Raw genomic sequence first — 72089 nt, 5'->3', positions numbered from 1 at the left:
TTGCCATGCTCCACCCTGTCTTTAAGGTTTGTGCTTAAAAGTTTGTATGTGCTTTTAGTGGAGCCGCTCTGTGCTCCACCAGGTTTTTGTTTTGAGATACCTGCTGCTCACGTGGCCATATTTTGTTGCCCTAAGGCTAATCTAATGGGTATCTGTCTTGAGATTATATGAATCAATATCTGATTATTAAAATTGCACTGAAAATCCTTTTTTAAACCCAGCCCTGGGGTCAGCTACAGAGGAATTGATGGACATTAATGTTACTGGCAATACTTTTGTGTTTCCCTTGTAGGTAGAGAATTTCTATTAGTGTCTTTCAAAACGATAGCTACCTGAACAATAGGAGTGATTGAAGGTTATGTCTGATGTAGAGTTTTCTTTTTAAACAGTATTACAGTGCTAACCAAATAACAAGTCTGTTTCCATAATCGCAGGGTATGAAGATCGCCACGATAAAATGAGGAAGTCAAATGTTCAAATTTAGTCCTTGTAGCCTAATTTTTCAACTGAAGGCGCCAGGTTTTGAAAACATGTTTTAATTGACCTGGGGTGTAAAGTAATTTGGTTGAAATTGCACAAAGCTGTTACAGTATCTGCTCTACAAGTGTTTCAGACACAATCTGTTTTGGGGTTTTTTGGATTTGGTAGAGAACATGAGATCTGATGTTGAGCATTCTTGGCAGTGCCAGATAATTTTCAAGATGGTTGATGGTACCATTATCAGTTTAGAAATGAAATAAATCTGATTCTGTCTCGATGAAATAAAAAACGTGTATCCCAGCAGATCCACTTGGCTGCTGTCACTGTGTTCAATTTCAAATTAATTGCTGATGCAATTAGTAGTGTGGTTGGCAAAAACCCAATGTGCTGTTGCCGTCTATGACCTCACTCTCCCTCACTCTTAATCACGTACGCCAACCACACACACGCATGCACACACACACACACACACACACACACACACACACACACACACACACACACACACACACAGAAACTTGACCTAGATTATGCTTACCAACAGTTCTTTTTTACAATGAAAGCCGGACATAAAGATAAGTGACACGATAAATGAAGCTGCATGAAATCAAATCTAGTTAGTCCTTGGTTTGTTTTGAGTGTGTTGACAACTGTTAGCATCAGGTCATAAGTTAGCTCTGTTTGACCTAAATATTAGAATTTACTCAAAGAATTAAAACTGACTAAAATAAAATTTAAAAAAATCTTAGAGAAGACTTACAAAGGTTTTTCTGCATAACATTAGTTTTTTATTTAACTGAGAGATTAACGAGAAATACAATATGAAAATCCATCTGGCTGAACTTACAAAGCCCATATTCTCAGATTTTTTTTGTCCTTGAAAAAAGACATTAAAAGTAGAGTGTAAACCATGTCTTACCCTTTTCTACTTGCACTGATGCTTTCCCCTTTTATCCAGAGTTGTCCACAAACATTTCAAGGCGCTCCCTCGATCTTGCAGCATGCCGTGCTTAAGTCATGAGTTTGTTCAGTACTTCAAAAGGCTTCCTCCCTCTGATGTTTATCAGAGTGCATGTCTTACTCTTTTTAGATATTCTGTCTCTGTGTTTCTTTGATCTAAATATTCAGTCAGACTTACTGGTATTATGAAAAGTTTGGTTCTGAAAACAGTAGGTCTCCACATTTTTAAGGTTTGACCTTAGTTTAAGGGAACATTTTATGATGTGACAGACGAAACAAACAATTAAAGCTGCAAGCAGTGTTGACTGAGCCCCACACACTTTAGGGTTGTGTTGCAGCTGCAGATTGTGGCACAGCAGCAGCAGTGTGTGCTGCATGTGCAGCACAAAGGTCATATTGGTCCACTCATGGCTGTCATCAAACTTGGAATTTGGAGCAGATTAAAAATTGCATCGAGCGTTAGAACAATATCCTGTCCATCAGCAACACATCTGGCTTCTGAAAGAAAAATAGCCTCTTTTAGGAGTTGTATCATGATGAAAATATTAATGAACTATAAAGTATAAAAACTAGAAACAACCATATTTTCATTCACATTGACTATTTCAGGTACTGTGGGTGATACACTTTTGCTGCTTGTTCCATGATTCACTTCATTAATCATTTAACTCCTAATCTAACTGCTTTTCTGGTTTATGCTTAGTATACATGTAGTCTAACAGTAAGTAGTCTAGCACTTCTAGATCAATTTTTGCAACATGAGTTTTTCCATTCTACTGGGTAAAACTAGGAGCTGGTTATGGGTGTATGGATTATGGGTGTCAATGCAACGGTTCACAGCAGGTTCATTCTAATAACGAGAAAACTTCCATCCAAAAACAAAGACAATGGCACTGAGGATGATGAGAACTGCCTGAGTACTGTTAATATGAGTTGTAGGCTAAAAGTAAACTACTTCTGTCATATTCTAGGTGCCTCAGGCATAGGCGCCAGTTTGTGTTTTTGTTAGTCGGTGCTCAAAATGGAGGTAATGAATGACATGAAAGCCATTCTCATGATACACACAACAGAGAAATAGTAATTGCCACCGAATCAATGCCAGAGGCTATCATGAACGAAAAACATGGACAAAATCCACAACATCACAGAAACTGGATATTTTCCAAACTGGAGGATACACTGTCGGCCTACGTGCACACATGAACGGGGAGCTGTCTGTGGTCCTGAAAGTCATTAAACTATGGCGAACTTTATAGAACCTGCTCCATTTGTTCATTAAACACTTTTTGATATTCTACTGACAATTATCACTACCCAGCCTTAAAAAGACAGATATGACTGTAAATAAAAATTTGATTTAACATATTAAAAATCATAGCCACCAAAGTTGTGCTAGCAAAAAGGCACCACAGAAACAGAAACAAAACAGACACAAGCTAATTAGCATGGCACATCCATTACAACAAAATAGAACTATAATAGTTTAAAGCCCCACACAAAGCATACCAAACAAATCATGATAGGCTACAACAAAATTGCACAAATTAAAAGCACATGCAGTCAAGAACATTTGATTAATCATCAAGACATCAGCTTGCAGGGTTAGCTAGTTGTCATCAAGAGGCAACCTCCTGTCTAAAAATATGAGTCCAAGGCGGAAGTGCTAAAAACTGCAGTTCACTGAGGATCCGCTTGAGGCTGGCTCCGGAAGTACCGGAAACCACATACACACCAATTCAAAAAAGCTGATCTTAACAGCAATCATAAACATGTTTACAGCCTGGTACAAAAGACGAGTGTATTCTGGATAACCCATTTCAATTTCGAAGATATTGAGATTACGAGTCTTCCAATGAGAGGCACAGCTGACTTGATTGACAGGCGGGAAAACTGTAGCATCACCGGATGATTTTCAGTCATTCCTTCGAACTCCAGTTCTCCGCAACTTATGTGTTAAATTGATTTCCCTCCTAATGAGTCCTGGGCTGTTGAGCTCCTAAAGAAAAAAAAATAGAAGGCCTGTCGCTGGTGGAGAGCCAAACTGTACTTCCTGTTACAGAAGTCGAACCAATTGAGCAATCCAAAAGTTGAAGTAACTGAGGAATTGACCAGAGGTTGAATTTGAGCTTGTTGAGAAAGTCTCACCCAAGCGGGGTGGGACCAAACTGCCAAACAAATTAATTCAGACAAAGTCAGTCAATGTTGCCATGTGTGTTTGGCAGTGCATCAACAGAAAGACAATTAGGAATAATAAGGCCCTTCCTTATGCTCTCACATCTCAATAAGGGATAAAACAGAGAGCTACTGTTGGATGAATCTAAAATGGCAAGTCAAACTTTTCAAGTGCTGAAAGTGTTAAGTGGAGCAGAGAATGTCCTGGAGTATTTAATGCCTGTTAACTGACATACAATAAACTCAAGCATCCGTTTCAAGATGCCAGACTGCTGTGTCATGCCTTTGTAACAATGAAACGTCTGGCTGAGTGACCTCTTTACTCTTGGTATGTTAACTCCAATGGGCCTCATTGAAGGCAAGACCGGCATTGAGCGTCTGTGTACCTACTTTAGCTTTGTTGTATGGAAACAGAAAGAACATGGTGTACATCATTAGTGGTGGCTGTGACCTACTATTTGAATAAAATAAACAAAACAAACAAAACCTATTCGATGGCTCGGCCTGCCGTGTTGACTCTTTAGAATCAGCCACTGTTGTTTGAAAATGCGCTCACACTATATGGTCTGCTGATCCGAATGACCTCATTCAACTCTGTTAAGCAACACCTTTGAGAAAGCAGCAGCTGCTCTGGTCTTTAGTCACTTTTCTTTAGAATTTCTTAATTTTGTTTTTTATACAAACATGTGCCAAGTTCACACTTTATTTGCATACTTGTATTGAATGGTGCAACTGCTTAGTAAGAAAGGCTCTATCACTCTGATAAAACCAGAGGGCCTCATGCTTAATTTGATGGAGTAGATGATGAGTAGATGATGTCAGCTTTGATGATTCACTAACTCCAGCAATGAGAATGCTAACGTAGCAGAACACATCTTGTTTCCAAATATGGAGGATAATGAAGAGTAGGATTCCGAGGACAAAGGCACCATATATCTAGGCTGCATTAGTATTGTGCCTGGGCTAATGTGAGCTGCAGCTGGCAGGCAGCTGCTACCTATCAGAAGTTAATAAGTATCATCAGTGCTTATGATGTTAGTGTGTTGAATTCTTTTGGTGGAAACTAAGGTATGTGTTGTGGTTGTTTTATATTCATATACCTATGGTGTCAATTTAATCATTTTATTCTTAATGCACAGAATAAATTGTGCTTTTGTTGTATACTTAGCAGCCTCTCTAGGGTTGCTTGGGCCTCTTCCGTTATTGTTGTTCTCTATAATGCCTAATTACGACACTGCAGACCTAAGAGGATCATTATTTAGACAATTTTAAAAAGAGAATTTGGCTGCTGACAAGAAGATGAGGTGATTGGCTATTGTCTTGGCCGAAAAATTGATTTTATAACAGCAAAAATAAATAAATGAATAAAAACTATCAATGAGAAAGAAATACGCTTTTAGCTCCTGGGCAATTAGCTCACCTTTAATGGTCATCAATAAAGTAAGCTGTTTGGAGGCAGACACTTCGCAGAACCCAATGGTCACTTTTAAAAATGCACCGTCAAACTAATGACTCTTTTCCACCGGCCCGTCTTAGCCCTACTCTACTCGACTTGACTCGACTCTACTCAGTTTGTGTTGCGTTTCCACGGGCGCGGTACCCCGTGTTAGTTACCAGTTTTTAATACCTGCTCTGCTCTGGTTCCAAGTGAGCTGAGCCAATACTAACAGGTGACGTCGATGGACTGCCAGCCACTGATAGGTCAGAGAATGTCGTCACCGAAGAGTCATGAGCACAACACCATACTCTCCTGTACTTCTCGCGTGTATTTCTTCTCGCCGCCTGCAGCCTTCTTTGCTTTCCTCTGTCATTTGGCCTGTGACAAAAAGCCACAGACCGAGCAGCAAGTACACCATTGCCTCCATGTCCTCCATTGCATTGATGTGTTTGTGTCGCGTTCAAAATGACATGAGCGCAGTTTGGTGCAGCAGTTTTGATCAGCTGTGTTATGACAACCCCGCCCACCATGAGTCGGTACTCGGGCTGGTGGAAAGGTACCCAAACCGAGTAGAGTCAAGTCAAGTAGATTCGAGTCGAGTCGAGTAGGGCTGGAACTGTGTAGTAGAAAAGGGCCTTAAGTAAAGCTTGGTTCATACTTCTGCTTTCACTCTTAGTGGATGAGGTCGTCATATCGCTCTGCAGTGTCCTATCTAAACACTTCTGGGTAGTGTTCCTTGGGCTAATGCGAGCTACAGCTGGTAGTATAATTTTTATGCTTATCAGATTAAGTGTTTCTGGTTCAGGCAAGTTATCTGCTTTTCTTTTCCTGCATATCCACTGTACATAAGGGCAACATATTGTAACCTTAATTATTACACTACACACTGTGTTGGATTTGCTATTTTTCAGCAACAATAAGTCAACTGTATGATTTTAGGGTTACAAAATCAAGTTTATTATTATTATTGTTATTATTGCATGAATTATTTCATTTTCAGTCACTTTGAGTTTTATTAATGTTGTTTAGTGTAAAATTAAGTTGCTGTTTTATATCCCCTTGACTTGTTGCAAGCGTTAGTTCTTACCTGTCATTGTTTCAGGTGGGACAGGTATGGGTGTGACATTAAAGAGTGACTTGTGCAGCTTTAGCACACCATAGTTGTTGTGATCTTGGAGTGAGTGGCTATGCTGCCCTGTCTTGACGTGTTGATGAGTTGAATAAAGAGGACAACTGTTGGAAGTCTGACGCCTCAAACCGGTAGCAGTTACATAACTGACGAGACTGTGCCTTTTTTGGGAACCATCTCTACTTTAATGCTGGCAGCCATGTTGCTGTTGTGTTTGTCTCTGTAGGAGGAGGGGGTGGTGTGAACTTCAGGGGCCCAAGGGGAGTGATGATGGAACTTAAAGAGAAAGATTTTTAATTTTAAAATCATCCTTTACCATGAATATGAATGAACCACAATAATGGCTTTGTTGCACAGTCTGCATTGCAAGGTTGTGAAAATGTGAGGGGGGTTGAGGGGTTACATTTTTGGGAATTTGGATGAACAGGATATCCCAACCTCCATGCATTCAAGACTTGAAACGCTTGTTTCTTTGTTGTGACATTTAATATTGTCTCTTGTGTCAAAAATCATTTGTACCTGTTAAGAGTAATAAAGCTTCCTTATACTTCCCTAGTTTTATTTCTTGGCACTGTTGCAACCTAGTAATAGTGTTTTTTCAAACATTATGCTGCTGGGTGATGTCACTCTTGAAAGACCAGAGAGCCCTATTTGTCAATTCTCCCCTTCTTCAGTTGGCCAGTCTGAGCCTGCCAGTCTTAGTCATTGCAGCTTCTCTAATTATGTCTTATTTGATCTCCTTTTCTCAGTTATCTCCTTTTCAAGCCAGCTTCTTTCTGAACCTCCCTAAAGAGAATAAAATTTTCTTCTTTAGTTTAGTTGAGCCAGTTTGTGGCTGAGCTCAGATATAGTTTCAACATGCTCCTCTTTTGCATGCTTCAGTCCCTCTCTTGCTGTGCTGCTCAATTCGTCCTTTTCCTCGAGTGCCTTTCTCACTTGGCTCATTGCCGGACCTCAACTGTAATCCTGTCTCATCTTCCTACCAGGCACCTGCTCTCCTTTCATTCCTAGGTCACTTAAGTTATCTTACATCCATGATGCTAATAGGCTTGTGTCTATAACCTAAGTGTTGATTTGGGAATACCGTGATGTAGTCCAGCTTAATCCTTCTTCCATTTAAAAAGTGTTCATTGACCTTTTTTCCTTACCACCTAACACACCATTTGATTTGTGTTTATAGTTAAGTTTAACAATAAGTTAAGATTAACAATAACGGGTCTTGCACCACAACTAGTCATGAAATTGCTCCGAATTCATCAATATATCTATGCATGAACAACTAAAAAAGTCCCAATCTGCGTTAAAGGTACTAAATTTATAGTTATAGGCAATGATTTACTTTCATTTCTTGTACCCCTGTAAAATAGTTCAGAACTTGAAGAAAAGTGAAGTATATATATATATAAAAACTTTGATACATAAGATAGTCAAATTAATTAATGACTTCACTAGTTTAACTAACTTGTCACTACTTTTAGCCAGCTAGTGACGTCATGGATGTTGAAGGTGATGGACTAATCTGATCTGCTGTTCACAGAATCGACTGGTTAGGATTGGTTTATCACCTGCTCACAAAATTGGACTATGGCAAATGCTATGCACCTGGTTCAAAAGTATTAGGTTGTGTACACAGCATGTGAGACTTGGTTTGCCCTTGTGTATTCAAAGGAATGTTGCAGGCTTAAGCAAACAAATTGTACATGAAACACACACACACACACACACACACACACACACACACACACACACACACACACACACACACAAACACAAACACAAACACAAACACAAACACAAACACAACATCATTAAATTCAACACATGCCCCAAGTCTTAAACAAACTCTATATCAACTTCATAAATGATTACCCGTGCTCTGTGTAGAAATAATTTCATTCTATTTTCAGTTATTATTTGTCAGCTTCAGGACTCAGCCATAGAAGATCAAGACATTTAAGCTCGAGTTAAGTATGCATGAAATAAAAGTAAAAAACAAACATAATTGATGAATGAAGAACCTTTGGTGTCCTTCCCTGTTTTGGAATTCAGAGGAGGAATAATCATCATACCTCTGTTTTCATTAGTATTTATGTTTAACTGTTTAAGCTTGTTGATGTTGTCAGTTAAATATGCATTGTTTTGTTCTTTAGTATTTTTTCTCTGCTTCTCCATTTTTAAAAATGTTTTTGCAGCTGTGTCCCATCCCCAGGCCGTGAAACATCAAATGATTGATTTGATTTTATAGTAGACTCTACCACTAAACTGGGATAAATTAATAAAAAAAAAATTAAAAAAAACAACAACAAAACAAAACAAAACAAATGTGGGTAAAAAAAAAGACAACACTGACATTCCTCAAATACATTTCTGCTGCACATTATTGCTCGGATGCATTACCTCAATTTCACCTGTATTACGATATGTCATTGCATCAAAAATGTTTTGTGTGAAGGCAATCTCTCTGAAAATGTGAATTCAGATGAAAATTTGTCATCATTTTGTTTCGTGAAATGAAATGAAAAGAGAGTTTTCTAAAATTTTGTTTTGTATTGGTGAAAAAAGGAGTGGTGTTTGTAGCATATTGAAAAATGAATAAGCCATTTCTGAAAATTCATTGTGTTTTCTTAAACAGTTATTTAAAAGGAACTGCACGTCCTTAAATGTTGTGGTTATGAAATATTGTGTTTCTGAATTGTCATTGTTTTACTACAATATATCTTGTTTTGGTAAATGTTATCTCATCTTGTGAAACTTCTTATTTATAAAAGGTTGTCTCATTTAAAAAAAAAAAATTTCATCTTTTTTTGTGAAATGCTGTCTTGTTTTGTGACGTTAACTCATTTTGTAAAATGATATCTTGTTTTCCTGATGTTATTCCATTAAGTAAAATGTTATCTTGTTTTGTGACATTATCTCATTTTGAAAATGTCCATCTTTTTATTTGACGTTATCTCATTTTGTAAAATGTATCTTTTTTTGAGTTTATTTCATTTAATAAAATGTTATCTTGTTTTGTGAAATATTATATTATTTTGTAAAATGTTATTTTGTAAAATGTCATCTCATTTTTTAAAACGTTATCATGATTGTAAAATGTTTTCATTTTGGAAATAACATCATGTTTTGTAAAGTGTCATCTTTTTGTGAAAGTCATCTGGTTTTGTGAAATACCATTATTCAGTAAAATGTTGTATTTGGTCAATTGCACTATTCTTTCATGAAATGAAGCTTTCGATCTTTAGGGTCTCTGTAAGTGAATCAACAAAAATAACAAGCAAGCAAAAAAGAAAGTACAAGATAATGTGCTCCCTAAAGCTCTTGAAGTTGATACCATGGAAGAACCACAAGACGACCAAGATAGCTATTAGAGAGCACACATGGTCCTGAACTGGTGACTCCAGGAAGTCTACCACCTGTGGTGATGAACCAATGAACATCAGACACTCCTCCAGCCACCCCCACAATCCCTACAAACAGCCTTAGCCATCTGCACACACCCACACAGGTGTCACTCAACTACACAGAACAGAGAGAGTCACGAAGCAACCACAACAACTGTTGCTCGCTAGTATTTGACAGCCCACAGTAAATCAGATGAAGCTATTAAAAAATCTTACTCAGGAAATAAAGTCAACATCATGTCAGGAAATGTACACTTAAACAAATCAAAAGTTATTGTATGAGAGAACTCTATGTCTTTATGAAGGCAGTGATGTTATCTTAGTGGAAAAAATATTTCACAGCCGGTTTAAAATAACTCTAAAACTACAAAAGATGACTCAACACAACAGGCCTCCCATGGTGCATCTTACATACACATGGCTCTGCTTCCATTGCCCCTTTATTCTGCAACACATTTTGTGAGTCGGTCATCTGTACCACAAAACAAAAAGGAGAGCAAAGGTCTAATTTATCGTCAGTCTACCATTATAATCATAAGAGCCATCACCAGAGGAATGTCACCCTTTAACCTCACTAATCTACATCCTCTATATGTCCAGTTCAACGCTTGATGAGCCATGAGAAACACCATTGTTTATTTTATCAGAAATTTGGCTTTTTTTCAATTAATTAAAATTAATCATGAGAAAACATGTGAGTTCCAATGACTGAACGTGATGTGTATACTGACAGTTGTCTCATTATAAACAAGTATTGTAGTTAAAACAACAAACTTCTGGATAATAAAGGTAGATAGGTAAGGTTAGTGGTAAAATATAACAATATATATATCCATAACGCTCGTTCTAAACACTTTTTTCTTTCACAGTGGCTCAATGACCAAAAAGAAAAAGAGGCCTGGGAATGTACTACCGCAGACTGGCCTCACGGGGAACTGAATTAATTCTGCTTGTGCCAACAATGTATACAATGAGATGGCTGCATGTGCAGCAGATCTCATTTTCTAATTAATTGGATGCAGACATGTATTTTGACGTAGAGAGGTCTGCTTCAAACAGAAGTTAGAGGCTGCACCGAGAGGATACAAAAGGTTGTGGCCTCAAACGGTCTTCCAAAAGGATACAAGGCTTCTTTGTCAAGAAGCCCAATGTCCTCCTGGGCTCTGATGGAGCTACGGAGTTCACGTGAGTACAGCAAACAGTCAGGGGGAGAACACAGTTGAAAGAAACCAACGTTGACTGTTTTGTCTAAAAGCCTAATGTCCTCCTGAGCTCAGCTGGAACAGCCCTCCTACCCCCTCACACCTCCAGGTCTCCCACCAGAACTGGTCATTGTTTAACTGTGAGTTTACACCGTGGCGCAATGTGTACATCATGTACAAAGTACTGCCCTATCTATTATCCTTGTTTAAACTGTGGGGTACTTATTGCACACGTTAACGTAGTGTGCTGTAGATATATACAGCAAAGACTCAACATGGATTCGGTTTAACTTTAATCTACTAAAAAGATTAAAGACTTTATTAGCACTTTATCAGCACAACACCATAAAGTGCAGCTGTGTTTTTTCCATTTGCTAATTTACAGGGATGAAAAAAACACGTGCAGGTCACATGCCAGTATAAATCTTTACTTTCAAATGGGAAGCTAGTGTGGTAAAAAACAAACAAGCAAAACAATTTAAGAGTTATTTGTGAGGCAAGCATGTTCCAGCTCAAGGCATAAAAAGAGTGGGTAATAGATATTTATTTCAGTTTTCAGAAGAGCAACCAGCCACTTGCACTAAAATAAGGAATGTGGAGCATCTTGGTAAGTTGCACTTCAGTACAGGAGTCATAAATAAAAACGGAATACTCAATCTTTTAGCACATCAGCAACACACTCTCCTCGGTCTCAGTATCCTGCATGGATAATATAAAAAAACCCGGAGTCAATTCTGAAGAAGGGCAGACTAATAGCTGGCCTGTGTATGCTTCTGCAACAGCTGTTGAGCATAACTTCTCAAGATGATCCATGTTCCTCATTTTAGTGCAGGCGGCTTGCTGCTTTCGATGTCCCCTTCAGAGTAACAAACAAGCTATTCATGGACTGACATTCAGACTTAATGATTTTCTCTCCTAAATTTATGATTTCGTTCTCAGATGACTTTATTTTTGTAAAATTAGGTTATTCTTGTGATATTATAACTTCATTCTTAGTATCTCAAATGCAAATATTCCTTAATACAGCCTTAATCCTCTGTTGTAGTCACACCTCCCATTGGCTTGTGGATAAGTGTTTTGAAGCCCTGAGTTCTGCATTTTGGTAATCGACATCTTGGGTTTTAGTGGCCAACTTGTCAATGACAGATAGCCCTGCTCTAAAGCATAGCCACCTTTACTGTCCCCTGTTCCCTCAATGGGTCCACTATTTTGCTAAATGAACATCATGTTGAGTTGATGAACACTTGAAACTGGCAGATAACACCCCTAACCTTTCTTGAAAATAGTTTTCATCATGCTGAATTATGGTTTTTCAGGACTTCCTGGCTGGATTTGTGTGCATTAAACCCTGCAACTTGAAGTTCTTTCCTTCCTGCCTTCACTGCCGTCATCCTTTAAATCTAAATGTGATCAGTGGACCATAGGCACACCATTTTTACAGGACCTTTGCCCTTTGAAACGACAATCCTCTCCTCTGAGCAACCATACTGCCCTTTAAGTTCAACCTGATGGAAGTGTCAAGCACAGTTTGCACTATACTAGCTGAACCTTGACAATATATGCTCATAAGCTTATAAGCTTAAGCTGCTATGTGAGAACTCTTATTGCGTTTCAGAAAGCTGAATTGTTTGCTGAGAATACAAACTTGACTGTATTTTGGCAACAGCAACACAGCTAATAATTCGAGTCCAGCTGTCCAATACCCAATCTTATACTTTAAATCAATGCAAACATTTGAATAAATTGTGCTAAGCTGGTGATTATCAAACAAAGTTAAGCCCGATCGTGACTGACCGTGACTAACTGAGCTGTTTTTTACTTCTCTCAACTTGTAAATACCCCAAATATTTTCCTGATTTTCAGCAACTTTGCAACATGACGAAATAAATTAGCCTCATTTTACAAGTGGACTTAATGTTTAAATCATGCCAGTCATGAGCTGACTGATGTCACGAAACCTCATAAGTAAGTTGTAAATCGATATACTCTAAAAACAGTAGGCCACTGAGATGAAAGATTAATCACATTACTCTTTTTTAAACAGCAGGGGGCGCTAGCTGCTATCTTTGGCTTCTCTGTAAACATGTTTATTAATGCTGGTGGTTTCCAGTGTTTCTGCAGCCAGCCTCAAGTGGATTCTCGATGAATTGCAGTTTATAACACTTCCACATGGGCTTCATAGTTTGAGACCGGAGGTTGCCGCTTGGTTGACTCCTGTTACTTACTATTTAGCAGAGGTTTTTATTTTGCATCCTTCAAAATAAAAGTTTTTTTGTAACAGTTAATAAAGTAACCTTGGCGTAAGGCAGTAGAAAACACAAAATAAAATCATTATTTTTTCCAAAGATTATTTTGAGGTTTTTTGCCTTTAATTGACTGGACAGCTTGAGAGAGACAGGAAATGAAGCCATCCGGAGCCTGGTCATGATGTAAAAAGTAAACCAACAGTTGTAAGAATTTCTTGATGGAAGTGAGATAAAAACTATATTCATTGTAGGTTGGTGTTTTGGACCCATCATTGATAGGGATTCTCCTGATGTTCCTGTTTGTAATATAACAAATTAAGTTGACCTTCAGCTTAATGTTCAGCCTTAAGCCTAAAATACTTGTGATAAAAGGCAATGCTTATAATATCATGTAATTGTATCAGATTATACAACAGTTTTTCCATCCAAGTAATTTGATTGAACAAAAGGAATTCCATGAATGCTGATATAAAGTACATCAGCACTGGGACTTTAACTGTTTCCCTCTCTTGAGATATTCTAGATACCAACGTCACTGCTCAGAATTTTATGATAGATGGGTCAAGTTGGTTCCTTACAATCAAACATGCAACCACGCCAGATGTTGATGGACTGTTATTTCACTTGTTGCACGGTTAACAGGGTTAAGTGTTTGTGCTGCTTGGCGACTGTCTTGTTGCTGATTACTTGATGGCACCAGGTTATGGTCAAAGAACTAGTAAATAAAAGCAAAATCACACCCAGGTAGTGCTGTTATATAAAATATCAGCACTCTGTGATTAAATGACAGCCGTGCTCATGTTCAGTATTACAGCACTCTCTCTGGTGTGATATGACTTAATAAGATGAATTGCTGCATTCAGACTCTTTCCCGTAGTAAACTGAATCATTTTTGTGCACTGTCAGTTTCATTGCATGGACTCTCTGTTGTCTAAATGATTAATTGAGTAAATAAAAAAGCAGCAATAATATTCAACTGGTAACTACATTGATTTCCTTTGTGCATGAAGAAACAGTCACTTAGAGGTCTTGCTCTGTCTGTGGCGTCAGATCACATAAAAGTGTTATTTTCCAGCCTTGTCCTCAGAGGACAGTGATTTTTACTCTGAACCCATGATCTGTTTGTTACAGCTGAGGGTGATTAACAGCACGCTTGGTACAGTTTGTCAGTCTGAACATTTGTACTTCAGAACAAGCAGTGTTTAGTCCTCACTCCTAATAAGGGATTGTGTTTTTAATCTGCAGGTTCATGTGAAGTTCTCAGTGTATGATACACAACTCTCAATTTGTAAATATGGCCTTGGGCACTTGGCTGAGCTCCAGCATGACAACAAAATATAAATTTTCTGTGCACTTTGAACAGCCTCACCTTACAGTATGAGTCAGGAAACAGAACAGACCCGTGGGTTCAACTCACAGAAAGATAAATGTAGCCTTAAGAAGAGGTTTTGTGCAATCACCAGGACATATGTCATTTTTACCCTTTACCTGCAATAATAAATCACCGAGATTAGGTGGCATAATGGTAGGTTTTCAAATATTTTACTGTGAAAAAACAAACAAAAGGTAGGTTTATAATGTAAAACTGTATAGTGTCTGTAAATTATGACATATTTATGGTAGAATCACTGGAAAGGTCATATATCCCTCCAGCAATGAGTTCAACTAAGTCAAGAAATATGCAAGTGTGACCGCATATTTGAACAATGTAACAGAGGCCAATGAGAACCACATGCAAATTGCATCATGTTGTCTCTGACAGTCCCATGTGATTGGCTCATGTGATTTTGTGATCTGAGGCCCATTCGGTAGCACAGTGTTGTTTGTCAGTGCCTCAAAAAGCCTTTACAAATCACCATGGTCGTGGAAAATGGTTCACAAGACTGTTTTCTAACCAGCTATGGTTCATATGGGTTTGGCCAAAACAGCTACTTGTTGTGGACTGAGGTGCATGTTTAGAAAAATCACTTGGTTAAGGCTGGGGCTTTAGACAGAGCTGTGGCTAAAAGATGATTTACTTTGGTAGGAAAAGATGGAGGTCACAGTTTAAAAAATGTGGACTGTTTTGGACAAGAAGATGAATGTTCTCTTGAGCCCTTGATAAACACAACTCCACAGCTACCACTAGATCTCACGCAGATTTCAGAGAACGACATATAAAAACAAAAGATATAACCCTATTTACATGTTACACACTGACCTACCTTACCATTGTGCTCACCTAAAATATGTCATACTAACATTATTTTGATGAACAAGAGAAATTATTCACAGCTGACCTGTAACGATAGATCTAAAAAAAAGGGTACATTTTTTGCACATGAGCAAAGTCTCAAGAGGCAAAGCTCGAGTGTAAACTAGATGATGAGAAATACTTATATTTTCTGTTTCTTTTGCAAAATGTTGTATTGAAAAGAAAGCTCTGGTTTTGTAGCCCTCCTAAGCCTTATCCTCGCTATTTCCTCTTTAAGCCTAACACTCGTGGTAAAAATCCAATAAAGATTACAAATAAGAGTCTTTGGGCCTAATTAAAGAGCTGGAAGTGAACAGAAAGAAAATATTATTAGTTCACAACTGCTTTATTGTTTCAAATTAATCACAATATCTGCATCTAGACTAAACTTGATTTACAAAGTAAATCTAAAGACCAATGAAAAGGTGTAAAGTTTGAGCACGTTTAAACTGTTATATCTGGCTCAACACATGGTTTAAATATTCTCTCTTTTCTTCCCCTCAGTCTCTCCTGCCAAAGTTTTGACAGAGTCTCCTGCGTGTTTGACTGAGACTGAACTGGTCTGAACCCTCCACCGTTGCACTCGGCTGTCACAGTGAGTAGGCGATCAGAGATGCCAACGTCAAGGCTGCTGAAGGGCTCCCTCCCAGTGCTGCATGACAGTTCCTTCCATTCACATCTTTGTTTCTTTTCTTATATCTGTACTTTTTGTTTGTCTTCTGTTTTTCCTCCTCTTTCTTCCTACTTATCTCCTAGTCATACTTGTCCTTTGCTTGCTTCAGTGTCTGTGTTCTTTCTGTGCTTGCTCATTATAGTTTCTTGCAAAGCGTTCCTCCATTTCACTTAATTGTCTGTTTTTCTTCATGCACTCTGCAGCCTTTTGCTCGGTTCAGTTCAGTTCACTGTCTTGAGCACTTCCTGTCGCTCCTTACTGCTCCTTTAAACACAGACTGGCAGTTAATGATGTTGGAGCACTTACTATGAGACACTTCTCAACCAGTATCACTGATCAATATTCAAAGTGTGAATCCTGAGCCAGAAGCCATATATGCAATATGGAGAGCTGAGGAAAGTGGCATCAAATCTGGGCATCGGGCCAATTCAAAGGGGCGGCACTTTCTCTCCTAACGTTCATCCTGGCATTACTGACCTGATTAACCCAGATTAACATTCGGTATTATTTTAGCTTAGCTGTAATGATTCTGAACCTTTTAATAATTTGAGCCTTGATTCACGTGAGACCTGTCCTTTTTGTCACATACCCTTGGCTTGTTTGTTCTGTGTCCCTCTGCTCTGAACAAAGATTCCATTTTGCACAGGTCTGCATTTAGGTCCTTGGTAATCTTCTTTATTTCTGTCTGAAGCCTGTTCTACATTGGTCCTCTTTGGTTAAATGTTCATTCTAAAATGCTACCTCTCAACTAGCTACCCAGCTTCCTTTCTTGCCGCCAGCCTGAACCACAGGGGTCTAGCCTCACGGCCAATCATACAGTAACTCAATAGGACACTGTCCTGTCTGTGCACCATCTGTTATCTCGTACCAGATCAAATGATACTCTGCAACACAACCATTGTGTAGAATTTGAATAGAACTGTTCTCCATAGAAGTTTGTGGTGTGAATTGGGCAACCACATGCATGCAAAATTTAACTTTCGTGTATACTGCATTTTCAAAGTGTAAAAGATGCACCTTTTAGCCATTAGGGGAAACTACAGACAATATTTGTACCAGAACAGAAACTGAACACAAACCTTGCTTCGTGCCAGTCTTTAATTTGATGCCATTACAGTAGACTTAACTGTCGCTATGTTAATCTGCGACAGTACAGAGAAAGAAAGTGTAATGATTTCTGCAAACTCAACTTAAAATGAATAATTCTTCAAGGACAAAAAAAGTAGGTCACTAGGGAAATATGTGGTGATGGGAACATTAATATTACTCTAATATACTATAAGTGTTTACTGTCCTACATATACAATTAGCTAAGCTCGAGAAACAATGAGGAATTCATGGTCAACTCTGTGATCTAATGAGCTACCTATGTTTGAATCCAACCCCAACCAGTTGACATGCAAACAAAACTGTTCCCTAATAGCTAATTATGAAAATGGAGTTGGAGGGACCCAAACAGAAACAAGTGGAGATCAAAGAAATACTGTAGAGATAGCTCAAAGGGAGATACTGGTGAAGAGACAAACCAGTAACAGGGGAATGGGGAAAGGTGAACAGATAATACAAAAATACCACAAGGCAAAAAAACAACAACAATGCAACAAAGCACATGGGTTAAGGAATGAGCTGGAAAATAATGGAAATGACCAGGTATGGAGTCAGGATGAGTGGGGAAGTAGATACAGTAAAACCAGCAAGATCAAGAGCTACAGGCTGATAAGAAGTTGGAATATGTATTAAGTAGAGACCTAAATGAAAGTCACAGGGTATCGTGTGGAGAAGCTGGGGTATGGTGTGCAGATCAAGAGTACAGACTGTTACAATTAGTTAAAATTATCACGTTGAACCCTTTTATGATTATATTATGTCATGGTAGTGTTTGACTTGTGACATTTTTGGACTTGGCTCCTCCAATCACTGTTTTCTTGACACTGTCTTGAAAGAAATCCTCAATTTAAACCCAATGAGGTGGTCTCAGCAGCCCTTTTGATACTGCCTTATCCAGGCACGTTATTTACACCTTCAAGTTTGGTGGTGCCCCATAACTGCACTGTTGTGTGCTTGCAACATAAAAAGGGCAAGTGATTAAAGGTAGGTGAAACTGTTTATCATACTAAACATTGGTAAGATCTGATTTCCTGACAGTACAGTTCAACAAAATAAAATGAAAAATCAGATATCACTAGAGCAGGGGTGTCAAACACATGTCAGTTCAGGGGCCACGTACAGCCCGAATTGATCTGAAGTGGGCCATAACATAATAACCCTATAAATAATGATATACTCCAAATTTTTCCCTTTGTTTCAGCACAAAAAGGTACAAGTACATTCTGAAAATGTTCACATTAAATGAACTATCTTACATAAACAGCTGTTGTATTTTTCGCCATGATGAGTCTCATAGTTGGGCTGAATATGATATTCTTTAAGGACTGAAACCTGCTGCAAACACCAAGCACAGGTTTCCCAGTCACCTGACACAGTAGTGCTAGTGTTAGTAGTGAAGGAGTGCACCTATGAAACTTTAGTGTTGATTGGATCTTGAAGTGCTCTAAAACATCTCTGAAATTCAACCTGATTATGCAAACTGCAAATATTCTTTTGCCCCAAAGAGGACAAACTTGAAATGGCAGTTACACATTTTTCACCTTGAGAAGTCATCCCACGGGCTGGATTGGAACCTCTGGTGAGCCGGATTTGGCCCGTGGGCCATATGTTTGACACCCCTGCTCTAGAGGGATCAAAAATCTTCCAAGTACTGTATCATAAACTACTCAACACTTTCCTGCACATTATTAATAACAATGTCTGCATCTCCTCTCCAACACAATCCCTAAGTGCTGAAAAAGGTGTTCAACAGGTATCCGTATTGGGTCATCAGATACTTATAATCGTATACCTGCCTTGAAACAACTCATGTTTTTAGTTGAGAACGTACAAATTACAGAATGCAACAAAATATCCAAGATGTATTCACATATTCACAAAAATCCCGAAAACTTTCTTACATTTCTGGGGTGGGCTACATGTGTAAATGCAAAAAGGCCTATTTTTTTAACCCTCTTAACCCAGATTTTTTTCTGCTCCTCCCACGAGAAAAGAAACTGAAAAGTCGGGGTCAGCTGATTTGACAATGCAGGAGGAGGAGGACTGAATACGAGTGAGTTGCAGGAGGTGATGTTTATATATCACACAACCAGTACAAATCCTGAAAGACAAAACTGGATGAATAAACACATCCAAGGCTGAAGAAGGAGAACAATTTTTCAAAGAAGACAATTTGTCAGCACATCTGTCCATTTGCATGTAGCATTGATATAATTGCAAAAACTGTCATTATTGCGAAGGTCCCTGCTGCTTTAAATGTTAAACTGTTGCTTCCACAGACTCATCTCCCCCTGCCTACCAACCCCCTCATCCAACTGGGAAGACTGCATGCTATTTCAAAGGAACTAGATGTTATATTTTCATTGAAACAATTACTTACAACAAATATTCTGCTATTCTGCACTACGTCATATGCTGCGTTGCTCTGATTGGTTGTAGGTCTGTCCAATGGCTTCCAGAGACTATTCCACTTGCAGTCACTGCAAATGCCCCCAGGGTAAAGTAAAAAAAATTGAAGTGATGATGACGCCAGGCTACTTGAAAATTTCTAGACATTTTCAAGATTCCATGTGAAAGAGGCTTTAGACGCATGTTCACTGTTGGTACATTGTGTTTGTGGTGGCAGCCAGTTCCTGTATACTACAGAAGGCATGGGCATAGTATACAAACTTGTTGCCCCCTTTACAGCAAAGCAGTTACATTTGTGGCCTGGTCTAATTAAATCCAGTTGTCTTCATTTTCTTAAAATATAAAAATGAATAAAAATCCCAGGCTTAAATCTAGGTTTCAGAAACAACAAAAAACAATTTTGACCGTCTTTACAGGATTGCTGATGAATGTCTTTACTTACCCTGCTTTTTTAATTACTTTAAACTTAATTAAACAACCTTGTATGACAGATTTAATTTAACAGCTAATAACTATAACAGCAGATCACAACATACTGACACTCAGCTGTATGCAACCACAACTGGAACGAGCATGAAAATATTTCCTCTGAGGACATTTTGAAATGACTGGTGTGGAAATAATTATATCTGTGATTGTATTAATCAGTGGCTCTTTGTGTGTGTGTGTGTGTGTGTGTGTGTGTGTGTGTGTGAGAGAGAGAGAGAGAGAGAGAGAGAGAGAGAGAGAGAGAGAGAGAGAGAGAGAGAGAGAGAGAGAGAGTATTGTAGGCTTATACTGATCCCCTAAGCAAACAAACCTCATTGAACAAAGCACTAAAACACTTACATTATACAAAAAAACCCAAAAACAATTACAGTGACAGAGACGGTTTGTGCTAAATATTTTCTGTTCTTTTTGGTCAATGAAACACTGATGCTTGTCTTGAGGCAGTTTTCCATTCCAGACACAAAACAAGTAGAACACAACACATACCTAAGTACTTCAGCTGGAATCTGCTCTGAGCATTAAAAAGATTTGATTTAGTGCATATTTCCACCTCCAATTTGCCACAGTTAGTTCAGGATAGGTATGAAGTACATTAGCGCCCCCACTCCTTCACCTCCATTATTACAATCATCACTCCAGAGTACACTTGTTAGTCAACAGTGAGACTATAGTTTCTTTTTGCAATGAGTGCATCCTTCATCTCGCTCATCTTGTGCAAACATACGTTCCTCGAGGAGGCCTTTGTTTCCTGATCGTATCAGTTGGATTAGCTTGTTATTTTGAGTAGTCTATCTTTTCCAGGATGAGCATCATTTCCATATCTGTTTTTAAATTATTTCTATCCAGGTTTTCCTCCTCGCTGTTCCTCTCTTTCTAGCATCCTCACTGTATACCCTTCCTTCACATCCCTCCCACCTCACCCGATTGATGCCATCTGAGGTTGCAGGCCCAGGCCGCCGGAGCTACAAATTTACCCAGCAGCACACGTCACTAACAGGGGAGCGCAGAGCTCCCAAAATAGCCCAAACAGCAATTGGTGAAAGGGGGGCCCAAGTGGTAGTTACTGAGGACTGATTCTGACAACAAAATGAAGCTTTCGGAACGTCAGGTGAACACCCATCATTTGATTCGTCACCCACACAAGCCCTGCTGGATGCTTTATCATGAGTTTCTGCACTTCTTTGGGCAGCTCAGAAACTACCCCCTTTTTTTTTTCTTTTTTAAAAGCCTGCTGTGATTCATGTCGACGTCATCCCACCAATTAGCCTACTGAACAAACAACACAAAACTGGGATAATCCCGTGCTGCATGATACACTTGTGTGTAGTGACACCGTGTACTGAAGTGACACTGTCTTGTTGCCAAACTTATCCATACAGCCTGAAGATCAGTAATAGTGTTAGTTCATGTTGGAAGGAGATCTTTTCTTATCACTGACTCTCTCCATTATAAGGCCATGTCTCTTGCTTTATTCAGAGGAAGATATTGTATAGGCATACAGACATTTTAAAGCACTATGTTAAAGGTGTCAAGCATTTCATGACAAGGCAGCCTGCAACTTTATTAAACAAGATCTGTAGATGCTTGCATAATTGCGGGTTGTTGTTGCATAAGGGGGAAAGACATGCAGGGTTTAATTAAAAGCAGCTAACAAAGGCAACATTCAAGGGTTTTGTAGTTTCACAGTACCCGCTCTAATTCCTAGAATCCAGCAAGTATCCCTTTGTGGAAAAAAAAAAGCCTGGTTTATGAAGTTCAGCCTTGGTTTGGAACCCAAATAGAGGCGTAAGAATTCAGCAAACTCTGTGCCGACTCATGTATGGCCAGCCCATTAGTGATTATGCGTAGAAAGCTGTGAACTACACAGAACTTCTTGTAAACTTTCTGTGAGACCACTTGAAGTTCATTAACACTAACTTCGATCTTTTCGAGGAAGGAAAGATTTTCTGGATTTGGATTTGCGCAGAAAAAAGAAAAGAAATACAATAAATTTGGTTTCATTACAATAAATACAATCACTTTGTATTTGCTAGTGTGCCACAGAACTGACTCATAACAAATCCTCTGGGGTTTCTCACCTGACATGACCCCATGAATAAATCTACTACTCTTAGGGCTTTCCAATCATCACAGTTCAGTTCCCTTTAATAAATCAAATCAGCTGACAAAGCCTTTGAGGCAAGTCCTTGCTCTGTAGTGAATGTGAGGCTACGTCAGAGGGCGTGTCTGTGGCAGCTGTACATTATCATATCTGCCATACATTTAATGTTCTTATCAGATTTCCCAGCCTGAATACATTTATGTTTGAAATTTTCATTAAAACAGTGTCCCTCTCTTACAACAGGAAGTTACTGCTTCCATACAATCACTTTTGATTACCTCTCATGTTGGCTGGATCCCTTTCAAGAATAATCAGGTTCATCCAAAGATTGTGACTTTGCTCCATTATTAGACCCATCAGTCTACGCTTAACACTGTTGCCATGGCAACACAGTTAATTGCAAAAAGGAAGTAGTTCTTTGGAGGCTTGAAATTCTAGTACAGTTGCCAAATGAAGCAGGTATGAGCCCAATGGAGATGTGAGATGCTTGATGGGTTATTTACAGGGGCTTGGACTAAAGAGTGTATTGGCACCGCACCGCCTGCTATGTAAGGGATAATGTATGGTTTGCAGGTTGTTGTCGGGGTCTTGTCTCACCCTGAAGGGGTTCTTTCTCCCATAACAACCTGCTAACCATACATTATCCTGCTTATTACCCGGCTACTAACTTAAAATACAAACACGTTGTCAAATAATATCGATTAAAAGATTATTTTATTGATTTAAAGAGATTTATGTAAACAGTTTTTAAAAATAGTCCCAGTGATTCCACGTCTGTAAGTGTTCCATGGTGATGGATTCTTATCTGCCTGTTATGGTCGATTTTACATGAAACTGTCCTCATTCAGCTTTCCTTCTTCTCTGAGCTCTGCGGTTCACACACCTTTAAATATAAACGAGGCAAATGTCACAACTTTGAACCCTGCTGCTATTATCACCACCTCTCATGGTTCAAGTTTCTCTGTAGAGACCAGTAATGTAAAGTGTCTCTCACCTGCTCCGCTGCCATTGCTAACATTGCTGGACAGGGTACAATATGTTAAAATCTATAGCCTGCCGATTTAGCATGCTAACCGAAGCTAATGTTTAGCCACATTGTTTACCAATATGATGCTAACAGAAGCTAACGGTTTTACCTCACCTTATGGTCTATGGTGTCAACAAGTAGAAGCAAAATGTGCCGGAACGCTTTTCAGCGGATTGATTTGACGTGACGTGTGATCCGTTTACCTCTGGTGTTGCTCATGTCAGCGAAAGTTATTAACCATCGCCAAGGGATTGTCCAGGGGTTTGGACCAATCAGAATCAAGCATCTTACACAACTGGAAGATCAGTAAGACAGATGGGTAATACATTTTAAAAAATGTAACCCCTGCTGTATTTAAGACAAAGAAAATCCAGCAGGAAGTCAGCCTTTTAAACTGAAAGTAAAAAAAATACTGCTTTTACCCATTTTTCAGGAATTGTACTTTAAAAAAACTCAACATAAGATATCTTTTAAAACCTTGAAAATTGTAAGTCTAGCAAAAGAGCTTGGGTTTGAAAAGTTATTGAAAACATTTACAGAACTCAAAGTATTTGGCATGGGCATCTTATCAAATTTTGGTTGAGTTCAGGGAGAGACAGAAAGAGAGTGTACACCAAATACAGAAAAGAGAACGCAAAGGAGAGAGGTTGGTGTCTGATGTGGGTAAAGCTACTAGTGACACATTACAGTTTGTAAGGGAGAACTTGTGACACATAAATTAGGCCGATTGGAGTGTCATGAAACAGTTAAAATTAGTACTGAGTTGAGGCTTAAGTTCAGACGGGTTCATCCTTTTTGGATAACTCTGCGTTTTTCTCCCCAGGGCCCTCGGCATTTAACTCCTGCTGCGTCAACTCAGTGGTCTTAGATGAATGAGGGGGCTTTGTTTTTCCACATAGTGATGTTTTTATTGGTTTTAACAAGGCTGAATGCAGTGTTCTGTACCACAACCTACAAAACAGCACTTGAGAGAATATCTCTGGGAAGAATTGTGTTTGTCTGTTGCATAGAGTTAGTTCAGAGACTTCCACAGGTCTCATTGAAGAGGTTCTGGCAGCCAGCCCAGCACCTAATTAATACACATATCGTTGGGTTTTCATTTGTCATCCAGCTGTATATCATGTTAAGTATATAGTTGTGTGTTCAGCCACAACCCAAATAAAAGGCGGGGAGTTATTGCACAAATAATGTCAGTGGGTTGCTCAGAGTGTTGGTGGTTTTCTCCATCAGTTCAAATATGTCCCTGATTCCACTTGATATTGCTTGTGGGATAATCTGATTCAGTTAATTATTCCATTGAACAATGGGTTTGTTTGTCGTGCTTCTTAGAATTTGGGGGAAGCATAAGAGGTGGTCGACACATTCAAGAACTTATTGCAAGGGATGAACCCCAAGTAGTTTTATGGGAATTTGGGGACCTATTAACTCTTACTAAAAATCACCTTTACATCTAAATTCACAAGGAGTGCTTAGTGCGCCAGTCTCTGTTTTACGTAATTGGTTTGAGGGGCAAAATAGGAAGCACTTAAGTCAGTTGTTATAATCAAAGCTTTATCACTTGTCCCCAATTGGGAATCTGCTTAGCTGGGACAAATTAGGCTTCAGGCTACATGGGAAAAAACAGAGCCACAAATTGTTCCTGCATGCACCACCTCAAGTAAGATAAATCAGATATTTCTGAGCTCAGTCTGCAGCTGTGGAAAGTTCAACATGACCTTAGCTCTAATCAAAAACAATATCTTGGCAAATTAAATCACAAGAGGAACTAATTTGGGCTTTTTGAAGATCCAGATTTTAAGAAGCAACAGGTCTCATTAAAACTGTCATTGATTTTATGAGAAGTTAGAGCTAACAGTGTAATTTTTATTATCTTGAACTATAAAGGAGCTCGTTTTAGGGATATTTTAAATGAAAGCAGATGTGAACTTATTCTTAAGAAAGACAAAATCTGTGTATGACATGAAGTTATGTGATTATATACTGTATGTATGGGACTACCCAAGAGTATTCTCCTTACACACTAGATGGTAGTACAACCCTACAGAGCCTCACGACTCATAGGAAAACTTGATCTGTGCCAACAGGACAACTTTTGAAAACCACCTGCTGTACCTGGAAAAAAAAGTACCAGGGGCCTTATAATGACAATATCCATCATGTGTGTTGTTCTTAACATTAACTTAAACTATCTGTTTTTTTACTGATAAAGCTTCAGCTAAAACTCTGACAAATGAATACTTCTAAAAACTTAAAAGGTCATTGACATTTTTCACTATCGTGGGGAGTTTTAATGGGAAGTGTCATCACAATTGTTTTTTTTTTTGTTTTCTTTTTGTTACAATAATATTAGTTGTCACATTGAAATATGACAGACCATCTATTTCTATTCTTCACTTGTGTTTTGAAGAGGCTGGCAAAATGTTATGTTTTTTCTCCCTGCTCTTTTACTGATATGAAATGTGTGAAAATCATGCAGTTCTCTTCTTTTATAAGTAGAATTTTGTACATTGCCATGACTGGAACAAATGAAATTAAATCAGCAGAACTCCTAAGACAAATCTGAATCAGTCATTTAGATTTCCGCCACTGGCAATCATTAAAAATCAAAATGTGCAGCACAAGTATGTAATTTACTACTACAATACAACTCCTTTAATTATTTCAGTGGTTTATTACCATGCATTTGTAAATATCAGTGTTCCATGTAATCCAAGCTGGTGCTTTGTCATTATGGCTGACATACTGTCACATTTGGGGGAGTACATATTGCATACATGGTTTTCATGTCCCTCTTACTTTAGAGGGTGGTGGGCTAAAAAATACAGAACATGCCATGTTCATGCTTCCATTTCCTATAAACAGATGCTTGATTCAATCTGAAAACTTTAAGACAAGTTCTTCATACAATACATAGAAACATATATATATGTATATATATATGTATTGTATGAAGAACCTGTCTTAAAGTTTTCAGATTGAATCAAGCATCTGTTTATAGCGCACATGCAACATTTACACAGATTCGTACAGCATACAGTAGTTATATCGATCTCCTTTATTATGGAAGGCACAAAAAGCATTTTCATGATATTCATAACAATAATAAATAACAGGAAATATACTTCACATATATTTTCTGTTAGCAAAGAACCCTGATGTAAGTCTGTCCTACACTTTGACACCACACTTATTCCCTTTAAATATCTCCACTTGATAGCAGCAAGTCTAAAACACTTGTGTTTAGTTTTCTAGGAAAGAGCAATTTAATAAATGTTTTAGAGGTTGACAGTAAAACAAGTTTGCTTTGCAGGTTTCCGTATTGTTCATGAAAGAAGTCTCCAACACTGATACTGTTCAAAACCCAGAAGCGGATCATCCTGAGGCTCTTTCCTCTTTATAATTACTCTGTAGAATAATCCCTTATAAATCCATTTCATCAAGTTTTAAAATATGAACATATTATATTTTATTTAGACTGTGCATCTTCGCTCCTGGGATGAAAATAACAAGCTTTATCTCTGGACATGGTCATGAATCATACATATAAATTGTGCGTGCTGCAGCTCATTCATGATTCTCAACCCAAGGCCTTAGAGGGTCTTGATGTAGTCAAATATTTCTCAAGTTTAACAGTCTCAAGTCTGTTTAGATCCCATAGTGCGCTGCTCTTCAGATTCCACACCGAACCAGTCACTCGTACTGTTTTTTTCCTGTCAACATACTGAAGAGCAACAAGAAAAGCGAGGGTAACGAGCTGGCCAGGGAGGCCATCTAGTGGTCAGAGGGTTGCAGGACCAATAACTGGGACCAACATTACTGAATAACTCCTCTACCTTCCTCTAAAACATGTTAGGATTTATGCTAGTACTGTACTTAACTGAATGTCATAAATGTAACAAATTGTTCAAACTCCAAATATTATAATATGAACATTAATAAAATACCCAAATGCAACAGACAACAAAATGTCTTTGGCATTTTGTAAACCGCACAGGTAGGTAGGAGGTATTCAATACTATTCTAAGCCTAAACGAGGGGGATCATCAGATGCATTTTTAAGAAGACCTGTGAGAACCTCATATGTAACAAACACCACCATGTTGACAGGAAACGCCCGCACACAGTTGATGCCTAAGCTCCTGAAGAACACGCCGAATCCCTCCACTCTCACAGTCTCTGTGATGCAGTGATAAAAACCCCTATATCGCTTTGTCTCCCGTGCTCCGTCCATCTGAAGACGGGCTTTTATCACATCCATTGGCGTTCCTATGGTCCAACCTACCATTCCAGCTAATCCACCAGCCAGCATGATACTACTCAAATCTGAAAGAAATGAAAGAAAAAAGAGTTATAGAGAAGTCAATGAAAATTTGTACCTCCAAAAGCCAAGGATAAAACCTGGAGGAAAAATTGACATTACACACCCGGTTTTGTCTTGTCCTTGTCAGTCAACCATTCACAGATGGTTGCGTAAGTCAAAAAGTAAGTCGCATACGAAGGCCCGTCTCTGAGCATAAGTGGCAGCACTCCTCTGTAAAGCCCCTTGAACCCCTCTTCTTTTATAATGCTCAGCAGACAGTGAATTGGACCGTGGTACTTGGGTTTGGGTGCGTTGGCTCCCCTACGCTTGGACTCTGTCTGACACTGCAGACGTACTTTTACTATGTCACCAGGAGACATCACCGATATCTGTCAGAGGGAGATAATTGGCAGCAGAAGTCAGGGAAGTGGAAACCTCAAAACTTGAGCATTTCACTTTCTACATGACTATAAACCTTTGAGGAACAGGAACGCACAATCCTATGACACAGTAAAAGCATATTAGAGGACATGGAAAATTGTATCCTTTACCTGAGCTATCCCTCCTGCCATACCAGATAGGAGGACATCCAGTTTGGTGTTCAGACCAGTTCCTCGTGCCTGGCTCAGACATTGCAGGCAGTTTCTGTACGTCCCAAACACCACTGAAGAGGTCATTGTGATTGTTGTGAGAGGTAAGGACATGCCTTTGAAAAAGCCATGCACCTAAGAACACAAGTGAAAGGAAAAAGCCTTTGCGTCACTTTCAGCTATTTTAAAGCAATTCAATCTTGGAGTAGGCTAACTGCTATTGTAGTGTAAATCCAAACCACATTGTGCAGAAAAATGATGATAATGATGAATAATGTTTGGCTTAGAAACATTTGTAGTTTATATGTTGTTACACCTTTGGCTCAGTTACCAACAATGGCACTACTTCTGCTGTTCTTCCTGACTCTCATGATTTCTATCATGAACAGACCTACTGTTTTAAAAACAAGCTCTACTCCAAATGACTAGATGCTTTCTACACAATCCATGCTAGGATGTACACAATTAATCGATTATCGATTAATTGATTGTTAAGAAATTACTCGAAACGCGCATTTTTGTTTTCAATTTTCTGTCATGTGGAACAAACATCATGTGGTCTCATATTACACTCAGCTATCAGGGAGGTGTTTTAAGTTTAAAGCATGTTTTGTGTGAGTCAGCTGTTAAAGGTGTTGCACACAGCGGAGATGTTCAGCTGGCGGCTGCAGCTGTGCTCCTGGTCTCAACGTGAGCTTTTTAGAGAGGATCAATACGCAGCTGCTGCCAACAATGACACGGACACGAAGGTTGATAGTTTTAAACAGGACATTTCCCCACCTTTAGATACAAAGCCTACAGACTGTTGGGAATTGCTAGTGCGCTGTGTTTGCAGATCAGCAACATCAGAGCCATCTGGGCTTTTCTGCAGCTGGACTGATTATGACTCAGTTGCGTTCCTGGCTGACACCTGACCGAATACATGTGTGTTTTTCTCAATAAGAACGAGTAGACAGAAAACTGGACACTGTGAGTCTGATGTACTTTTCTGTTAGTATTATGAGCCTTCACATTATAAGATTATGTCAGCGGAGAATATTTGTATGAGCCTGATCGTTCATAATCAGTGTTTAACATGTACCCGTATTCACTACCGTCAGTTATTTATTATTATCTTTTATTTATTTTTATATGCGTTTTGTTGCTGTATAAAATGTAATTTAGGGGGAAAAAGATTTTTGATCAATCAATAATTGATAGATCGATTACAGAAAATACCTAAAATGTACATCCCTAATCCACGCTGTCTTCTACTTCTGAATCACGGCAGCAGGTATACTCAAAAACGTGGCATCATATACACTATTACTGTCCCACTCACCCCTTCCTTTGAAAATGTAGCCGCTGCACACTGCCATACTCCAGTGAACTGTCTCTGGGTTTGGATCCGGACCTAGAAAGAGAAGTGTTTTTTTTTTATAAAATTGTGGCCCCATGTTTTGCATTCATCTTGATTTCTCAAGTAAATGTCACTTTACTGTACCTTCACAGTGTCAAGAGGATATCCCACTGCAACTCCACATGCCCCTGTATGTTCCAATGAAAAGGGTGCATCAAGGACAAAAAGAAACACAGCTGAAGGACTTCAACCCCAAAAACGTCTGTGATGTGCAGATGACAGGGACTTTTACTTATATTTTATTACAGTGATAGACAGCTATTTGAAGGGTGTATTAGTGGTGCTATAAGCTTCACTAAAGGTATCTTTCAAGCCCCTGGCTTAGCTTTGAATAGACAAATTTAAGCCATTATCAAAATTCAGTTCATTTACTGTCACTATGTTTTACGTTTTCAACATCTGTTATATGTGGCTCAAAATCCTGTAGTGATTTCCTACACTCAAAGTAAAGTTGTTAGTTGTAACAAACCTATTAAGAGTCCAGATGACAGATTATAAATGTATGAATACAAACATAAAAATTACTAGACTAGTTATATATGTGACAAAACTGGACAGGGGTGGTAAATCAGTTTAATTCACTACCTCCATCCCCTCCTAATTCTCCAATCTTTATGTAGGTTAGATAATACACATTTAATCTGTGTCACACACATGACACGTGTAAGTGTATCTACTCATCTGACTTTCTGTGTTGTTGTAAACCATGATACACATGCACGAGCTGGCTATATAGCAGCCTCATACTAAATACAAAGGGACAAGAGTGAACGCTTACCTGCAAGTGATCCGGAGACAAAATCAACGATGTGCATTCTGTCAGGTTAAAACTGACCGACCTATATTAGTCAGATGTGAGTCCATTCTTCTTCTTACATGTGCTGTATAGCTGTAACCTTGAATGTGTTGCTGTTACGTGACGCGTGGAAGAGGCGTGGTGTGCTAACAGCGTCGAGTGACAACATCGATTCCGACTGAATCCGAAGATAGCCGAAGGTTTCTCTTGATTTAAACAGCTGTTTATCGGCGGTGAATTGAATACTTCTGATGTGTACTTAACATTAGTACAGTAATTGAATAAGCGTACTTAGTTTAGCTTCAGTTCACTCCCTCAGTCACCTCGTGATAGCACTGCCTTCGTCACATCAATGACACGACGAGATGTGACGCTCGTGAACGAGTCGGTCTTTTGAACGGCTCTTTTTTAGTGACCGATTCGCAGTTGCGAGCCGTTCATTTTGGAGCCGTTTTTATATGCAGATTGCCCACGCTGCCTTCACATGTTACTAGGGTTGCCAACTTTCTCACTACTAAATAAGGGACAGGTTCATGGTGCCATGGTGGTGTGAGCATGATGTGAATTCAGCGTATATTCTGATTCTGATTCAACTGAAAGTGTGTATATTCCCTTTAATCCTTATGTAACTGTGTCATTATGTAACCTCATACGAATAAACCTCAAAGAAACCACAATTTGGCTCTTTACATAAAAAAAACAGGTAAAAAAAAAAGAAATGCAAAAGAGGAGTATGACTCAACAAATGTACTTTATCCATGGATACAGCCAGAGAGAAGTCCTTACATGACAAGTCACAGTTTACAGATATTTGAAGTTCATTTTTGATCAGCTCTGTGCTCCATCTGTTTCTTCAGTCTGACCATTTAATGGCCATGAGAGAGAAAATCCTCTCCACACTTTTATGTAGCTGTAGCTTTGTAGCTTTGTGCTGTATACAACTGATGCGCATAAGGGGGCCTGTGATAGCGGTGTGATTGGCACATGATCTGCCATTTTATCTGATCTAAGATCTGTAGAGTGCAGTCTGCTGTATTTACAGGAGTTAATAGTCAATATACGGGACAATTGAGGTCCTGTATGAAAGAAAACAATTTCGCCCAATATACGGGATGTCCCAGCTAATATGGGACAGTTGGCAACCCTATGTGTAACCTGCGTGCCCTATGAGTCTTTTGTTCACACTTATTGTCCACACTTTGTTATTGTTTACATTGTTTTAATGTTGATTCGAGTCAAGGAACTGAGTTCCTTTTTGTAAAGTAGTTCAGGTGTAGAAACGCCAGGTGGGGTAGTACAATTTTGCATTCACATTTGTATAATGTCCTAATTTTTATTCTAGTTGTATTTATGTTTTTTATATACATATATATTTATTCTTATTTATTATTTTTTATATTTTTTCTGTATTGTTAAAATGTTCTTGTGTGGGAAATTTTACAGTAAAGTTGTTTTGCATGGAAGTCATCTGTAGCCTGTGCAGTTTTTATAGAGTCACAAAGTTTTTTAGGTGAGGGACAATTCAAAACAGTGATCTCACTGTTGAAGCATGGGGATATGGCAACATCTTATGGAATGTTTACAATGCCAAATAAAATTGTAATCGATGATTCAGAATAATTTCCACCAATAGAGTATATATATTGGTGGGATGTGTAAGTTTGAATTATTCTGATCCAAACCTTATTTAAGATATACTTTATTTGTCCCCCATTGGGGGAAATTCTTTTGTTACAGCAGCTTACAACACAGGACAGGGGAAAACAACAATGTACTAACATAATTAAAAAATATAATAACTATAATAATAGTAATGATAAAGGTAAAATAGAATAGAATAGAATATTTATTATATTATTTTATAACTGCTTCAAGTGATTGTTTCCTTGATAAAAACGAGTTACCCCTGGTTGACTTCTAAATAAAAATAAATAAATATAACACTGAGCCAAAGAGCCAGTCTTTTGAACGGCTCTTTGAAAGGAACGACTCCTCAAGATCCGGTTCCCTTCGAAGTGCCACACATCCCATCTCTAGACACGAGACAGTCCATTCAAAAGCAAAACACTCACGGCATTAGTGACGCATTTCCACATGGGGCGGTCTTCTGTTTTCAGCCAATGAATGAACAGGATTACATTACACGCGGGGTGTTGGCGTCACCTCTTCGATGTGATTGGATACTCGAGGCCGGTAAGCCCCGCCCACTCTCAGTTACTTCCTGTTGCTAGCTTACTCTGCTACAGAAATAAACCTCCTTGACACACAGCTAGCAGAGAGGGTGTCCGCATTGACTGTCAATGCCACACCAGTTCACTGAGTTTGTGTAGGTCAGCAGGAGACTGGTTTTAGAATAAATACAAGACAAGCTTAATACCTAGTCAGAGAAGTTTGAGTCGTCAATAGTCATTTTTAGATCCTTGAGGGGGGGATTCTAAAGTAGCTATCGGGTGTTAGCTCCCATACACGCTATTTGAAAGTTAATATTAGTAATTTATCTCAATTTAACAGGTGGGGCAGTAGGAAGTCAGCGGATCGGGGGGAAAAATCCAACTCATTTAATTGTTTGAAGCCTTTTCAGTTAGCCTTAGGTGATATTAAGTCCCTCTACAGCAAGGTGACAGTGACGAGCAGCGATGGACTTCGTTGCAGGATGCATCGGAGGTAAGTCATTGACAGCTGCACCTTATCTTGTAATGTGATAGATGATAACAGCTCCCAGAGAACACCTGGATTTGAGCTGTAATAACCCAGTTCAAGTAGGATGAAGCGCCTCTTTTATCAGAAGAAGTCCTCAAAGATTTCCAGCTCCACTCTTGAGGAATGTGATGCAACTCGATCACAAGATTACAAGTGCATTTTCTTAATTCACTGCTTCTTGTTGGCACACTGAATTAATGCTGGGCGATACAACACTGTTTTGATTCGATACGATACCAATTACTTTTTTGGCAATTTACTCGATACCCGATACAGATATCTACAGTGATGTACTTTTTTAAAAAGAAAATGCAACCCTTGAAAGACAAGTCCCATGACAAGTACTGTTAATTTAAAAACTTTAATATGCAAATCCTATGCTGGCCTTTTTTAAACAATGAAATACATTTAGGAAAACACATGAATAATAAATGATCAACATCCTCTATTTAAATTCTCTGAGTGGAAAGCTTAAAACAGCCTCTTCACCATGACTACTGTTAAAATGACACAATATAAGATAAGATATACTTTATTTGTTCCCCAAATAAAATTATAATCAATGATTCAGAATAATTTCCACCAATAGAGTATATATATTGGTGGGATGTGTAAGTTTGAATTATTCTGATCCAAATCTTATTTAAGATATACTTTATTGGTCCCCAATTGGGGGAAATTCTTTTGTTACAGCAGCTTACAACACAGGACAGGGGAATACAACAATGTACTAACATAGTTAAAAAGTATAATAACAATAATAATAGTAATGACAAAGGTAAAATAGAATGAAATAGAATAGAACAAAATAAGATAAAGTAAAATGAAATAAAATATGGCAACTGTATACACACTATGTACACTTCTATCTGATAAATAGATAAGGTAAGTTATCATGATGTCTCTGAATTTGTCAGTACAAAACTTTGGAGTAAGTTACCCTAAAATAATCGGAAGTGAAACATGCACTTTTATTTCACATTTACTAACTAGTATGGATATTTTATTAGAGTAATTGATACTCAAATATGTAGCATTTAAATATTGATACATCGATACCACAGAATTGATATGCCCACCACTACACTGAAGCCAGCACGGCTATTTCACTAAATGCTCCATATTGCATGGTGGTAGTCCTTGACTTTGAGTTAGTATTATTTTGTCAGTGGTGTATGTTAAGATGAACATGGTAATGAGAAGAATAAACCTTCTTTTATCTGTTATGATTGCCTTAGAGAAGGTTTTGGTTTTGGTTTCTGTCATGGTCAGATAACCCTGTTTACATTGGACTCAAATGTTTGTGTCAGAGTCAGATATGTGCCTACTCATAAATGATACACCCAACCCTCTGCATGTCTCCCTGGTGTCACTTGAACAACCAGCTGAGACCTCAAGGAAGCTAACACCAGACAAGTGCAACCTGAACCTCCTTGCAAAGATGGCTTGGCTGTTTAAAGTTTCCACACACACCATGCAGCAGAGGGCATGAATCAGAGCACTCCCCTTGGCAGACCAATCCCATGCGTTTCCTGACGGTAAAGGACATAGCCTGTGGTCACCCTCCCTCTCATTGTGTGTATGACTTCAGGGAAGCATCTACAGTCAAATAGAAACTTATTTGCAGCCAAGTGTGTGCTCAGCTCATAATTAGAAAATGAGGTCAGCAAAGTGAAACAATTTTGAAAACAGAGAAGTTTACATTCAAGCTTCCACTTTCAAAATGAGGAGGACCGCTGTGGGATTTTTTTTAATAACACCTATGATGCAACATACTGATACTCCGCTGTTTGTTTTCCCCGTCCTCAGATCATGCTGGTGCATTGAGGTCAATGACCGCTCCTCATTGTGTCAAACGCATGCATGCTTGTGTTCTTTGGCTCACAGCTAAGGCTCATTCCCGATAGGCTCTTTTTACAAATACGTCAGGTGACACAAGGTGCTTATGTAGGATTAGCAGTCTGAAGTTTGTTTACTGTTGGATCACAGGTGGACAAGTTACTTAAATTTCATTTCATCATTATGCTCTCTCATATCTGGCATTATTTCAAACATAAAGCAAATAAACAAATAAAGAACATGAATTTCAAAATGACCAAAAACAAGTTATTTGGCTACCTGATGTGGGTATTTGTAAATATTCCAAACATAACAGTAATCAATTCAATTCAATTCAATTTTCAATTCAATTTAGCTTTATTGGCATGAACAAAGATATGTTATTGCCAAAGCACATAAATTCATACACATACATTATATATATTCATTACATACATATTAATCACATATCATATATATTACATATTTTATACGCATTAATGAACAATCACCCACAAAGCATATCTCAATGTCCTCACTTGATGCGGTATGCTCATAAAACCTTCACCTAAAATCAGATATTATGGGATGGTGCGTCCCTCAGGCTGTGACAGGCAGACACATATTTAGCAGCCAGAAGAGCTGCTGACCCTTCCCCCAGGAGAACTTACAGTTTCACTTCTGGGGTTAATGTTGGGAAGTTTGGTACCCTTTTAGTAATTTCCCTGTAGTGGGAATCTCTTAGAAAAGAGAACTTGCTGCAGTGGAGGAGGAAGTGCATCTCTCTCTCTATGTCCCCTGTAGAGCAGTGAGCACATAGACGCTCCTCTCTACAATTGCTCCGATTTAAGCAATAATAATGATTTCAAGTTGCAGCAAAAGATGTTTGAAAATATCTGAATATTTAAATGCACCCTGTCAGGCTCTTCCTTGTTTTAAGCTAAACTAAGCTACAGTTAAACTCCTTGAGTGTAATATACAAATGTTTAAAAAAACAAAATATCATGAAGTAATAGTTAAAAAAACTAATCAAATAAAACAGCTGTGAAATACCCACCAAATGAAAGTACTTTGTATCAATAATGGAAACATAAAACCGTTTTTTCTTATTTATTTGCAACAATGCTGACAACACTCTCTATAGATCTATAGATGATAAACACATAGTTACTACAGTATAAACAAATGTACATTGTCAAATTGCCTGTAAAAAACGAATGCAACTTTCTCCCCCTCCGTTTGACCTCTCAGTATTGTTTCCATGAAGTCCAGGTGCTATTGTCAGGTTTCATCAAAGACTCAGGTGTGAAGCTCAAACTGGAGTCAGAACACGGGCCTATGCCGCACAGGGCTCGGTTACGTAACTATGAAAGGAGTGCTAAAGAAAGTTTTAGAGGGTGATGATGGCCAGTGAGCTGGCTCTGGCTCGGTAAGGCAGTGTTACCCTGGAGGAGATGGAAGCATGCTCTTAAATTTCACAACAGTGCCAACAGAAACAAGCAAGAGTTTTGTCCTTCAAAGAACGGGATGATCGGCCTAGAAATGTTGAAACAGGCCTTAGGTGTCATTGGCTAGATTTTACTTGGAAATAGTGGAGTGTACCAAATCTTGCAAGTTTGTGAAGACTGGAGAGGTTTGTGCTGACTCAGAATTACCATTTTATTGGTTATACTTGCAAAACATCAGAGATTGTTTATGTATATGAGAAGGCAGTTTGCTTTTAGTTCATCAACCTAAAAGCAGAGTAACAGCCACAATATTTGATCTGATGTCTTTAAACAGTTCTGAATTAAGTCTCTCAAGCATGAGAATAATGAAAGCATCAAAGGTACATGTTGTGTTATATCAAGATGAAATCTGACATCAGAGTCTTTTGTTAAATCTAAATAAATGCTGCATATTATGGAAGCATATATGTACCAAAATTAAAATGAAAAAGCTACTTAAAAAATTAAATTGCATTAACAGAAATTATTTTTCACACCACCAGCTTCCCGTACTGGATGCGTGGGTAAACGGTCGGTCTGTGAGGTGAAGGCTGACGTCACTTTTCCACGCCGTGCACATTGCGATTTCGTTTTCGAGTTGGTTTGAATATTGTGAAAGATTTAGCAGAGCAGATTTGACAATGAAAAAGCGATGTCCTTTCCGTTTTCATTTCAATTTTGTTACAAAATGTGCAAGCTTGAACATGAAAGTTAAAAAGAAAAAGGAAGGATAGTTTTCATTTTATTTTTGAGTAAAAAGAATTCGTATTCATTCTGAAAATTAAAAAGCAATTCTGTGAATATTCAAATTTTCTTTTTAATTTGAATTATGATACAAATTTAGGAGGGGCATTTTTTCAAAAATGAAAAGCAAATGTCATTTTCTTTTTCATTTTAATTGTGTTACATAATTAGCATTGTTGATGATGAAAATAATAAACAATGCGCACATGTTTAGAAAATTAAAAAGCATTTCTGTGAATGCATTTTAATTTTCTAATTTCTTTTATAATTTGAGTTATGATACTAATTTAGGAGGGGCATTTTTTTTAAATTAAAAAACAAATGTCATTTTCTTTTTCATTTTAATTGTGTAACTTAATTAGCATTGTTGAAGATGAAAATTCCATTTCAAACTGGGTTATTGAATATTAATTTTCTTTGAGAGTCAAATAATGCGCACATATTTAGAAAATTAAAAAAATCCAATTTGCCTTTTCATTTAATTTTGGTACATATATGCTTCCATAGCATATGGCTTGTACTTTAAAATAACAACACCCTTATTATAGCGGCAGTAATGCTTAATCTGTGTTGTTTTCTTTGTCTCCAGGTGCTGCTGGAGTCTTGGTTGGACACCCTTTTGACACGGTTAAGGTGGGCAAAGGTCTTTTTTGTAAGGCACCATCTCAGTGCATAACCTAACATAAGTCCTTGAAATGCAAATCTGAGTTTTTCTTAACCAGATCGTAATACATTCAAGTCTAGTGAAATGTTTTATCACATTAACAACAGCTGTCCACAAGACCTTGTAGAAAAAAGTAACAGGAAAAAGAGGAGACGATAATTGACTGCCAAAGGAGTCCTCTTTCCAAACAGAACAGGAAGTACATGTTGGTTTATTGCACAAAGTATAAAAAAAAGTACGAACACCTGAATGAATTCCATTGATAAACTATCTCCTAATGAGATACAGGATAATAAATGATTAGGAGGAGTATGGATTCAGGAGATCATTAAACAACACTTTGTTGGTTGCCATGCAGAATGTAGGTCATACGTCTCCCCCATAGCAAAGAAATAGAGCTTGAAAAGGAGGGCAAGAAGGTAACATCCATGTAATGATTAAATGACACATCATGGCTTTACATTGTACACTTCTGGCTGACAGTAAAATTTCTCTCTGATCTTTTCTAAGGGTTTTTATTTATGTTAGTACGCATTGGTTTTGCTAGTCACTGAAGCGTGCCTTGTTTTTGCAGGTGAGACTGCAAGTGCAGAGTGTTGACAAGCCTCTGTACCGAGGGACCTACCACTGTTTCCAGTCCATCATACGGCAGGAGTCGGTATGTTGTTGTTGTTTTTTTTCCATGCAAATCAAATGCTAATGTATCATTGACATGACGTGTATATTTTTGTGTCGGAATCCATTATTTTCTTTTGAAACAATTTGTTATTTTTAAGACATACATCAATTGATTCTATAAAACCTTCTTGCTTTGAATACAATTTCAGTACATTCAAATATTGAGATTTATTTTATTTTTCAGTATCTCTAACCCTGAAAATGTCAGGTGGCACAACTGTCCGAGCAAGTGAACTGACTTAAAACACTATACAAAATTTATTTTAATAATAATAAATTCAAATTAAAACACCATTACATATAAGAGCTTTGAAATAAACATCATTTTATAAATATCAATAGTTTAAAGGCACCTAAGGTTATTTAAAAACTTTTGTCCAGCAATTTGCATGTTCTCAAATGTCAGGGTGGCACCACCGTACTCATGGAGCTTTTATTTTGAAAGGAAGTAGTTATAATGGACTTCAACATATGAAATCATTCAGAGGACCCTACTAATTGTCATGGTTGAGTTAAAAGGTTTGTAGATGTCTCTTAAATAATAATAGAATAGCTTTTATCAACTTATAGGTGGACGGTAACACTTTCCATGTCAGGTGGTACAACCAACCTAAAACTGTAAAAATTATATTTTATATCTGGTCAATAGAATTCAAAAATCCTCATACATTGTAAATAAAAAATATTGTCACAAAATACAAATGTGTAAAGCACTGTAACCACTTTAAGGGATACTTGCAAAAACTTTCAGTTAGAATAAATGATAGGAAAGTACATATATTTTGACATGACATTTTTTGGGTGTTCAAGTTAAGAAAAGGGTAAAAAAAACACAACTATTTATACACTTAAAAAAACGTAACGTGTTCGAACAAGCCTTGTTTGAACGCATTATTCCAGACACAAAAATATGCATTGCAACCATTCTGGAAATACTTAAAAAAAAAACTTTTTGATGCTTATTTGTCAAAGACCCTAATACATGTATGCAATGCTTGTACATAAGATAAGTTTGTTTGTTTGTTTGTCTCTATCTGAAGGATCTTATGTCTTCAGAGTTGAATGTGATATGTGTTTTCGTATATGTTGTTTGTTGCTGTTTACATCTAACTTTCTTGGCTGTGAAGCTGTGAAGCTGTGAGCCTGCTACTCAGGATCAAACCAGCTGGATCCCGTACTTATGTTAGACCGAACCTATCTTTAGAAAGGTCCAGCCATGCTGGATGGTCTAAACTACATGAGGTCAGAGCTACCTGATAGTAAAGTTATGTCACACTTGGTCTCATGACAGACTGAAGCACCTTCAGTTGTTGGGCTGAAGTAAAGGACACTTTGCACATAGCGTGTTGATTTGGGTCAGACTTCTTTGGTTATTTTCAAGTTTCATGGAGTGTTCTCTTTCTCTCTCTCTGTTGCCCTAAATGATCTTGTAACTTCTGGATTTAATGTTGCTGCATTTATTTCCTAGAGTGCCAAAGAAAATTGAATTAAACCACTTATGTTCATTACAGTATCTGTTGTACAGAGCTTTCAAATAACACCTCCAACTGGAAATGTGGTATATTGTTGAGCCGAGAGAAGTGCAAGGAGTGACTGTTCCCAGGATCTTGATTAAATTAGCTGAAGGGTGTTTCAAAAACTTCACTCATGCTGCAGGCTTTGTTTGTACAAAAACATGAATTGCTGTCCTGAGAAATAAAGTAACTGGCTTCGCTTCTAAACATGACTCTCGAAAGTCTCACTTTCAAGAATCAAAGCTAAAATCTTTTTGTCTTTTTCTGATAGTGGCAGTTGTTTGGTAACCTTAAAATCAAGAGTACAAAATGTGACGAAAACTGTTAAAATTCACTGTATAAGTAATCCAGGGTTCCCACACGTCCTGGAAAACCTGAAAAACTGTTGACCAGTTTGGTGGCTGGAAGGGATATGTGAGTCTTGTTACTGTTCATTTTCTGAAAGCGTTTAAGATCAATTACTTGAAAAGTATAAATGCTGTCATGTTGAGTCCACAAGGAATGAAATGACCCTCTGTTTTAAAGTATACAAGTGGCATTTACTTGATTCAAATTGAAGTGTTATCTGTTCATCACTTTGGTACAGGTCTGAAGTATTTACATTGATACGTTTTACAACAAATAGTTCCAAGGGCAACTAAGAGTGCAAATGGTAGTAAGCATGTGCTTTAGTGATGGGAAGTTTGGCTCTTTTCAGAGAGCCCGACTCCCGAACGGCTCTTAATTTATGATCTTTTGTAGCCGTATCGTTTACCTTAACTTTGCAAAAACTAATGGTTTGTGTGTTAAACACTTTTACGTACAGTGTTTTTATGGGAAGCCTTATAATTGCCCAATTTTGTGCATTTATTCTGTTACAAAATCATTCTCAGCCTAATCCTAGGGTTAGGGTTGTGACTCAAGCAAACAGAACCAGAACCAAATTCAAGCAAACAGAACCAGAACCAAACTTGAGCAAACAGAACCAGAACCAAACTTGAGCAAACAGAACCAGAACCAAACTCGAGCAAACAGAAGCAGAACCAAACTCTAGCAAACATTATTAATGTCCTCAGGTTGGCATTGAGAAAAATCCGATGCCTCAGCTTGGATGGGTTGATCCGATTTCTCCTCTCAGTGAGTATTTGCCCGGTCTTCAAGAAGACTCTCTCTGTACACATGTAGCCAGGATACACAGCCTCCCCTCGATCACCTGTATCCTATATCCTCACATACTGTATGATTGGTTGCATGGCCGCCATGCTGACTAATCAAAACAAAGTTCTGCTGTGAGCAGAACTGGGGCTGAGCACTGAGAGAGCTAAGCAGCGAAAGGAAAAAACTGGGAGCCGGCTCTCTCTCGATGCGGGCCGGCTCTTCTGATTTACTATAAAGCATCGGCTCTCAGAGCCGCAGCTTTTGATCATGACACATCACTAATGTGCTTAACCCTGTGTTACAATTATGAGGGGGCCTTGGACAATTTTTTCACCTGTAAGGGGTCCCTGGCTCCAAAAAGTTTGAGAACCCCTGCTCTAGCTAGTAGGAGTCCAAATCCTGATAGTGAAAACAAACGGAACAAAAAGAGCGACACAGCTGCACAGAAACTCCACGTTGTAGACATCGCTGATCATAATAGACATCGCCATGCAGGAAGACAGTTTACATTTTTTTAAATCTCTGAGAGATCTTCAAATACAGAGTGCATCTTTACACCGGTGCAATTTTTTCAGAGTTTACGGTAACTCTAATAAAAAAAGTGACATGGCTTTGTTTTATATCGACCACTAAGCAGGATGAATATCAGGATTAAGCAGGTATATTTTGAGCCTGAGTTGAGTTGAGAAACATTTGTGGCCATTTTTGTCATTCAGTTCTATTTAGGTCATTAATGCACTGATCCTCTGATCATTATTATTATTTAATTATTTCAGTAAGGCAGCTTCCTGATTCCTTTGCTGGTTCATTTGTTTTTTTCTTAGCTCATTTTATATTTTTTGAGAAAAGAGAAAGCTGAGATGTTGCCCATCATTGTTACTTGTTTACACTAATAAAGTGAAGTGCTGTACATCTGTGGTTGCATTATTCTATTATCAATTTGCCATCATTTTTAAGTATGTAAGAGATTATTTCATTGATAGCCATAGACTACATGTCTTTCAATGTAGACTTCCACTGAGAGGAACATATTAGACTATTTAGGAACTAAATTAGGAACTAAATTTAGACTGTCATACCAGCTTCGTCATCAATGAAAATGTCCTGGAAAATGATCTCTGGAAAAGAGTGGGAACCCTGTAATCTCTGTGGGCATTGTACCTCCCAGGAGAATAATGAGTCCCAGCATTTGCGGTTGGGTCACTAAAAGAAAGGTTTGTTGAGACCATTGACCATATTTAAAGTTCCACCTCCTCCAAATGCACAGAAGTGAAGCCAAAACTCCAATGATAGGTTCATAATTTGGAGCAGGAGTCTGTGCAGCATGGATTGGCACTTGTAGCTGAGGTATTGACTTTCTACCTCTGCTGCCAACTAGAACATGACATTTGATAGTTTGGAGTGGACACTTTTGATTATGGATGTTCATTGACTACGTATTCATTTTGGTAATGTTTCCTCTCACCGGTCCTCCCCTACTCTGTTAGTCTGTAACACACAGCGCTGCAGGAGCTACATTTGTCCACAGAGCTGTCCCAGTTTTTGCTTCAAATAACTAAGTAAAGCCAAATTTTGGACCAAGAGCAACAGAAATTTGGACATGTTAACTAAGTATAATAACAGGGATCATGTTTGAGAACACTTTATTTGACTGGACTTTGACCCATGTCCCATTGATTGCCATGGATGTGACAGGCCTTATGACCTACAGTGCAGCTAATAAGTAGGGGGAGCTGTTAATCTTTTGGCTTCCCTTTTGGAAAGCTGTCCTGTGGTCTATCTTTCCTGTCTTTGATTAAGACAGTTGTTCTGATCAACAGCTGTTGACAAAGTAGAGGTAAATGTAGGCGTTTTTATTTGTTTGAATGTAGCAAGCCTTGCCTAAAGATACCTCTCTTCTCCTCCTCTCTGCAGGTAATGGGTTTGTACAAAGGTATTGGATCCCCCATGATGGGCCTTACTTTCATCAATGCAATAGTGTTTGGAGTTCAAGGAAACACCATGAGGTGGCTGGGACATGACACCCCTACAAACCAGTTTGTCGCTGGAGCAGCAGCAGGTGCAATCCAGTGCATCATCTGCTGCCCCATGGAACTGGCCAAAACCCGCATGCAGATGCAAGGAACCGGAGAGAAGAAGTCCACTAGGAAGCTCTACAAGAACTCCCTCGACTGCTTGGCTCGCATCTACAACCGGGAGGGTCTCTTGGGTGTAAACAGAGGCATGCTGACCACGCTGATCCGTGAGACACCCGGCTTCGGTGTGTACTTCCTGGCCTATGATGTGCTGACACGCAGCCTTGGCTGTGAGCCAGATGACCGCTACATGATCCCCAAACTGCTGTTCGCTGGGGGCATGGCTGGCATCGCGTCCTGGCTCTCCACCTACCCAGTAGATGTGATCAAATCACGCCTGCAGGCAGACGGGGTGGGTGGAGTGAACCAGTACAGCAGTATCGCTGACTGTGTGCGGCAGAGCGTCAAGAGAGAGGGTTACATGGTGTTCACACGCGGCCTCACCTCCACGCTGCTACGAGCCTTCCCTGTGAACGCTGCCACTTTCGCCACCGTCACTCTCGTCCTCATGTACTCTAGAGGGGTGGAGGAGGGACCCAAAGAATGTGAGGCGGTTCAGCCAAGTCACCATGCACAGATACAGCCGCAGGCCCAACCCTCCAGCCTGTGACAGTACAGAGGTGTCACCCTCAATCTGGGCACTTTATAAGAGCAAGGGAAGAGGAAGTTATTCATACAAACCCTTTACTACTGTCTGACTCTTTTTCACATCTGACCAGACATTCCCAAGTCAGAGTCAGAAAGTACCTGCTTTCTATCTTCTCTACAGACTGGTTTTTACTTTCATGACAAAAAGGAACACATTAGTATTTATTTTTAGCAATAACTTGAAGTTGCAGTTTGCCTCTGATGATGCAGCCTTGTTAAAAGGATGGTGTAACATCTTAATTAATGGGGCGGTCTGACCTACGACATTCATAAATCATTTTAACAGCAGCTTTTATTCATGAAAACTCTCTTGTATGACACCCATCCAAACCTGTTACTGAGCCACACCACTCTGCTGGTGTGTTTAGGTTGACATCTCTTGCATTTATCTTGAAATTTGTAGTTTTAACTGAAATTGTATATACCACTGATTTTGATTGATTTCTTTTTTTTTATGTATGTTTGAAACATTATTCCTGCCTTAAGAGATGGATACTTTTATTTTGTGGACATAACTGCTTCTGGACTGTATCCTCTGAAGAGCCACGCAAAGAGAGAGGGAATGTAGCATTTGATAAGCGTGAAGAACTTATCAAATTTTGTCCAATTCAAACCAAAAAATCCTTTATCAACTGTAACCTGATAATCACTGAAGTACTGATGGTCCACACAGCTCCTGTTAGAATCCTATTTAACACAAAAACACTGGTCTGAAGGCTCTTGAAGGAAACATCTGTATATAGATCTTGTGTGTAGATGGCGTTTTGTTTTATGCTTGTTTTGGTTGTTTGTCTGGTAGTGTGTGTTTGACTGGATAATGTGAAGTTTTCCCATTCTGTCTTTACTGCTGTCCTGATCCAGGAGTAGAACATGGCGCTACATGTGGCACTGATCCAACTATTTAATCTCTATGAATCACTTTTTAAAGATACGTGAATGTTCTTAAGCTGAGTAGAATACGGTTATTGCAGGGTCAGAAACAAAGAATATGTGAGGCCAACGAATGCCCAAAATATCTTCATTTTGCTGCAGTCTGACTCTGAGTTTCTTTCAAGTGCATTCTAGTCAGAAAATTTGTATACATTTGTACCAACAACCCCCCAAACTTGTTCACAGAACTGGCCCGAGGACCTTTTCTGCATTATATAACCTGCGGTGTGACTGAAAACAATATGTGAACTCATGTTAGGGCTGAAAGAACGAGTGGTTGAGGGCAAAATCTGCTAGAAAAGCAATCAAATCCTGACGAATGGTTCATTTCTGTGATTGCTTCTTTTATTTTTTGAGAGAAAAACCTGCATGGAGTGACCCTGTGGAAAATTTTAAATGTATTGCGTCACTAAACTTGATGAGATGTGTATATTTGTGTACCAATAGTTCATATACTGTACCTAATCTGGATTGGTGCTTTAATAAGAGATTTTTTTTTTTTGAGGCAACCATGAGAGCTAAGGTTAGTTGCTTGTGAGTGGAAGTTGTCTGCTTTTTGCATGTGCTTGGCCAGTATCATATTTTTCTCTGTTTTCTATGTCTAAGATTATTTGTAGTTTCTTGCTTTAAGTCAACGGCAACAGCTTTCCCAAGCTCTTTCCGAAGTTGCGAAACTAGCAACAATATCAAATAACTTCTGTCAATAATCTGTGAATACTGTCTACGCTGTATGACCAAAAGTCAAGGGACAACAGACTGTCACAGCTGTAAGAACTCTGTTGACTTCATATTTAACTGTGGGGATGGATATAAAGTAACAGCCCAAATTCAGCTAGAGTAGCTGAAGTATTCTTTATCCTGTTGCATTATGGAGACCCTTTACTGGAATAAAGACAGGCAGTGTAAACTAATCCAATCCACTTTTTCAGGAAGCACATTTTCGAAAACAGAAACCAAAAAAACAGCTCCAGGCTATTGTCCCTTCTCCTCCTTACTTTTGCTCATACACTATTTGAAAGACTGTTTGAGAATAAGTCACAGGTGCACTAAAACCTCTTGAGTATCTTGAATGTATCCCACCTGTACTCACTCGCAGGTGTTCTGACTGACTGAGTTCAAAGTCTAAATCATTTCTCAGAGCCTTGTTGTAACTTTGCTTGAACTGCTGCTGAAATGCTGCTAAGAAACCTGAGAACCTGAAGGCTGCGCTCTGGTTTGATGTTGTGTGAGGGTGACTTATGAACTAATGAACTAATGAAAAGGGATATTTGCTTTGTCTGTTGACGTTGCTTATGTTTAATCAATAATTCCACCCATAAACAGCAGCTGTTAACTGTATTTCAATAATCTAGAATATGTCTCTGATTTAGTGATCGCTATTTTACATCAAAGTTTCAGTTCTGCTGTTGTTCAGGATGCAATATGTACAGGATATAACCATTAATGTGAGATATTAATAACGTGGTTTTGTAAATATATACACATACAACATATATTTTTCTGTCCAAAGTAGTTGTGTGCTTTCCTGAATGTTTGGACAGTTTCTAAAACTCTGTGTGATCAGTTTGCGATAGCTCTCACACAGATGAGATTATACATACAGAACTGAGACTTGATATTTTTGTAACATAGTCATACTCAACCTATTTGTCTACATTTGTCACTGGAGATCTGTACAAATGGATAAATAAAACTAATTCAGAATCTGCTGGCTTGCGTTTTATCCCATACATGTGCACACACACACACACACACACACATTTCATGTTCCCATTTTTGTACATACCCTAAGAGTGAGAATTTACTTTATTATCAACAAATATATCACTTAGTGTCCTCTGTTATAACATTTATTTTTTATTGTGGACAAAAGGAACTGAATATGCATATCTAAGTTTTATTGGTAACGTCTGCATGAGACTAGTGCACCATAAATAAAAAAAACGTACATATTTACCTTTTACATTTATGCATAAATCATTAAAAAGCACTTCTGCATAGACAGAAATAAAATAAAATAAAATAAAACAACTAGTAAAATGTTTTGGTTTATTTAAAGTCCATTGTCCATTAAAACATCCATCGGTGTTTTACAAATGTTGAAGAGTTCAGTGCTTTCACTCGTCTTCATCTGAGATGTCTTTACTGGTGTGAACCTCATAGCTTTAGCATTCAACTGCCTCTGCAAGCATTAAAATGTGTTATAGAAAAATGCAGCCAGCACTAATTTCAGTGATCTTGGTTAAGCTGTAGAACTGTTGTAAACCACATAGGCCAAACGATTGTATAGTAAATAGTTATGAGACTACATTATACATTATTATTCCTAAGGATTCAATAAGCTGTAAAAAATGTCATATGAATGACAGCGAAACATTTATATGAATGACCTACTCCATAAATATAAATTGTTATAACAGCAGTAGTAACTGAACTTTCTGGGGCTTGACTGCTTTTACAAATGAATAAATTGTTTGCTGACAACTTCTTTTTTTTAAATATATGTTTTATTGCATTTCTTCAAAACATACAACACAGAACTGCTCAGACACGATAGAGGAGAAAAAAAACAGAATTTGGGCATGTGGGTACAGTAATAGAAAATCATGATGAAATCAAAATAAGTGACAGTGGGCACAATTCCCACCCAACCCTCACCCCTTTCAGTCTCCTGCAGTGAGAAAAGGCGGTATCCATATGAGCACCTATACAGAGCATACAAGCATAGCAGGCCACAAGGTGCTTGATCGATAATGAGTACTTAAAACAGAGTCATAAAGACAGGCTAGGCCAATGAAGGAAATCCATGAAGCATGGAGGATGACATTGTGGGCCCAATATGCTGCAAGTAAGGGTCCCAGACCTTGTTGAAAGCATCTATTTTTTGCTGACAACTTCTGAATGTCTGAACCGTTATTGTAGTTTGGGTGCCCTCTATTGATGGACAGTGGTAAGTGCAACATTAGGATGATAGGATAGTTCCTTCAAATACACTCTTCTTACTAATCTCTCCCTGGATAGTTCCCTGTGTAATTGATTCTTCCGTACAATCTGATCTCATTGAGATCCACTAGAGTTTTTTTCCATTTTTAATGATTTTACCACCACAGTTTAGAGTTAATCCAGCTATGTTGTATTACAGTCAAGACCTGTGGATCATCACTTACATCCAGCAGTTACAAAAACTGTCACATTTGTTTTCCTATGTATGTGGCTTATACAGAATTTATGATTTTAGAAGATACTCTTAAAAAAGAGAAGAAAAGAAGAACTTAGAAGAAAGTCTTAAAAAGGATTCCATATCTTCTGTTTTAATCTGTATTAAAGACCCTATGAGGAGTTTTTAACTGGTTGTCAGACTCACTGAAATTAACACTGATGTGTTTTTATGACACACATACGCAGAAGAGACAATCAGCGCGAAGATTGATGATTTTTATATATTCATTTCAATGTCTGAAATCATCGCCATGGAGCAGCTTTCAAAGTAATGAACAGCACATTGAAGAAACAATCTTTTATTACATTTTACATGGTGAAGATTATTGTTGATTCATATGTTTTATTGTTTAAAGGCAGCAAGATGAGGCTTCCGTCAGAAAACACTGCTCACACATGTACAGGACAAAATCAACAAAGACAAACTGCTTTGTCAACAGGGGCCACCAAAACTAGCACAAATCAAAAGCTTTAAACTTCTTTAGTTCTGTCATCTCTCAACAAAGGGCTGACTGTTTTTCATGATCAATAAAGTTCCTTACAAATAGAGGACAATTGGCTGGCTTTCAACCTGGTAAGACATAATTCAATAAAACAACAAAGCAAACCTTTGACCCTCCACTTAAAAGAAAACAGCAAGACAAAACCTAAATATATAAGTATACTGAATCTACTGTAAATCCCTTTTCTAGAAGTTGTGTGTCTATGTTTAAAAGTGTATTCAATTTCTAGTGGTGATAATAGCAAAATTTCAGGAGCAGGGCTACACCTCAACCACACCTCTTCCGTTTCTTCCATAAATTCAAACCTGACCTTTTCCTCCTTTCTCGCTCTCGTTTACACATCCCTCCCTCCCTTCCCTTTCTCCTTCTGCTCCTCTCCTCCTCTCCTCCTTATCCATAGGGCCCTGAAGGGGTTCATCGTGCCCGGGTGCTACGGCGAAACCCCTACGAAGCTTCCCCAAAGCGACTACAAGTTGAAAAATCGATCAATACAATAATCCGTAATCAATAAACTATCTTTTAAATCTCATTCTGTTGTTGGTATGGTCCTTGCTAGTGAATTATATATTGTAGTTAAAAAAAAAAAAGGTGTGTGGGGGGGGGACGACCAATCACAGGCTACAGGATGTTGGCAAACACAGGACGTGTTAACCAACATTAACAGTGAACCTGAAGCGTACCTCTTCACAGTGACCAGATTGACAAACAGGATGGCTGAAATCGTTCACTCTGTGATCAGACTGCTGCTGCTATGTTTGTTCAGAACTAGTGAGTAAAACTTCAATCTTGTAAACTTAGTGTAATAATGTCATCTTTGGCTTGTAATACATACCTGGCACTTTTCTGTTTTCTTTCTGCAGGTGTAAAGGGAGAAGGTGGTCAGATTTTAGCTGAACAGAGTAATGGTATCACTTATCCATGTGGACAAAATGTGGTCTGCTTTCATATTTGGCAGTACAGCACAGAGGGAACACCTGATTACATTGCTATAGTCAGTAATGGAGAGATCAAGACATCTCCAGCATTAGAGGATGAGGCTTCACAATGCACTCTGCAAATCAAAGAAATCACGGAGGAGGATGTTGGACGTCATCACTGCAGACGGAGGCCACTTTCCTCCAGTCCTTACACTGGTGAATGTTTTCAATATTTGAGTCGTTTGTGTTATGTACTCATTTTATTTAGTAAAGAGAAGACTGATTAAAGCAAAAAGAGATTGTTTTCTTTTCTTTCAGACTTCCCAACTAATCCACAGTTAAACCTCATGCCTGGTAAAACAGTGACCCTGCAGTGTATCCTCCTCGCCTCCTTACAGCAGGGACACTGCTACATGCAGCTACAACAACTGGTCAGCCTAACGTGGGTGGATGAAAGCGGGGCTGTGATACAGGAGGACTCAAAGCAGCACATAAATCAGAAGTCTGCTTGTGATGTAACTCTGACTGTCAGCTTTCAAAGTCCGCAAAAAAAGAAGTACAGGTGCCAGGCGACTGTGCAGGATCAATTCCTGACCTCAGTGGAGTTTCATGTGAGATTCAGAGGTCAGTATGATCAGTCTTTAGTAACATCACCTTGTATGCTTAATGCTGTGAATAATAAATGGAGAATGTTTTTTGTGTAGGTCTTAAAGGAAAGGGAAGATTCATGAAGGAACAAGAACCTGAAAATCAAGGTACTGTACCATTGTAATTTACCAGATAACAGCCAATCGTCTCTCAATATATCCCTCACACTGACTTTATTTTCTGAGGCTATATCAGAGGACCAAAGAAAATACCTGTGTTTGCAAACAACTGGTCAAACTGAAAGACAAATAAAAGGCTTATATCATCTACATTGATATTTATGGGAAAAATACTACACTGTTTGCTGCACTGCGCAGTTCCAGAAGTTCGACTAATTTAAATTTTAAAAAGAAAAAGAACAGATTTTAGGAAACAATGCCTATGTACAATAGAAAAGTTCAACAAAAGCAGGCTAATCCAAAATTGTTGTATATAAATAGTGGTGTTCGTCATAAGGTTTCATAAGTTTAGCCCAGCAGGAATACCACCCTGCATTCTTTTTAGTGGCCAGCAGGGGGAGATTACTGCCTGCCACTGGGATTGTATGAAACCAGATGGGTAATTTACCCATCTTCTCAGCTGATTTAACACCAAGTGGCAAATCTTCATTTTTTAAACAGGAAGGAAATTTAGAAGTTAAAAAAAGTGAAGTCTTTTGAGTATCCACTTGTTGCTGGCTGCAACAGCCAAGGAATCCTTGTTTACAGTTAAAAGCCAGGTACAAAAAACATTTGGGTCTCTATAACCAATTTCTCTGACTTCTGGGAGTTTGTATTTTATTTAGTATTTTCAATATGGTGACTGCCACTGTTTGGGCTACAAAACCTCTTTCACAAACCAATTTGTGACATCACTGAGACTACGTCATGTTTTATACAGACTGTGTTTAAAACCTCAGTGAAATGATTTCCTCCTCGTGATGTCATGGTCTCAATTACCAATTTCAAGTCATTTTTCTTATAGCATGATATCAATTTTGTAAATTATTAGTCCATTAAGATTCAAGTTGACAAAAAAAGTTGTGCTCTACCATGTGACCTTTGAACTGGGATTAAATCTACTGATGGGTAACCCTCCCTGTTGTCCAAATATAGCTACTTCTGGTTCAGTAAAACTAAGGCTATGATCAGATGGATCAGAAAACAATGGGTGTCATTGTTTTTGTACAGTTAATATAATGCTGGGGCCAGAAGATGGTTTAGTTTAGCAAGAGAAATGTAACAATTTAGGGAGTGTTGAAAACTTCAGAAAGCCATGGAAACTTGTCAAGAAATATTCTGGGTAGACTTTTACAAGGCTGTTGCCAATTTTTGTTTTCTTTTTTGCTGAACAAGCTAGCTGTTATCCCTTGAACGGTTATTTAGCATACAGACATATGTGGTGTTAACCTTCTCATTTAGCTTTCAAACAACTTTTTAGGGAGCATTTATAAATAAGAACTTGTTCCAACACTTAAATTTGTTAATTTAATGATTGCTATTTACAACTACAGGTGGCAACCAGGACACAGTCGGCCTTGCTGTGGGGTTAGTGGGATGTGCAGTTCTGTCAGCTGTAGCTGCAGTGTTTGTCGTCAACATAAGAAGAAGGAGAAAGAGTGAGTTCTATATAAACTTCCTGAAACTATAAAGAGACATTACCATACTGGAAATTAGCCCCATAGGTTCCATTACACGACAAGCCCATACATGAATACTGTCACTTCCAAGCATGCCTCTGCATGTACACATCACCTTACACAACTGTACGTTGTGTTCTCTGAGGCAATAACTTAGTGACACATTAGATGTGCTAATATTCTACAAGTTCTGTTTTCACCGTTCCAAACATGATGATAATTATTTTGCAAATGTCGGTTCATATTTCACACCCTTCCTTATGTAACCTGGGGTTATTAGACAATCAGTCCTTTGGATACTGAGAATTGTGTTTTTTTATGATCACCTAATTTCAAGAAAGACTTGAGAGAGAATTTGCTCAAACTGAACACATTTTGGTATCTTTTTTTCTAGCCCAGCCACTGCCAAAAGAGTCATGTCACACAACTGACAACAACAATGTAAGTACATTTTTACTTCAAAATAAACAAAGAGCAAAATATTGTGCGCTATCAACTACTAAACAAGCATTCATATGTGTGTTTTATTTAGGTTTTGAATGCAGGTGATGTGATCTACACTGAAATTATGCTACCTGCTGGATCTGACCCAGTTTTGGTCCATGAGTACGAGTCCACCGAGTATGCTTGTGTCCGATATAAATAGAGCAGCTGTCCAATTCCTAAATTGGTCTGTGTACTGCCTTTGTCTGTTTCCTTTAGCTGAGCTACTGCCATCTATAATAATACTGTGATAATATGCCATGCAAAATCACAACTGTAGCTGTAATTGGCACTTAAGTCCTAACTTGACAGGTATGTTAATATGATTTAGGCATTATGAATCACAAGTTAAAATGCGAAAACATTTTTCAATAGTCTACCTCTGTACATTATACTCACATTCTGCTGCACACCGGTCATATTTATGATCAAAACATAGGATGTATTTACTGAAATCTGCATTAGCTCTATTGTTTGTTTGTTTGTTTTTTTCCTTCTCTTTTATCTGTGATCAGGTCTGTGCAAATCAGAAGATGAGAAACGTGTCTTTAATATCTGCAGTACTCTAATAAAACATATCTAACTGAAGTTGTAGAGTGAGATTTATTCTAATTAATTTGATTTTAAATTTTTGTTGCATATATATAAGTTATTTAACAGACTGTCAAAGACTGATTATTTTACTAACCTGAACTATCTATACTGCAATGTCAAGGTGAGGGACATGATGGAATTACAATCTCAACATTTGTCTATCAATCAGTCTAGCTGTTTGTATGAACACAATTCAGTTTCGGGAGTATTCAGAAAGCAGGTTAGATTGCTGTTGTCTACAATTTGCATGTAAATAATAGATACTGACAGTAAATAGAGTTCTATTTAAAATTATATAAAAGCTGAAGGCCAAGGAACTTGCAATATGTTGTAAGATGTTTTGCAAAACCTCAACCAGCTTCAGAGTTTTGGGGTAGTACTGTTAAGGGACATGATGTGTTGTGTAGGTGATGATGCATTGGCCCTTTCTATAAAACATTCAGGTTTTCAAGCTGCAAAGCCAAATGTAACACTTCATTCTGAACACAAACATTATTCCTAAGCAGTTATTATGAATTAGTTTTAGTTTGGATAAGCTAAAGCTTGGTCTGTCCACTGTCTAGCGGCTAGTACACGCACAGTCTTACATGCACACACACATGCAAACAAACCTCTCAGCCACAGCAGGTGAGAGACTGCCGGAGCCGGCTCCGATGTTGCCCTATTTGCATTTTAAATGCTTGCAGCCAGCCCACTACTGTGTTCACAGTGCAGTGCAGCACAGCTAATCTACACACCTAAGGTGTGTGACTGGCTACAGCTAAGAGTCTGAGGGGGTTGAAGAGATTGTGAAGACACAAACATTGACAAGAACAGGGGAGTTGAATAATGTGGAGAGGCTGTATCAGGATGAGTTAGAGGCCCTTGTTACATATCACACATTGAAAACTTGCCCATTCCCTTTACTGAATTTTACAAAAACAGGACACAAAGGATAAATGTTGACAGAACATATTTTCAACAGAAGATAGAAACTCTCATTAGCAAGATTTAAAAGTTGTGAAGGAAATTAAAGTGCATAGGAAAAGTCCCTGAACTAACACTCAAAGCTGGAGATCTCAGTAAATATGGCATAATTAGAAAGTTTTGCATGCATCTGTGACTACATTACATTTTAGCAAGGATGCACTCCCAAAAGCTATGTGTAATATAGTTATAGTGAGTATTTTCTGCATTAAAAAACTATGTATACGCAGCTTTTAAATGTTAGCTGCAATATGACAGACTGTCTAAAAAAGTTTGTTTTGTTTTTAGGGAAAAGGTGTGCAGAACACTGTTGCACTCTGTTGATTTGAAGAAATTTTCTTACATTTCATAGCCTAAAATCATATCCTCCTCATCATTACTAATATAATTTCAAAATTGGAAGGTAAAAGTAATTTCACTGTTTGGTTTCACTTTTTTATACGTTATATCTTTTTAGAAATTGTGTAAAGACCAGCAAATGAAGGAAGGTCCTCGTCAAGAGAGACAGGTTTTGAAGCACACACTTATTTCCATACCTTTTAACAAGTGGGTGTCTAGATGCATTATCTCAGCATGTAGTGTCAGAAATACAAACCAAAGTGTTGACATTGTGCCTTCTCTTTGTAAACCCCCAAACACTCTCACACATTGTCTAGGTAGCTGATAAGCTTTAGGTCAAAGCCTTGAACCCCAGTGAACCTCAGGCACCAGCTTGTCTGCCAAGTGCTTGGAGTGGACACATCAGTGGGGGCCAAATGCTGCTGTCCCCTGGTGTGTTTGTGTTTGTGTGTGTGTGTGTGTGTGTGTGTGTGTGTGTGTGTGTGTGTGTGTGTGTGTGTGTGTGTGTGTGTGTGTGTGTGTGTGTGTGTGTGTGTGTGCATGAGGGGGTTCTACTGTAGAAGGAATGGCTGGGGGTTGGGGGACAGTCACAGGATTGTTGTGCGTGTGTGGAACAAAAGGCCTTGATTACTGAAATCCTGCAAAAGGCAGTAGTGGAGGTGTTAGAAGTGATACAGTGGAGAATCAAGCAGACATAGAGGCCCCCTCTCTGCTCATAAAGCTACTGTCCACACCCTGTCTGCACATATCCACTCCAATCCACAAACTCACATTTTCAATACTGCCTTTGGAGGACAAAATAATAAACAAACAGTATATAAAAATCTGCTTCAGTGCAAGAAAGAGCAAGTAAACTGTGGCAAAGGTCCTGTTTTTTTTTTGTATTGTTACATTGAGAATAAAATCTATAAAAATCAACAAGCTATAAACTCAGCCTTACTTTATTTATAAAAATGTTTTGTATACAAACGTGCTGCCAAAAGTGTTTTACATAGTAGGATACAGACAGTAAGGGGGGTAAATATAAGCAACAATAGGCCATACAAGACGTTTAGGAGATATGATACATCTCCAAATCAAAAGTACAGTCAAGTTAAAGGGCATAAATATAAACAAATCTATATTTCTTGTACTGCCAGATAATAATTCTGAAGGTTAATAGACTATATAAGGCCAAAGGTGTTCTCAATTGTTCTTGGAGGACAGTGGAAACTTGATAAATAACCTTGAAAGTGAACTTTTGACATCAGAAATCACCATTTGCAAAGACATGAATCAAAATCGTGTTGATATAAACCCTTAAATAGCTCTACCTGTTAACCCTACAAGACTACCTCCTTGTTCTTAATGCCTCTGAAGCATTAGCTTGTGTTAACAGTTCACATTGAAATTGACCTAGCCTGTAGTCTACTGGAGGAGGAGGGGGAGGAGGGAGGAGGAGAAGGAGGAAGGAGGGGATAGGGTGAAGGGGGGGCAGGGAAGGAGGTGTTTTGCGACGCAGGGACAAAAAAGGCGAATGGACTATTAACAATTTCCTGCAGGGAGGTGCGGTTATCACTCCCCAAATCTCCAGTGCTCACCGGAGCTCGGGACACTCGAGCCACAGGCGCACAATGGACTGATACTCTCAGAGAGATAATCGGAACCAGCTGTGAAACCTCCGAAACAACCCAGTGACTTTTCGTTTGAGTCACCTTTTAACTCTCTGGACGTCCAGGTAAGAAAGTTACTGTGTCTAATATAACTTTACAGTGCAGTGAAAGAGGATTATTATTATTATTATGTTTTACCTTTAAGTGATTTGTTTCCAGCGTGATCTAGATTAACTCTTTACCCCTCACGGGTTGTTTGATTGTAGAGGTTCAAACTTCATTCAAACTGATGTAAAGTTCAGTTTAATCACATCCTTGAAACTACAGAGAGGGAGTATTAAAACACAAAGTTTTGACGCAGTTAAAATAGGTCACGCTGTGGTGTGGGAAATAATGCCTATCAATTATACTTAAATTCCGTTTTTTTTGGAGGACAACTTGCTACACTACACTTGCTTCTTTGCTACTAGTGGAAAACAATCTTCTTTGAACACAACATCGTCAAGTTTGCTTTGGAATTTATAAATCATGTCCCCATTGTACCATTTAATGAACGCTAAAACTGAAAACATGACCTGTTCAGCACAGCTAGTTATTTTAATTTATTTTAGATCAGTTGTATGTATTTGTATAAGGAAAATACCTATTTGTAAAATATTTTGTAGCTACAAGCCAAACATTTAGTTGTTGTAATCAATATCAAGTTTAATTGAACAATTAAATGGAAGTGATAAAGAAAATGCCTTTTAGATATGTTCATTCTTCTGGGCAAGCAGTATGAAACACAAGGATGCGGGGCGACTGGACAAACTAATGAAAAGAGCTGACACTGTGATTTGAACCAGGTTGGACTCACTGGGGTCTGTGGTGGAGAGATGCACACAGAATAAGCTAGAGGCAATTCTAAATTACACAGATCTTCTTTGTGGACCAGAGAAACAGCAGCAGTGGACGGCTCATCTCTCTGTGCTGCAGGACTGAGAGATACAGAAAATCATTCATCCCTGCAGCCATTAGGCTTCATAACTCTCTAGCCAATGGGAGATGAGCTGACAGACACCTGAATTACTTGTTTTGTGTGATTTTTAAAATAATTTTATCGAACAGACACCTGAATTTCTCTTCAGGGATTAATAAAGTACATTCGATTCCATCTCAGATAAGCAAGAATCTTTGCTGTACACAAGTCAATCAAGTGTACTTGATGCAGCACATGAAGATGTTTGTCAGATCTGTTTCAGCACCACTTTTTATGAAACTGTGAACCAATCCACTTGAACAAGTTTATTTGGTATCAAAGTAGTGAAACTGCTGCCTTAGACCTTTTCACTTTTGTTTAAAAGTCTAAAGTTACGCAACTTAAATCAAATGTTACTGTTTCATTTAGACCGTCTCCTACCTTTAATTACTTGTTCACCATCTCCTCCTCTTCCTCCTCCAGCCCTCACCAGATAGCAGGAATGATTCAGAGGAAGGAGGTTGTGCTGTCTGTTCTCAGGGAGCTCCAGGAGGCCACAGAGAGCCCTGGCCTGGAGGCTCTCACTGGAGTTGCCCTGGAGGTGGATCAGGTCCTTGCTCCCTTCCAGCTACCCCTGACTCCTAGTCAGGATTTTCCTGACTGGGCAGGTGTAGATGACACAGCTCATGGCCTGTACCCAGAGGATGCACCTGTCGGCCTTCTGCCTCTAAACATCAAGGGAGAAGGGAACCTGCTGTTTGATGCTGTTAGCACGCTACTGGTGGGCAGCACTGTGCTTAGCTTGGAACTACAGGTGAGCAAAATTATTATGTTATCTTGACCTAAATGGTTGAAATATTTATTTTTGCATTTAAGTTGTCAACACAAACTTTATGAGCACTCCATCATTGGCATAATGCCACAAATCTTGTCCCCACAGGTACGGACGGTTTTGGAAATGGTGCTGTGGAAGAGATACTACCTCTCTGGGATGATTGACTCAAAAATGATGCTTCAGGCAGTGCGCTTTAGTCTCTGTGCTGAAGAGTCTGAAGAAATGCTCAACCTTCCTGCAACAGTCCTGGAGGCCATCTTTGATGCTGACGTCAAAGCATCTTGCTTCCCTGGCTCCTACGCCAATATGTGGCATGTGTACGCTCTGTCATCTGTCCTAAAGCTTAACATCTACTCCATTTACCCCATGTTCAACCTCAAGATCAGACCCTACTTCAACCGTGTCATACGTCCAAGGACCTGGCCTAAAGACTCTGAGCCACTAACCCTTCATGTCATGTGGTCTGGTGAACTGCAGTCGGAGTCATTGTTCCGGCCCAATCATTTTGTTGCCCTGGTCGAAGCAAGTGACCTCGGATTTGGAAGCCCTGAAAGTGAGGAGAGGGAGTCGCCGATTAAGAGTGAGGAGATGATGAACCCAGACTCGCAGCTCTGTTACCCCAGTCTGAAAGACAAGTACAACATCACCAAGAGGACCTTCTACCGCTGGAAGAGGCAGACGCAGGAGCACTGCAAGAAGTCAGCAGCCAGGTACGAGGCAAAGTATTTCCTTCAGGCATGCTACTTGGAGGGCAAACTCATACCTTTGCACCAGTTCAAAGAGTTCTTCCCTGAGATCTCGAGGTCGTCTTACTACAACTGGAAGCATGAGCTCATAAAATCTGGGGGAACCTTCTCTGCTTCATCCTCCACTGGAGAGATTAGTCCTGGAGAGAGCACTGAACAAGAGGTCTGGTCATCCCCTGAAGCAAAGCAGGATGAGCCAGACCACCACGACAGTGTTGCCAGTTTGTTTGGCCTCAGCATGGGAAAGCCGGATGTGGAACGTGCCCAGAATGTAGCCAATATGCAGGAAGCGAAACGCTGTCTGCAGAGCTGCATTGTAATGAATGGCTCTCTCCCATTCAGGGTCTTTAAAAGAAATTTCCCAGGGATCTCCAGATCAACCTACTACAACTGGAGGCGAGAAGCCTTGGTGTACAACAGAGGGTACAAAGGCAGTACTGGCAGCAGCGAGGACAGCTCAGATGCCGACAAGAGCCAGAGTCCAAAGAGCCTGTCACCGCTTCTACCCAACATTAACAATCAAGCCATACCAAGAGTGAGGATCTGCAGGCGCAGACATAAAAGCTTCAGACAGGCGTATTTAAGCAAAAAACAGCTCCGGGAGGCAGCCAAGATACATGTGCAGAGGTCAAAATGGTCTCTGACGAAGTTCAAGCTCAAGTTTCCTTCAATGTCGCCTTGTTTCTATTGGCTGTGGCGTAACAGTCAGAACCGCAAGAAGAAGATGGCCACACCAAGTCCAGAGATCAACTTTTCAAGTAGTCTAGAGAACCCTGCTGTAACTGAAAATCCAACAGTGGAAAGCAGGGTGGCATTTCAGCCTGGGCTTCCATTCGTTGAGAATCCAAAATATCCAGAAAGTCCTCCCATGCCTTCACTAAATGCCCTCCCCTTACATTCAACGCATGGCTTTCAAAGCAACTGTCCAAGCAAGGCGGTAATGGATGAGCAGATGTTTGCAATGGATGTGGTCGCTCTGGCCAACTTTAAGGCCAAGGCTAAGCTCTTCCTGCAGCAGCGCTTTGAGCAAAAATCCTTCCCCACGTTCAAGGAATTCAGGTCCTACTTTCCCTACACCCCACGATCAACATACTACATGTGGAAGCGCGCTTTGTATCATGGCGTGTCCCTGGTTCATGGCTAAATGCAGAGCCATTTGATCCCTTGAAGACAGGCTTTCTGGAGCAACACAACAGCTTTGTATAAGAACTTCTCACTCAGCCAAAACCCTTATGTTTCAGGCTGTTCTTTTTTCTTTTTTTATGGGAAACATACTACCTCCATCTTGTTAACTTCATGTTTTCATGTTCCTAAAGACACTTGCTTAGCATTTAAATGCTTCATGTCCTTCCTCTACCCCTCCACCGCAGCTCATTCTTCCCTCCTAGACATTTGCACATGTGTGAAAAGAAACTAAGTGCTGGGTCAGTTTAAACCCTGCATGTTGCCCTCCAGGCAACAGGCAGTTCAAAGCTAGAGTTTGAAGCTGTTTCTCATCTTGTTCTGCTCCCTTTTTATCTTTGAGAAGCAATGAACATAGGGTCCTTTGGTTTTACAGTTTTAACTGTAGGAGTTTTTAATGCTGAAATGTATGTTTTTTGTTGTTGTTGCGTGGCGTATAGATCTGGGAGAGACAGGTTTTGTCTTTTTTTAATATAGTGAAATGTAAAAAGTGGTCACTATTGTTTTTTTTTTTTTCAAATTTACCTCATGATCTTCAGTCTTTTCGGTTTTTCTCCTTATGATTATTGAATGTATACACTCCAGGGATTCACTTTAGTGCACAAAAGTTAAAGGTTGTTGTTGTTTTAAGAGTTTGCTACTTTTACAAAATACTTTCAAACAGCCTGTATTCCTCTGGCAGTGAACAATATCCAAACTGTGAATTTTGTCACATTTTAATTGCACTAAGAAAGTTCCCTTCACCCTCATGAATGTATTATTCCTTTGTTGCAGTTTCCCCAGTCCTTCCATTTCAATTTTTCGAGAATGTTTACATCCTTTTTTACTTGAAAATATGAACAAATATATTTTATTTTTTTTATGATCCTTGCCTTACCCACAGAACTACCTATGTATTTGTATTATTGCTCAGTATTTGCCTTCATAAGCTATTATGTCTGCTATTGTCTCTCAGTAAATGATTTTTTTTTACACAGACAAACATGTTTGCTTTGCATTTATTGTTCCCAATCACAAGATGTCAGAAATTAGTGATGTGGTTAATTATTGAGTAAGGGAATCTGTGCCTATAGGTTTTATATCCATAAACCAGTCAACCAGTATTAGCAATATGCTTCAGTCTTGTTTGAAATGGTACATATTATGGGCTTTGATGCAATTAGCTCTCTACATGACTAAAATAACATGACATTACATTTTATTTTATTTCAGACAACAGCAAATCCTCAGAGTATTGTTCCTGAGTGAATCAGTCTTTCTTCCAAGTCCAAAGCCCCATGGGTGAAGTGCTCTACCTATAAACCTTTTCGAAGCACTTCTAATCTTCTGCCCCATCAGCTGCATGCTGATGTGATCCCACTCTCGGGATGAATTAGACAGTTAACACATACCACGCATGAGCAGCAGAGGTCTGCTGTATGTCATGACTCTAAAGACACAACAGGCCTTGCTGAGTTGATTTATTTAGACAAATAGTGTTCTCTGCAAAATGTAAAAAAAAAAAGATAAAAAATGAGCGTGTGTAACCACATCCAAATGAGCAAACAAGCAGGTCGAACTGAGCCCATGGCCAAAGAATAGAAATGAGCTCAGAGTGTTTTTGTGTTTTTTTGCTCACTGCCACCTCTTTATTTATCTATTGTGCTCATGTTAATGAAGGTAATGGTCAAGGGTGGGTGGGATGGAGTACACAGGGAGGGGGAAGGGGTTAATTGTATGCATGGGGACAGAGGTGTTGGAGATAAGGCCAAGAACCTCCAAGGAGAAGGGGGATGGCTTGAAGTGTAATGAGAGGAAAGAGGGGGCTGCGAATGAGACTTTACTGTCCTAAGAATCAATGGTGAACCCATCATTTGTGTCAGGGTTGAATACTGACTGAACTGTGATAATTAGGAGATAATTAACCAAAAATGTTCACCAAGAAAGCAAGTAGGATTTTATGAGACTTGAACAGACTCAGCAGTAGTAGTGAGACTTCTCAAACTGTCATAATGTTGGTGAAACAGATGTTCGGATCATCTGATGAAATTATTTTTCAAAGGTGAAAGGCCATGTTTTCTTATACCTGAATAAGGTGAACTCAGGTATGTGCAGGTCATTTTGCTCAGTGCTGTACAAGTCATGTTTGATTTTTACATTTAACATTTTTAAATTTATGTTCCCTTGAAAAACTAATGGAAATAAGTGATCAGATTTGTGTAAAACCAGAATAACAAAATATTTTCTGTCTCCAATAGAAACTAAATCGTGTGTTTTGTCCTATTTTGTCACGAAAAAAGGTTTCTCTTTATTGTTTTCTCAAAATGGTGCTCAAGTGGTCCCATGCCAAGTATTACTAAAGATGGCAATCCTCCTGTTTTTGTTCTTTCTCAACCCAAACAGCAATATGTCATCACTGTTAGTTAAATAATTACTTACTACATCTGCCACAGTTACAGGCATTTTCATTTTAAAATGCTACAAAAACGACAGTAAACAATCGACAGGACACACCCAGATAGAGTCTAGACACTGGTGGAGGTGGTAAAGGAATGATGCTGGATGAGCTGACGAGCTGGGCTTGAACACTGATGAGATGGATTGGAGGTGACTAGGGTGAAGGAGGCTTGCAGTGATCAAACTAACCGACAGCTGAAAGCAGAGGAGAAAGAGAGAGCACTGATTTTGATTTTGACAGGATGTATACCATACAAAATGGGGAACATTAAAGCATTATGTTTGCAGGATACATATGCTTCACAGGTGCAGACAAAAAAGAGAAATTTCAAACTTTTTAAACTTAAAAAAGTTTGCATTTATTTCAAAAAGCTATGTGATCATTGTTCCAGAATCCAGCAGATATCTGACCCTGGCATAAGCAAATAGTTGATTTGATGGAGTGTTTTTCCTAACCTGTGGGTCCGTCTGCCATCTCTATCTTCATTACCTTATAATAGGAGGTACTCTCACTGGCACAGAGCTACTCTGCTTTGTTTATCTCAAAAATAGCATGAAAATAATGAGGGTTGGCAGGTGGGAGCTGAAGTCTTCAAGGATTAGCATACTGCAGAAAGAAAGAGAGAGGGAGGGAGGGAGGGAGGGAGGGAGGGAGGGAGAGAAAAGCAGAGGTATCTCAAGGATGCCAGATTTTCTCAGTAAACAAAGCAGACCTGTGGGATTCTTCGGGCTGCCAATTACCCTCTGATAGGACAGTGATGTGAACTTAGAGGAACTATAAAACTTGACCAAAGTGTAGAGAAAGTCAGGAGGGGAGGAGAGGGGGAAAAGCAAGTTCTTTCAAAAAATTGAGGTGAAATTTGATCCATGCATCCCTAATGATCGCACTGGCCATTGTTTAAGATACACATGTTTCACACATAATCATTGATGTTCCAATCTGAAACATTTTTAGAATAAAGCAAAGAATGTCTCCAGTGAAGTTTTTTAGTACAATGTATGCTGGCATGTGGAAAGCTTTCCCACTAGGTGGCAGTGGTGTGCTTCAAAAGACACTTTCGACGGCTTAATTCCCTCTTTGAAAAGGCTCCCTTCAGGCACACACGCTTAGATTTGAGAACAAAATCAATGTTTTACTGCACAACTCAGGGAGCGTGAGTGCAGATTTATGTGGTTATAGCTCCATTTATGAATACATTCCAACTTTTTAGCCAATAATCAATAAATAAGAGAACATCCAGAAATAAAAAAGTGTTAAATACAAATTAAAAAGTGTAGAAAAACCATGAAAAGATGCTTCTAAGTACTTTGAGCCTGACTGCTTCCTGCATTTGTTTTATTTATGTTGGTTAAATGCAGATTGTTCAATCTTATAAAAATTAAAGGATGAATCAAAGTGATTTCTAAGGGTGCTTTCACATCCGTATTTATGTTGCTTTGTTCTGATTCACATGATAAAATGATACATTAAGGTTTTTTCCCCTCGGCTCTTTTGTGTTCACACGGCAATATTGTTAAGTCAGCCAAAGCTCACACGATGACAGGGCTGTCCTTACATCACAGCCTGCTTTTCTCACTATATAGGTAAACAAATGCCATGTGCACTGGTCACAGTTTGCATAGTGGGAAGCCAGCTCTAAGATGCCAACTAATGTTAAAAAGCTAGCCTTCCAACAAACTGAGTTGTGGTTTTGCTTGGGCCAGCAGGGAGGTAATATGCCTTACTCTTTCAGTAGCACGTTTGGTTGAACTGCTCACAAAAGAACAGAGATTTACATGCTTAGTGGAGGGTGATGAGACCTGGTTCAGCGAAGTGAAACCAGCTGTCGGACCAATAGATGTTGTGGAGTCCTGGGATGTTGCTACGCCTAGCACCAGCTCTTTTGCTGACTTTAAATTGGATGGATACAGTAATGTTAGCCTATTGCTACTTTTAAGCTAACTGCCTCAGGTTCCACTGGAATGTGATGAGTCTGGCAGCTATTTGTTTGGATTGCTGGAACGATTGTGTTCTCACTGCAAACGAACAGCTCCAGGGTTCAATTTGAAGCAAGCCAAGACCACCTCTTCTAGGTGATTGTGGCTCACTTGTGTTGTTCTGCGTGCTATTGCTGTGTTCTCATATGTCTAAGGAGGGAAAAGATCCTCTATTTCAGAAAAACCTCTCTAAATGATCCAGGAGTAAAAAGCACCCAAGAGAGCTGAAGGTATAAAGCTGGGTCAGAGCTGTGTGCTTACCAACATAACAGGAAGACTGTACACCTGTGTACTGCAGTGCAATCATCAGAATCAACTCAGTATATTTCTTTATGGAATCAGAACAAAAAAAAACTTGTTTGTTTGGCCCGAGAAATCATCTCCTTTTATATTGTTTTCCAAGCTGTCATTTGTGTGAATGCTTCTTTCTCTAATGCAGCAGTTAAGACTGAATACAGCATTGATTCATGTACTTATAAAAAGCATGCACAATGATTCTCCTCCACATAAATCCACACAGGGGACAGACTATTTCAGGACAGAGAGTCCTTTTATTAAATGGCTTATTTTTGTTTCCTCTAAAAGCACTTTTATTTTTGAACTTGCATGAATCACTCACAGTCTTATTCTTATAATTCCTAAAGCCCCGCTCACAGCTTCAGTCATCACAGATAGTGTCCATATCATTACCAGCTGGCACAGCTTAATGTGATTCAGCATAGAGTCACATTAGGCTGCAAAAACAGAACAGAGTCAATCTGGGGTTTTGTGAGCATGAGCAGATGAAGACTTTTTCTTCATTTTATTGCGATAAAAAGAAGTTTGGCTGAGTTGAAACCAGGCCAGCCCCACAGGGACAATGTGACTTTATTTGACTAAGAATCAGGTAGATGTGAATCCATTTAACTCAAGGTGTATCTGCTTGTGAAATAGGGTCTTGAATTGTTCATGTCAGTCGAGGAGACAAGCAGCTTTTTGTGAATTCCCATGAATAATGCGCAATTTGCATGCTTAATTATACAAAAGGTTGGCAACAGAACATGCTCAGACCTTGAAGGCATGGCACAGAGGGTCTCTGTCGATGAAAACCTGCAGGAGGAAAGCAATATTTAATTCAGTATGAAAGTATTATTTACTTACTGCTGCCTCAGATGACTTCAATCAACCTCCTCTTACATTTATTAAGTGATCTACTGTATGCTTTTTGTTTTCTTCTGGTTTCTACTATTTCATCACACACACACACACACACACGCACACACACACACACACACACACACACACACACACACACACACACACACACACACACACACACACACACACACACACACACACACACACATATAAGCAAGTAGTGATCAGAGACCTGTGCTGACAAGTAAATCAATGAATCTCAACCACAGACTTTTTCTTCCTGCCTCTTTTGTTTCACTTTCTCTTTGCACTGGATCAATTATTCTGAAGCTTTTTGCTGATGAAAGTGTGTTTGTGTGAGAGAGAAAGGGAGATACAGGAGGGGTCGTCGGTGTATTAACAAGAGCAGTTAAGGCAACTCTGATCCCAGTTGCTGCCCGAGCATCAGACCACATGTCGACAGATGATAATCAGGGTTAAAGGTCAGGTAAATAAGGGTCTTGATGGGTAATCCATGTTTGTAGTCACGTAATCCTTTGTGTATGTTTGTTTTGCTGGTCTTGTACTGTTCCACCACCTGTTCAATTTTCATTCAACGCAAGCTGGTTAAATCCAAAGCCTTGATCCCTCGATTGAAACATATCAAACTCAGAGTCGGACAGCACAGCAACCAGATGGGGAAGTTCAATAAAGTAAAGGATATGAAGATAAGTAGGTGGAGGAAAACATCTATGTCCACCTGTTCATCCACCCTTCCATTACAAGCCCAATATGAGCTTCTGGGTAAAAGCCAATGGAGACTCAAGTGTTTCAGAATCAACTCTACCTCTGGTGAATATACCATCTTTCAAATCTCCTTCTGTTGTTGGTGAGGTCCTTGCTAGTGAAATGTAAAATACGACCTTTAGATATACTGTCCCTTTTTACCCCATTGGACAGTGCCACGCTATCTGTTTCCCATTGTTTCCAGTCTTTGTGCTAAAGCCAAGCTAACAATATCCAGCAAATTAACCTTACAGACACAAACTTATTTGTTGGTGCTCTCATTCATACTATTCACATGACATCTCTTTGCCCCCACCTTCCTGTCGGTCTCATTGTTAATGTTTTTCTGTGTGAAAGCTAAAGGCTAACTAACCCTGCTTGTCAAAATATGATGTGAAGACTTTCCCCCAATACCTCAGCTAATGCCCTCTTTTGATTCCTAGTGTTAATGAGACAGCCTTATTAGTAACCTCAGCCTTGTCAAATGAACCACCCATAATGACAGTGTGGGCTCCATTGTGAGCATGGTGGCTGTTAGCACAGCTGTTGGTTCAGCTAATGGCTAATGTCCTGAGTTGTGATTAAAAGCAGTGTGACCATGAACCATGAACTCAATTCAGCTTGAGCTTTTGTCTGCAGAAAGAGAAGATAAGAGCTAATTGCCAGATTTCGTTTCAGCCGTAGAAAAGAAGAGCCACAAACAGAGGGATCACTATGAAGTAAGGGTTGAAATTAGAGTTTGGGTAATAACTGCCTGTCTGCATTACTAAGTGCGGGCAAACACTATATTAAATTGGAGCTTGGCAGAGTTTTTGATTGCAACACAACTTCAAACTTGTTAATTCTACTTCATGGTTTCCCTTGATTGGGAGACAGAAAATCTGAAATAATCCTGATTAACACAAGCTGTTCTCTTTTTGACAGGAGAGGTCATGCTAGGCGAGGGTCTGGTTATCCTAAACTGTACTTGCTGTACTTCCTGCTCTTAACAGCCAGACAGTATCAGTACATGTGACCTAGATAAAGATTTAAAAAGACACATTATTATTAGATATCAGTCTCGACTGGTACATCTTCAAATGACCCCGCTCTGCCACCTCTGCTCTCCCAGCTTTCACATCCGAAAGAAGTGTTAGAGCAAGGATAAAACCCTGTAAGAAGGACAGACATTTTCAGAGAGAAAACAGAGACAGTTCTCAAAAGTGTGGAGCTGCATTCGAGGTAAAAAGAAAATACTCTGTGAATTCAGCTTGAGTTGAATAAATCAAACCCTCCCTTGTGTCAGTTTAAGTCCTTTGTTGACTACGGTTGGTGATATCATTGCAGCTCTTTTAGCCATACAAAGTCTCTACCTTCATTCTGAAAGCTTCAGGATGTGATAATTAAAGAAATTTACTGTGCTAAGAAGATCTTAGATGTGTGCGTGGGGGAATATATTTCACTGACAGGCTAAGTATTTTACACAACTGCTCTTGTGAGAGCTTTATTCCTGAAGTGTTTCTGTGTGGAGGTTTTTACACATGTAGAGGTTATAGATTATTTATTCTCTGAAAAGGAGATTTATTTTACAGTCCTTGCATAAAACATAACCAAGCAATATCAGGTCCATTATATCAGATTAAATTATTAATTGATTTAAGGAGATTAGAAGAACATTAAGTCTCCTTCTGTCCTGCACTGAAGAAGTACACGGTATATTGTTTTGTCTGGAACTTTGAAATTACATTTATTGCAACAGGCTGAATTTTTGCCTCTTAAAATTTTCCATTAGGCTTTTGCTATTTGGTCAAATATATTTGTTAAAATGTGCAACTACTACATCAAGTAAAACTAACTTATTATTAAGGTGAAGAAACAGACATTTTTGCACCAAAACACATAGAAAATGTCTTCAACAGGTTGTGTGTCGGACCAACAAAGACAGGTTCACTAGCAGGGACCGCACCATCAATAGGCAGCCAACAGAACTACATCATCTGCAAAAAGCAGAGATGAGATTCCAAGCTCCCCGAACCGGAGACCCTCCTCCCCCCGGCTGCGCCTTGAGATCCTGTCCATAAAGATTACAAACAGGATCGGTGACAAGGGGCAACCCTGGCGGAGTCCAACAAGCACCGAGAACGTGTCCAACTTTGTGCCAAGTATGCGGACACAACTCTCACTTTGGTCGTACAGGGACCGGATAGCTCGCAGTAGCGGCCCCTGAACCCCATACTCCTGCAGTACCCCCCACAAGAGCACAAAACACATGTAGACTGGATGGGCAAACTCCCATGCTCCCTCCAGGAGCCTTGCAAGGGTAGAGCTGGTCCACTGTCCCGCGGCCAGGACGAAAACCACATTGTTCCTCCTGTATCCGAGGTTTGACCTCCGGTCGGAGCCTCCTTTCCAGCACCCTAGAGTACACTTTTCCCGGGAGGCTGAGAAGTGTGATACCCCTATAATTGGAACACACTCTCCGGTCCCCCTTTTTGAAAATGGGAACCACCACTCCGGGGGTGGGAGTTGACGACCTCCTGGACAGGGGTCTCCGCCAGACGTTCCCAGTTCACCCGCGGTGTTTGTTTGGGTTTACCAGGTCTGTCAGGCAGCCTCCCACGCCATCTGATCCAACTCACCACCAGGTGGTGATCAGTTGACAGCTCTGCACCTCTCTTCACCCGAGTGTCCAAAACATGCGGCCGCAGACCCGATGATACGACTACAAAGTCGTTCATTGATCTTTGGCCTCGGGTGGTCTGGTACCAGGTTCACTTGTGAACCACCCTATGCTCACATGGTGTTCGTTATGGACACTCCATGCCTAGCACAGAAGTCCAACAACAGAACACCACTCGGGTTCAGATCGGGCAGGCCGTTCCCCCCAATCACCCCTATCCAGGTGTCTGTGTCATCACCCACGTGGGCGTTGAAGTCCCCCAGGAGAACAATGGAGTCCCCATCCAGGATCCCTTCCAGAACCCCATACAGAGACTCCAAGAAGGCCAGGTACTCCAAACTGCCATTCGGTGCATATGCACAAACAACAGTCAGAGCCTTCCTCCCCGCAACCTTAAGTCGCAGGGAGGCGACCCTCTCGCCCCCCGGGGAAAACTCCAATATCGATATATATCCAATATATGGTATCACTCCGGCTCCTTCCCCTCCAGCGAGGTAACGTTCCACGTCCCAACAGCCAGTCTATGCCACTGGGGATCAGCACGCCCAGGCCTCCTACCCGGACGGCCACCCGGCCTCCTACGCACCCAACCCCCATGCCTACCCCTGCGAGTGGTGGGCCCACAGGGTGGCGGCTCAATGTTATTTTTTCGGGCTGAGCCCGACCAGGCTTCATGGGCGAGGGCAAGAGCCCGGCCACCAGACTCTCGCCATCCAGCACCCCCTTTATATCTTCATATTCTAAAAAGTGTAGTTTATGCATGCTTGAGGGTAAGAAAGTCTAAGATTTAGTAATGCATAGATCTTTAAGCTCCTATGTATGTATGTAGAAATCACATCATACAGGGTAGGTAGGGATAAATCTGCCAAGTAGCAGCGTCCCAGGTTACTGTTCCAAACGGCAGTAGCTGGCAAAATCATTTGTCCTTTACCTTGGATGAAGATAAGTCATCGTGAGCTGTAAATTCTGTGATTGTGTCATTAACTGCGCTAGCTTCTGGTTGTCTCTGGTAAACCTTCTGCAGGCTTTCAATCTGTTCTCACCATTTTATTGGTGCTAAATCTAGCTTTTTGCTACTGCTGCATGTGCTTCTTCATTCCATCTGTTGTGATGATGAATTCACAGGTGAATTTGTTGTGTTAAAACTTGAGGACTTCTTTCCTCCTCTCAGAATATTTATGCCACATGTTTTACAAGTTGCAACTGTTTTATCTTTCTTTGAAACAAGGAAAAATATACACCATTTTTACTCTCTCCCCAGCTTGTTGTGCTTCATTATCCAAATGTTATATGATAATGTAAGATCTCCTTTATGGTACTGATAACCTATCAACCCGATATATTGTATCATGCATCCCTATCTAAAATATATGGTATACATCACTGTCACCGTGCCAACAGACTGTAAAACTATACATGAACCGACTTTGTAGCTCTAATAGATAAATATATACTGATGAAAAGGTGAGAAGATTAGCTGTACCCTTACAAGCATCCATAATCCCTATGTGTGTATGCTTGTGTGAGTATGTGAGTGCTGGGGCAAAGACTGGTCCCTCTCACCATGGTGAATTATAGCAGTGTCACTTTCAATCAGCTGTGTAATATTTCACAGGAATGCAGAGGAGTCCCAAATCCCTGCGTCTGAGTGCATTTGTTCATCTGCCAGCTCTAAAGCACAACTCTTTGATTGTATCTGGAGAATTGGGCCATATTGTTTCTTAAAATCACCAAGGAGGAAGAAAAAGACTTAAACTTTTTATGTAGCGCAGGTTCAAAATTACCCTGAGGAGGGCCTCTGATGTATTAAAAATGTGCTCAGGGGTTCAGAACTCTCCAAACAGATTCAAGGTAAAAGATGTAGCTGCCTGGAGGTGTTTATGGGCTGACAACCATGGGTATTACATGATAAAAGTGAGGATTCCTATTGGTTAGGATTCCTGTTGAGCATAAGAAGGTGCTGACTATATAGAGATCAAGGTAATATGAATCCTTCATGTTACTTTAATGGGAGAAAAGTGGGAGAAGAAGGGAAACATGGTTGATGTAGCTGATACAGATACAAAAACTGCCCTGGGTGTGCTGCATCAGCATTAGTGCAGAGGCCCATTAACCTTTCGTGCTACACATCATTTATTGGTGTAAAATGGGGCAAAAGTCATGGTGAGTTAACTTATAATTGTTGTCATTTTCTTTTTCACTGATTTTTTTGATCCACCAGACCATTCTTTCTTAAATTTCAAACTCTACTTTTGCAAGAAAGTGCAGCAGAATGAGGAAAAACCCTGCTGCCTCCTTTAACAAGTAATCCTTTGATTTATTGCTAAGGTAAAGTATGTGTGTGGAGCTACATTTAGAGCTATACTCATGAAGAGGCTTGGACGGTGGTGTATTTGTTAACCTTTTCAAAACCAAAACTACAGGAATGAACATACAAAGATAAGCACAGTGCGTCTCACACTGAAACAGGATGCACCCAGAAAAGTAAGTGAGATGGTAAAGTTAGGCTACTTGGCCTGTTAATTACATTACTGTTTGCAAGCTAATGGTAATGTTTGCAGCTGAAGTATTCAACAACTGGGTCCAAGATGTTTGGTCAGTGTAAATTCTGATGAATTCTCAGACTCTTTTTTGGATTATTCTTTGGTGACTTGGACTTGACAAAGATTTAGACACTGAAGGCCCCATGGTTTGGTGACTTCACTACAACACTGACACCAAGGTTACCTCCATCAGCAGCCCAGAAACCCAATTAGCATGTCATACTCATACCTTTCATTATTTTGCTGTGGTTAAGAAACATCCTTCTGTCCATTGTCTTTACTGCTTAAACCATTTGGGGTGATAAGGACATGAGGACAATTTGAAGTCACCAATCAACCCTTTCCAGCATATTCTTGGACTGTGGCCGGAGAGAACCCACGCATGCATTGGGAGAACATGGAGCATGCAAACTCCTCACTGAAAAGCCCCTGCCTAGCTGGTTTTAATCCAGGGGCCTTCTTGCTGTGAGGAAACAGTGCTAACCACTGCAGCACCGTGCCTAACCACCCACTTTAACAAAAAGCTTATGGTAGCATAATGTGAAAGCTGCCACACATAAAAAGACTGAGGCAGCCGTGGGAAAAAATATACATTTCTGTCAAGAATGCAGTCACGCAGTGTCTGTGATGATAATGCACCTTATGTGAAGTCTGGGGATTTTAATGACAATTTTGGACTTGTTATGGACAGTACAAATGAAAATTTAATTTAGCTAGCTTATGAACTCCTGCAAATTTTGTTAGCCTACGGTGCGTGCAAACGTGCACAGGTGGACTTAATATGGGATGCAGAACAAATGGCAGGCAGCTTAGAGAGTGGGATGGGCAAACAAGCTTGTCAATAGATTCAGATTCCTTTTCTGCTGATATCAAAGCTTCTGTGAGGAGTTCTTAGCTGAGTATGAAACAGAATGAAATAAATATTGCAGCCTTTTTGTGAGCAATGGAGGCAAACAAGGCCACCAGCATATAGATGGATTATTTCTGTATGGTTATGTTTAAAGCCTGAAGCAGCTTCCATTGGGTAGGAGTCAGATAAAGTGGTTAACAGCACACAGCAAAGATTCACTGGTGATACTGGTGATGCATTTGACTTCTTTAAAAGGGCAGGATGAGGTTTTTTTTGGTTAAAAACTTCTCTTTTACACATGCAGGAAAAAATCAGCAAAAAGAAAAAACATTCGGCTTTGTCCACAAAGCCAAAATCTTCAAAAAACAGAAGTTCCACACTGGATCTTTGTGCTTAGTACAATAAGATGACTGCTTGGTATTTGAGTCTGAAATTGTTACAAGCTTGCTTTGCTATTTGCAGGAATGAGAAAAATTGCCACAATATTATATTTTATATTTGTATTCTAGTTATGTGTACTATACCTGCATTTAAGGTTAATTAAAAAAGTAAACCCGTTTGCCTTTCTCTGAGAT

The 72089-nt window shown here is 39.2% G+C and overlaps 4 protein-coding genes across 4 annotated transcripts; 3 read left to right on the top strand and 1 right to left on the bottom strand.

Annotated features, from left to right (window-relative positions):
* Window positions 1-26103: 26103 nt before the first annotated feature.
* slc25a47a (solute carrier family 25 member 47a) lies at window positions 26104-30521 on the bottom strand. The gene is made up of 6 exons (XM_034699422.1): window positions 30135-30521; window positions 29441-29484; window positions 29279-29350; window positions 27919-28092; window positions 27492-27756; window positions 26104-27390 (listed from the first exon to the last, which is right to left on the bottom strand). The coding sequence occupies exons 1-6, from the start codon at window positions 30169-30171 to the stop codon at window positions 27083-27085; spliced, it is 900 nt and encodes a 299-aa protein (XP_034555313.1). The 5' UTR covers window positions 30172-30521; the 3' UTR covers window positions 26104-27082.
* Window positions 30522-32389: 1868 nt separating this feature from the next.
* Window positions 32390-46255, top strand: slc25a29 (solute carrier family 25 member 29). Its single transcript, XM_034699421.1, has 4 exons — window positions 32390-32816; window positions 37491-37534; window positions 38140-38223; window positions 42809-46255. Exons 1-4 carry the CDS (start codon window positions 32789-32791, stop codon window positions 43577-43579), a joined length of 927 nt encoding a protein of 308 aa, XP_034555312.1. The 5' UTR covers window positions 32390-32788; the 3' UTR covers window positions 43580-46255.
* A 2712-nt stretch (window positions 46256-48967) lies between these two features.
* Window positions 48968-52523, top strand: LOC117824299. The gene is made up of 7 exons (XM_034699757.1): window positions 48968-49037; window positions 49130-49402; window positions 49505-49810; window positions 49891-49941; window positions 51327-51431; window positions 51847-51893; window positions 51985-52523. Exons 1-7 carry the CDS (start codon window positions 48980-48982, stop codon window positions 52096-52098), a joined length of 954 nt encoding a protein of 317 aa, XP_034555648.1. The 5' UTR covers window positions 48968-48979; the 3' UTR covers window positions 52099-52523.
* A 2830-nt stretch (window positions 52524-55353) lies between these two features.
* vrtn (vertebrae development associated) lies at window positions 55354-60250 on the top strand. The gene is made up of 3 exons (XM_034700027.1): window positions 55354-55551; window positions 56868-57198; window positions 57325-60250. The coding sequence occupies exons 2-3, from the start codon at window positions 56887-56889 to the stop codon at window positions 59107-59109; spliced, it is 2097 nt and encodes a 698-aa protein (XP_034555918.1). The 5' UTR covers window positions 55354-55551; window positions 56868-56886; the 3' UTR covers window positions 59110-60250.
* Window positions 60251-72089: the final 11839 nt, after the last annotated feature.

Source organism: Notolabrus celidotus, chromosome 13, assembly GCF_009762535.1.
Source record: "Notolabrus celidotus isolate fNotCel1 chromosome 13, fNotCel1.pri, whole genome shotgun sequence".
In the NCBI taxonomy this organism is placed as follows: domain Eukaryota; kingdom Metazoa; phylum Chordata; class Actinopteri; order Labriformes; family Labridae; genus Notolabrus; species Notolabrus celidotus.
Note: the sequence above shows the minus strand (reverse complement) of the source record. Positions and strands in the feature narration are given on the sequence as shown.

Bases quoted from the DNA above. Each gene is read 5' to 3' on its own strand.
- slc25a47a (XM_034699422.1), bottom strand. From the start codon at position 30,171: ATGCACATCGTTGATTTTGTCTCCGGATCACTTGCAG. The intron at 28,093-29,278 runs GTGAGTGGGACA...TTGTGTTCTTAG, and splicing joins CTACATTTTCAAAGGAAGGG to GTGCATGGCTTTTTCAAAGG. The intron at 27,391-27,491 runs GTGTGTAATGTC...CATTTCTTTCAG, and splicing joins CAAGGACAAGACAAAACCGG to ATTTGAGTAGTATCATGCTG.
- slc25a29 (XM_034699421.1), top strand. From the start codon at position 32,789: ATGGACTTCGTTGCAGGATGCATCGGAG. The intron at 37,535-38,139 runs GTGGGCAAAGGT...TTGTTTTTGCAG, and splicing joins ACCCTTTTGACACGGTTAAG to GTGAGACTGCAAGTGCAGAG. The intron at 38,224-42,808 runs GTATGTTGTTGT...TCCTCTCTGCAG, and splicing joins CCATCATACGGCAGGAGTCG to GTAATGGGTTTGTACAAAGG.
- LOC117824299 (XM_034699757.1), top strand. From the start codon at position 48,980: ATGGCTGAAATCGTTCACTCTGTGATCAGACTGCTGCTGCTATGTTTG. The intron at 51,432-51,846 runs GTGAGTTCTATA...CTTTTTTTCTAG, and splicing joins CATAAGAAGAAGGAGAAAGA to CCCAGCCACTGCCAAAAGAG. The intron at 51,894-51,984 runs GTAAGTACATTT...TGTTTTATTTAG, and splicing joins ACACAACTGACAACAACAAT to GTTTTGAATGCAGGTGATGT.
- vrtn (XM_034700027.1), top strand. From the start codon at position 56,887: ATGATTCAGAGGAAGGAGGTTGTGCTGTCTGTTCTCAGGGAGCTCCAG. The intron at 57,199-57,324 runs GTGAGCAAAATT...TTGTCCCCACAG, and splicing joins TGCTTAGCTTGGAACTACAG to GTACGGACGGTTTTGGAAAT.